At 47.7% G+C, this 70,771-nt stretch overlaps 2 protein-coding genes across 3 annotated transcripts; both read left to right on the top strand.

The window, feature by feature from the left end:
• The first annotated feature begins 16,832 nt into the window (after positions 1 to 16,832).
• Positions 16,833 to 23,550, top strand: C5H1orf53 (chromosome 5 C1orf53 homolog). The gene is made up of 3 exons (XM_025285315.3): positions 16,833 to 17,488; positions 22,031 to 22,132; positions 23,407 to 23,550. Exons 1-3 carry the CDS (start codon positions 17,231 to 17,233, stop codon positions 23,476 to 23,478), a joined length of 432 nt encoding a protein of 143 aa, XP_025141100.3. The 5' UTR covers positions 16,833 to 17,230; the 3' UTR covers positions 23,479 to 23,550.
• Positions 23,551 to 33,126: 9,576 nt separating this feature from the next.
• On the top strand, positions 33,127 to 48,329 carry LHX9 (LIM homeobox 9). 2 transcript variants are annotated; one of them, XM_006064870.4, is made up of 5 exons: positions 33,127 to 33,793; positions 35,701 to 35,903; positions 37,029 to 37,384; positions 43,504 to 43,706; positions 44,947 to 47,420. In XM_006064870.4, exons 1-5 carry the CDS (start codon positions 33,620 to 33,622, stop codon positions 45,202 to 45,204), a joined length of 1,194 nt encoding a protein of 397 aa, XP_006064932.1. In that variant the 5' UTR covers positions 33,127 to 33,619; the 3' UTR covers positions 45,205 to 47,420. The 2 variants fall into 2 exon arrangements, with proteins under 2 accessions (XP_006064932.1, XP_006064934.1); XM_006064872.4 differs by lacking the exon at positions 44,947 to 47,420 and adding an exon at positions 47,874 to 48,329 and having other exon boundaries at positions 33,136 to 33,793.
• The last annotated feature ends 22,442 nt before the right edge of the window (positions 48,330 to 70,771 follow it).

The raw sequence follows: 70,771 nt of genomic DNA, 5'->3' as shown, positions 1-70,771 counted from the left end.
GTGGGTTCGATCCCTGGGTGGAGAAGATCCCCTGGAGGAGGGCATGGCAACCCACTCCAGTATCCTTGCCCGGAGAATCCCACGGACAGAGGAGCCTGGGGGGCTACAGTCCACGGGGTCGCAGAGTCGGACAGAACTGGAGTGACTTAGTACACACGCAGGGAGCGGTCTGGGGCTGCCTGGCCTCCGGGTGCTCCGCCGGTTAGTATCGCTACAAGTTCCCACCGTCCACTGCCTCCTGGCCGCCCTCCGGCCTGGCTGACATCCTGGGCGCCGTGCCCTCGCCCCCTGCCGTCGCTGCTTCAGCACCAGCACCCCCACGTTCCCTCTTGCCCGGGGATTTCAGCTGCGCAGTGTCAGGACCGCCCACCCCTTCCCGGCCCCTGAAAAGTGCTAGGGACCCTCTACCCAGGGCGCTCCAACGACCCCCAGCAAGGATGCCCTCTGTGTCATCCCCCTGAAACCCTCTCTCCTCCAGGGTTTTCTGGCCTCACAAAATATATCCATTCCAGAGCGGTCTGTGGCAAAGAAAGAAAGTGAAATCGCTCAGTAGTGTTCGGCTCTTTGCGACCCCATGGACTGTAGCCTACCAGGTTCCACCGTCCATGGGATTTCCAGGCAGGAATACTGGAGTAGCCTGTTAACAATTCCGGTGAAATAAAAATATACTCGGAGGAATAAAATCTAACCTTTTCTATCCTCGGGGCTTAGTCTAGTTTCACCGGCTTTGGGGGTCTGCAGGGCAGAGGAATTGCAAGCTGGCCAGTCAGACCGGAGTCCCTGGGGCAAATGGGCTGCTTTCCCACCTCAGCCTAGGACCGCGCGGGCGGACGCGTCTCCGCTTAGGGCCGCGTGCAGACGCATCCCCGTTTAGGGCCGTGTGCAGAGGCATCTCAGCTTAGTGCCTCGTGCCGATGCATCTCAGTTTGAGGCCGTGTGCAGAGACTCTGCACCCTGTACCCGGCTCGACGCTCTGGAGCCTCAGCAGCCCAGCTGCCCCGCCCAACGAGAACCTTGCCCCATCCCCGCCCTCCAGGAGGCCCTAAAAGCAGCCCCGCCTACCTGCCTAAGGAGAGGGTCTGCTCCAGAACTTGAGCTTGCGCCTCTCCGCTCTCCCACCCAAGAGGGAAAATTTCCTTTGCTCCTGCACCCAACTTGGTCTCATTCTATTGGTTGGAGCGACGTCAGGCAGGAGAACCGTTGTTGGGGACCAGCTCAGAAGTGTTGATAACACATTCACGTCCCTTAGCATCTTTATTCCCTCTTCCAGGCCATCTTGGGCATTTATTCTGTTCTGCAACTTTTTTTTTTTTTCCCAGGCCTTTAAAGGCAATCCTCGCTGTGAGTTTGTCTCACCCTAGGGTTCTTGAATGGTATGAAATTCCAAGAAAGGTCCTTCAAGTCACAGATTCTTATTTCTTTGGTCTTATTTTTAGCCATGAAGATCCCATCCCAGGGATACTCACCTGGTTCCTGCTGGTCTGTCCTGTTAAGGATTCTTGCACTTCTTGGTGGGCCCTTTCCTTCCTCACTTGTCAGGCTGTCCTCAGCTGAGTTATGCTGAAATTATCAACCTGGCAGCCAAGGAAGAAGGCAGGGGCAGCTCGGGGGAGGACAAGGGGACCAGGCCTCAAAGGCACCTTCCAGCACGAGGGATCTGCCAGCTCTTACTGGAGAAGGATGGGCTACCTCTGTATGCTCCCAGAGTCCAGGCTGCTCTGCAGAGCGCCAGGGGCTCGCGTGTAGATACCACCTACTGGGTGTTTCAAGCTCCCAGCTTTTCCCAGCCAGACCTGCCTGGGAGGAGCACCCCAGTGGATTCCATTAGACTACAGCTCTTCCGCTGCAGGAGATGAGGACTGCTTTGTAAGCTCCCCACAGTCCCTCTGCGCCTCACACCCAGCCTTCAGCCCGCTGTTCATGGCCCTCAGTCTCTCTCTCTCCTTCTGCGGGTCATCAGTTCAGCTTGGCTCTACTGCCTGTGGGTGTTTCCCCCCTCCTTTCAAATTCCTGCATGCGCACACCTGCAAGGGCACCCCCTCCACTGGGAGGCTTCCCAGGTCACCGCTGGTGGAGCCTGTAACACTTGGGCCACCACCTTGCAGTAAGGGCTGTTCCTACCCTGCCCACCTCCCCGTCTTGTGCTTCCTGGAGACTTGAGCAGCACATTTTTGTGGTCCCTGCGCTAAGCAAGCAAGGAGAGTTCTTCAATAGATATGTATAGAAATAAATGGTAGCTAAAATAATTACTAACACTCTCACTTAAGTTCTTTCTAATAACTCAGTTCTCTAATCTATCAAACAGGAGTAATTTATCATCTATCATATCTAATTCATAAATTTTTGGAGACTCAAATATAACGCTTCATTCAAGGGTGCAATTAAACATTTTAAGGGGCTTCCCTGGTGGCTCAGTGGTAAAGAAACCACCTGCCAAGTAGAAGACACAGGTTCAATCCTTGGGTCAGGAAGATCCCCTGGAGAGGGAAATGGCAACCCACTCCATTCTCCAGTATTCTTGCCTGGAGAATCCCATGGACAGAGGAGTCTGGCGGGCTGCAGTTCACAGAGTTGCAAAGAGTCAGACACAAGTTTGCAACTGAGCCCATATGCCCACAAACATCTGAAAGATAAAAAGCAGTACTAGTGAAGGTCTATAACTAAGCACAGCTCTTACTTTTTCCCTTTACCTGAGGAGAACAATGTTGATGTTGTATTGGGTTGACCAAACAGTTTCTTTGGTTTTTTCCCATCAGTTCAGTTCAGTTCAGTTGCTCAGTCGTGTCTGACTCTTCGCGACCTCATGAATCGCAGCACACCAGGCCTCCCTGTCCATCACCAACTCCCGGAGTTCACTCAGACTCACATCCATCGAGTTAGTGATGCCATCCAGCCATCTCATCCTCTGCTGTCCCCTTCTCCTCCTGCCCCCAATCCCTCCCAGCATCAGAGTCTTTTCCAATGAGTCAACTCTTCACATGAGGTGGCCAAAGTACTGGAGTTTCAGCTTCAGCATCATTCCCTCCAAAGAAATCCCAGGGCTGATCTCCTTCAGAATGGACTAGTTGGATCTCCTTGCAGTCCAAGGGAGTCTCAAGAGTCTTCTCCAACACCACAGTTCAAAAGCATCAATTCTTCAGCGCTCAGCCTTCTTCACAGTCCAACTCTCACATCCATACATGACCACAGGAAAAACCATAGGCTTGACTAGACGGACCTTTGTTGGCAAAGTAATGTCTCTGCTTTTGAATATGCTATCTAGTTTGGTCATAACTTTCCTTCCAAGAAGTAAGCGTCTTTTAATTTCATGGCTGCAGTCACCATCTGCAGTGATTTTGGAGCTCAAAAAAATAAAGTCTGACACTGTTTCCACTGTTTCCCAATCTATTTCCCATGAAGTGATGGGACCGGATGCCATGATCTTTGTTTTCTGAATGTTGAGCTTTAAGCCAACTTTTCACTCTCCACATAACATCTTACAAAAAAACCAAATGAACTATTTGGCCAACTCAATATAAGGCAATACCAAGCCCAGTACCTTAAGCAATTGAACCTGAAATATCAGTTTAAGTCAGGGAACTGAGTATGTACTTAGCAAATATTCTGAAGACACATTCAAAACGTATCTTATTGAAGACTTCAAATTAAAAAAAATAAAACTAATGAGATTACTTTAAAGAGTTTGCCTCTGTCATGGTAAATTTAAAAGCAGTAATAATAAATGGTAAGATCCTTTACTTATACAGGTACAAGTGAATATGGCTAAAAATGATATTTAACATGTGTATTAATGTGGCAGTCTGAAGGCACATAATAAGGCAGTGCTTTTCAAATTATTTCCCCAAAATATCCCTAACTTAAAAGGAGTATAAACTCAAATATGCAGAGAGATTGGCTGGGGAAAAAAGTTTCATTGAATATATGTCATGGTCAAGTGCTATGAGACGGCAGTGCATACGTTGTCAGTTGAAACAACTGTAACACCCAGCAGTAAGGTTCTCATCTAATTTCTTTGTCTATTCTTATGATCACAAAGGCAGTATCAGAAAACACAGATAATCAAAAGAACAATATAATGAATCTACACAATCTCACTCACCTTGAAATATGTCAGTGGATAACTTCCAATGCACAGGGCATGAGTTCTATCCCTGGCCAGGGTACAAAAATCCCACATGCAGCAGGACTTGACTTAAAAGACAGGGTGAGACTATCTATACTCTTTAAAAACCTGCCATAATTTCAGTAATCTACTCATTATTAGACAGTTGGGGCATTCCGTCTGCTTCTCTGTTGTCATAGACATAGGTTCTCCTCTACTTTTCATAATAAAATCAGTGAGCAAGAATAACTGGTCCAACATACCGGAAAATAAGTTAAAGCATAAGAATCTTTTAAAATTAAAACACACACACACACACACACACACACGCCTAACCTGGCTTTAAAAATGTTTAAGAACACAGTTGCTGGTTGCATCTTGCCAGTTCTTTGAACACTGGTGATGGTGGAACACCCGTGACGGTGGGACACTGGTTTTCAGCTAATCCAATAGCACTGGCAGTTTTGTAAGAAGAGGAGGAGACCCCAGGGTCACAGGGCTCGGACGGAAGACCATGTGCAAATGCAGCAGGGCGAGAGTCGTCTGCAAGCCGAGCGGAGAGATCTCAGGAGGAACCAAACCTGACAAGACCTTGATCTGGATTTCCAGCCTTCAGACTGCGAGAAAGCACATTTGTGTCGGTTAAGCTATCTAGACTTGGCATTTTGCTATGGCTGCCCTGGCAGATTAATGTTAGCGGGAAGTAAAGCTTTAACCTCCAGCTTGTGTGTGTGCACACCTCTCTTTATAGATTTTCTGGGCGTCCAGTTGGAGACAGTTAGGAAGCCCGCCTTCGCTCACTCCTAGCAGGCAGATTTTATACTCCAGCTGTTTACCAAGGACAGGGCTCTGACAAAGGTCAAGTGCAGCTCTAACTATGGGAATAGCTTTTTGAGGGCCTCACCTCTAGGATCTTGGCTCAGATGACTCATCGGGCACAGGCCAAAGATTCCACCAGCCACTAAAACTCAAGTACCGAGACTGACCAACTCTGCAGCAGAGCAGCAGTGTCAGAGACAAATTACAGCCCTCGTGGTTAGCTCGGTTTTCAGCTTTTGATACCTAGATTCTCCCTAATTTTTCAGGTTTAACTGTGTATTTTAAAATATGGTTTTATTTTTCCATTTAGGCATTTTGTAAGGGATATTTTTAAGGCTATCTACCATGCCATATATCTGGAAACTGAGGTCCTCCACGTCTTGTTATGAGAGTAAAAAAACCTTTCCTAGGGGCCTTCCTACAGAATTTCCCTGTGTCTCGTTGGTAGGAGCCTTTGTATTAATCAACCAATCAATTCAAGAAGAATGGGATTTCCACGACTGACCGAAACTGGTCAGAGTTTATCTCAGGGCTGCATGGGGGAGTGATGGACAATGAGACGGATCTGGGGGATAGGGAGGGAACAACTATTGTGGAGACAATGTAGTATGCCTGAAATGTCGTGGACACAGGGTCAGTCGGTGTGACTAGCACAGAATGTTTGACCTAGAGAGCAACAGGACATAAGAGCAGAAAGGTATTTCAGGGGCCCAAGCGTGGGAGTACCAAAAATGCCTAGCTAATGAGTTCACAATTTAACTTCTGTGTAAAATGGCGACACTGAGGAATTTTGAACCAGAAGATAACAATTAAAACGGTGTGTTAGTACTGCTATTTTGACAGCAGTGTTAAGAGTGAAACAGAGGAGGAACAAAGTATAGGCAATAATTATAATTTAGGAGTCTTTTGCAATAACTGAGGCATGAAATGACAACGACCCAAACCAGGTAAGATTTCAATGGGAAGTCAAAGGAAGGGAAAGATATTCGGAGAGAAGAATGAACAAAATGTGACTGAATGGATAGAGGGTATGTTGTGAAGTGGGAGGCAGAGCTTTAGTCTACTTAAATATACATGACAGTGTGAAAAAGACTGAAGAGTCAGAGTTTCAGTTCCAGCTCTGCCATTTCCCAGCTGGTAACTTCAGACAAATCCCTCAGAAATCTTTGGTCCTCTGTTGTACCACTTGTAAAAATTTGCTATGATTATATAGTTTGTATCTTAAAATGTCGTGAGATTTAAATGAAGAGTTTCTAAATGTACACGGAAAACTATGGAAGATTACAGATGTGTATTGGGGCAGCTCCACCACATACGAGGATTTAGATTGGGTATTACAACAGCAGCTAGTAGATAGACACTACTCTTTAAGGCTATGGCTCCGTGTTGGGAGAAGGACCTGTGATTATTCATGTCTGAAGGAGCTGTGGAGAGGGAAGGGGCTGAGGGTGAATCGGAGATGGCAAGGGCGGGTCCGGATCCATTTCCATCCGGGTGAGGAGATGTGGCCGGTGGATGCGGTCACTTCCAGGCCAAGGTGGTTAAAGTACCTTTTGGTGAATTCGGAGGCCATTGGTTGACAATAATGGTGTGGGGTCTTCCCTGGTGGTCCAGTGGCTAAGACTCTGCTCCCAGTGCGGGGTCCTGGTTTCAACCCCTGGTCGGGGAACCAGATCCCACATGTTCCAACTAAAAGTTGCTGCATGCCACAACTAAGACCCAGAGCAGCCAAATAAAAACAATTTTAAATAAATAAAAAGACTGGGTGCCAAAGGAGACCGAATTCCTGGCTCTCTACTTCAAGGCGGGGTGACCAGGAGGGCTGACTGACCAAAAACATCGCCAGTGGGTTTTGCACGAGTAAGCAAACTTTCACGCTAGAAACTCATTCGGATGTCGGTGGTGCTCATTACAGCAGTTACCTTGCTGTGACTGAAACACGGGGGTTAAGAAAGTGTTTCAGTGAGCCCCTGATGACACACGTTACCCCAGCACACCCACTGACTGAAGCCAACAACCATTTTACCCGTCATGACTCCATGAGCCGCAAACTGGGCCAGCTCAGTTGAGCAGCTCTTTTCCTCTTCTCCCCAGAAGTCACTCCTGAGTCCATGCGCATCTGAGACTGACTGAGGACGGGCTCAGGTGACCCTATTCACATGTTGGGCGGTGGGCGCAGCTCTCAGCAGGGCGCCTCAGTGTTCCTCAAGGCCTCTGCTGAAGTCTAGTGTGGGCTTGTTGATTACAGCATGGTCTGGTGACTCCAACTATGCCTGAAAGGCGTCAGTTTTACAAACCAGCCATCACGCAGAGCAAGAGATCACATTTTATGTGTACATGAACAGGTTAAAGGAGGAAATGCCATTTCACGTGGAGCCTGAATGATGCAAAAATGTTTTATCAGGCTGAAAATGACAGTGATTTACTGACAGCTTGGGGGACTGGAAGCCAAAGTCCAGCAGGGCTGCTGCCATGCCTCGGAGAGTCTCGGGGAGGCCCTTTCTTGCCTCTCGAAGCTCCCTGGGCTCCAGGCTGCTTCCCGCCAGGCGCAGCCCCCACGGTCGCGTCCCCACGTCCTCTGTATGTCAGTTTTAAGGACACTTGCCACTTGATTCACACCCCCGCCTTGGACAATCCAGGACGATCCCTTCATCTCAAAATCCTTAGCTTAATTACATCCGAAAGGGCCCTTTTCCCCTGTCAAAGGTAACATTAACAGACAGGTTCCCGAGATGAGAGCACAGACATGCATTTTAGGGGGACCACCATTACCCCACCACAGGCCTAAAAAGCAATTAAAATGAAGAGACTGTGAAACTGGATTAAAAAACAACAACAACTAGGGACTTCCCTGGTGGTCCAGTGGTTAAGGATCTGCCTTCCAAGACAGGGGGTGCGGGTTCAATCCCCGAATGGGGAGTAAGATCCCATGGGCCGTGGGGCAACTGAACCTGTGCTACAACTCGAGAGAAGCCCGAGTGTCACAACTGAGACCCAAGGAGGTATAAAAAAATATTTCTTAAAAATAAAAAGTGGAGAAGGAAATGGCAACCCACTCCAGTATTCTTGCCTGGAGAATCCCACGGACAGAGGAGCCTGGGAGGCTATAGTCCATGGGGTTACAAGAGTCAGACGCAACTTAGAGACTAAATCACCAGAGAAAGACTACCCTCAACTTGGCAGCAACTGACAACTGTCCTTAAGATTTCTTTTTTTTTCCCCCCGATAGAAAAATAAAACACTTGGAAAATGAAAATAATAAATTTTCTATTCAAATGTAAAAAAATAAAAATAAAAATAAAATAAAAAGACCCAATTATATGATCCTAAAAGAAACACACTTTTACTGTAAAGACAAATAAAAAGGAAAGTGAAGTCGCTCAGTCATGTCCGACTCTTTGTGACCCCATGGACTGTAGCCCATCAGGTTCCTCCATCCATGGGATTTTCCAGGTAAGAATACTGGAGGGGGTTGCCATTTCCTTCTCCAGGAGATCTTCCCACCCAGGGATTGAACCTGGGTCTCCCACATTGTAGGCAGACGCTTTACCATGTGAGCCATCAGGGAAGCCCCCCAAAATAAAAGGATATGAAGAGCTTATACCATGACAACACATCCTAAGAAAGCTGGAGTGCTTATATGAATATCAAACAAAGCGGATTTCAGGACAAAGAAAAATATCAGAAGAGGGACATTATATAAAGATAAGGGGGTCATACAAGGGCACATAACAATCCCATATATTTATGCCCCTAACAACAGAACTTCAAAGTCCATGAAGGAAAAGCTGAAAAAGTTGCAAGCATAGACACATCCAAAGCTATTTTCAACAATGCTATCAAAACGTGTCATCAAGAGATGCTGTCAGAGCGGTGGGTGGCGATGACACCCTTACACAATCACACAAATACAACCATTCATAGCTAGTGTACAGTTTAGTTGCACGCAGAAGATCCGTGTTCCACGGGGTCCCACAGAGGCATTGATTTCACACTTGGTGTAAATGTGAACGGTGTGTGTGCTGTGCTGATCGCGGAGGCTCATCCCTCCCGTCCACCACTGGGAGGATACTGCCGTGGATCGCACTCGGCAGACGAGTCAGACACATCAATGTCACGGGTATTTGACCTGAAGCTCAGGGTGCCTTTCAGTGCAGTCATGGAACAGTGGACGTGCTTTCTCCCTCAGGCAGCGGTGAGTTCAGAGAACACGGCTCTGATTTGTACGTGCTGCTGACGACCTTAACCGACATCTCTGGGCTGGTGTGTGGGAAATCCTACAGATCAAGGGCTGGCCGTGTCATTTTAAAAGTGCAATTCTAATCCATTTATTGTAATAAGGTACAAATGGAATCACGTTCTTGCTAGATCTTCAGCAGTGTTCGTTCTGGGAGATATACTGCTGGTACCGAACATCCTGAAGAGTAGGCTTCATTTTGAATCCCTGCATGACAAAAGGGCTAGAGGTAATTAGTGTGGATATTTTATATGACAGTGATTGTGTGCATGTAGTTTATAATTGGAATGATTGTTCAGAGTTCACAAGGCTGTGCTTTACTGTCAACACACACTGACTTCATTTGAAACGCAGCCCATACACTGCACCTACCATTAATTCAGTGACTGCTCGGGGGAGCCTACTAACTAGATTGTCGAATAAAATCATGGTTACCTCGTTGTTATGGTGGGATATTGTCTCTCAGAACAACAGGCTGAGGTCGACTGACGTGTTGATATAACCAATGCTGATTCTTAACCATAAGATATTAGGGGAAAGTGTATTTGTATCATTTCTTTACTGTGTGACTCAGGTGTGGGATTTTGCCGCTATTTGTTCATCGTTCACTTCAACAAGCATTTTCTTTTTTTTTAGCATTTTCTATGTAATTGTGCTGGTAGAGATAAAAAAGATGATTAGACAATCTTTTTCCCTTGAAGACCTCACGAGTTGCCAATAAAAAAGCCCTCATAAACACAAGGCCAAAAAGTAAGAAAGTGCAAATATAGAGACATGTTTTGGATACTGTGGAGTGCTGAGGTGGTCTGCCCAGCTCAGGCTGCAGAGGAGGCAATGAGCAAGGTGAGCAGTCAGAGAGGGCTTCACAGAGGAGGAGTCGTAGGGGCGGAGGCTTCAAGCACATCACCCCAGGAGATGAGGGGTATTTTTGTCAGAATAAATATCATGGGCAATGTATAAACAATCCATCTCCAGCCATTTAGCAGAGGGCCCTGATACAGAATAAGTCCTTGTTACTTGTTCTGTTCCAGCTGTTGCCCTGGGGAAAGAAATGGTAACAGACTGAACTAGAACAAAGAGAGGCAAAGGAAGACAACTTTGAGACACAAAGAAGTAAAACGGGTAAGACTTGGTGATCACCTGGATGCAGGGATATGGGAAGAAAATCTGGGGGTGGGGGGGGAAATCTCTGAATTAGCTGTGCCTTTAAAAGCAGCGACGGGACTTCCCTAATGGTCCAGTGGTTAAGAATCCACCTTGCAATGCAGGGGACTTGAGTTCAATCCCTGATCAAGGAACTGAGATCCCACATGCCTCGGGGCAACTAAGCCTGTGGGCCACAAGGAAAGATCTCCAATGAAGCAACTAGCACTCTCTGCAATTAGATTTTTTTTTTTTTTTTTTTAAAGAGGAAATAAATGATGAAGTAGTATTTGGAAGGGAATGATCACAAAGTCCATTCTGAGCTCAGGGGTATTTATATCTGTACTACAGGTGGGTGGAGAGTAGATGGACATGTGGACCTCACAAGCGTGAACCAGAGATCTGGGAGTCGTGAGCGTGCAAGAAACATTAAAAACATAAACACAGATAAAATTGCGTGAGGGCGGAGTGTGCAGTGGGAGAGGCTGAGGGCTGCTGAAGAAGTAGGTGATCAGCGCTTTCAAAGCAATCAGCCAAGCACTGGACGCATGGCCCACATTTAACCCTCAGGTTGTGCCTGCTCCTCACCCTAGTGGTGGGCAAAGCTGCTGGCCTACTGCTCGGTAGAGGATGATGGAGAGGGTGGAAGAGGACCCGCAACAGCTAGATCACTTCCTGTCAGGCAGCACATCCACAGCTCCTCCAGGAGACAGAAATGAGGGACAGAGGGGAGCCGAGGGCCCAGGAGCTCGAGGCAGGCGGCACCGGTGGGTGGGCGCTCGGGAAGACAGCCTGGGTGCGCTGGGCTCGCAAACAGAAACGTCTGTAATTCCCCCAAGAATTTTCTAAGACCAGCTCAGTGAGACAAAGGGTACTTCGGCTGTCCCATGGAAGGAAACAAAGATTCCCTGCGGGTGACCTCAGGGGCGTGTAACCTTTGCTCTCAATCCTGAGGATTGAGAGTGAAACGCGCTGTACGCGGAGCCATGGTGCGACACGCCGCGACACGCCATTCCGCGATCTGAAAAGCATCAGATACACAAATCGCGTGCAAACAACTGTGCCATCAGGCCATGTCTGCACAGGACGTCTGCGGGTGGCTCTCTGACCCCAGCACCCACTGGCCCACTCCTAGGGCAATACATTCATAGTTACTGAAAAGGTAACACCGGTGACATTTCAAAGTCAACCCCAGGCAGCTTTTCTGGGGCTTAGTTCAGTTTGATAATGTGTGCATCTGAGCCGTCAGTAAAACGGCCCAATGTTACTCAATAAAGACAATTTAACATGACCTCAGAGTTAGCATCTTTATCATCCAGTTTTTATGGTATTTATTTGCAATCATTAATTTCTCAAATTTTCATTATTATGTAAAAATGTTAATTTTAGAATTTCCTATGAAATGCCCATCTACTAGTTAAGGATTGTAGGTTTCAGAAGGAAAAATCCATGGACTCATTCACCCACCGGAAAAGTCTTCATTCACTGAGTGTCACAGTGCGAGTGTGCTCAGTCGCATCTGACTGTGCGACCCCATGGGCTGCAGGCTTCTCTGTCCATGGGATTTCCCAGACAAGCACACTGGAGTTGGTGGCCTTCTCCAGGGCATCTTCCCGACCCTGGATCAAACCCATGTCTCCTGGGGCTCCTGAATGGGCAGGCAGATTCTCTAGCATTAAGCCACCAGGGAAGCCCAAGTGTCATAGAACAACGAAGTGTGAGATGGGCTGTGGAGACACAAAGATGAGAAGAGCGTGCTCCCCACCATCCTCCCTACTGTCTTGTTTATAATCTGTTGGGAAAACAATGCCCCCAAGTTATTACATATAAAAAGCTAAAATGGAGCAAATAATTGTGGGCAATCAAAGGAAAGATGTCCAGAGGGGAACCAGAGACCAGTGAAAAATGTTTTTTTTATTTTATTTTATTTTTAAACTTTACAATATTATATTAGTTTTGCCAAATATCGAAATGTATACCTGTGTTCCCCATCCTGAACCCTCTTCCCTCCTCCCTCCTCATACCCTCCCTCTGGGTCGTCCCAGTGCACCAGCCCCAAGCATCCAGCATCGTGCATCGAACCTGGACTGGTGACTCGTTTCATACATGATATTATACATGTTTCAATGCCATTCTCCCAAATCTCCCCACCCTCTCCCTCTCCCACAGAGTCCATAAGACTGATCTATACATCAGTGTCTCTTTTGCTGTCTCGTACACAGGGTTATTGTTACCATCTTTCTAAATTCCATATATATGCGTTAGTATACTGTATTGGTGTTTTTCTTTCTGGCTTACTTCACTCTGTATAATAGGCTCCAGTTTCATCCACCTCATTAGAACTGATTCAAATGTATTCTTTTTAATGGCTGAGTAATACTCCATTGTGTATATGTACCACAGCTTTCTTATCCATTCATCTGCTGATGGGCATCTAGGTTGCTTCCATGTCCTGGCTATTATAAACAGTGCTGCGATGAACATTGGGGTACACGTGTCTCTTTCCCTTCTGGTTTCCTCAGTGTGTATGCCCAGCAGTGGGATTGCTGGATCATAAGGCAGTTCTATTTCCAGTTTTTTAAGGAATCTCCACACGGTTCTCCATAGTGGCTGTACTAGTTTGCATTCCCACCAACAGTGTAAGAGGGTTCCCTTGAAAAATGTTTTAAGTGATAAACAATTAATACTAGGGAATTCCCTGTAGATCCAGAGGTTAGGGCTCCATGAATCCACTGCAGGGGCAGGAGTTCAATCCCTGGTCCAGGAATTAAGATCCTGCCCAATGCAGCCAAAAACACAACATGCTAAATGCTAAAAGGACTGGCGAGCTAGAGGAGTTTGCTTTGCCTTTGCAAGTCACGCTGCAGTGGATGCCGGTTAACTGTATCCCCACCATCAGTACAGAACTGTTCTCAGGCAGTGCCCTGGGCAGGCCCCAGTTGTCTTCAGCACAACCCATACTCATGAAGATTGGTTCATGAACAGACACACAATAAAAAGATGGCTGTTAGGACTTCTGGGGCCAAAAAGGCTTCTTCTCCGCCAGGAGCTCTACAAGACTCTCTTTCAGCGGGACAAGGAAGAGAAACCTAGGAGCCTTTTACCCCATCTTTCACCCACAGGAAACAGCCATCAGCAGTAAGGAGGAAACTCAGTTTGAGCCATGGCCAAGGTCCTGCACCTGGACCAAGTCCTGCCTCAGGGTGACAGGGCCTATCCCTTCTACTGTAACCAAATAAAGCCACCTGACCCACATCCTGCCACCTAGAAGCCTAATGTAGCTACTGAAAAAAATTGATACAAATGAAACAGGGAAACACCTGTCTCTAAACCACCTTCTTCCCCCTCCTCCAAATAACAAGCATGTTCAATGTCAACACAAACATCGAAGACAACAAGAAGGAGTACAGAATGTATGTCACATCATGGAACATGCAGAGGTGGCACAAAACCCTTCCTAAAGCAAACTTGGGTGTAAGTGCATTCTAAATAAAGCGGGGACTAAAGGTACCATTCTAGGGTGGAATGCTGTGCGCCCCACTTACACACAATTCTGTCTGCTTTAGCACAGAGAAGCTAAGAGGAAATAAACACATGCTAGAATAAGGTAGCGGAGAAGGCAATGGCACCCCACTCCAGTACTCTTGCCTGGAAGATCCCATGGACGGAGGAGCCTGGTAGGCTGCAGTCCTTGGGGTCGCTAAGGGTCGGAGAGGACTGAGCGACTGCACTTTCACGCATTGGAGAAGGAAATGGCAACCCACTCCGGTGTTCTTGCCTGGAGAATCCCAGGGACGGGGGAGTCTGGTGGGCTGCCGTCTATGGGGTTGCACAGAGTCGGACACGACTGAAGTGACTTAGCAGCAGCAACAGCAGAATAAGGTAGGCAACAAGATCCAAGGAGGCTCTTTCAAACAAGAGATGCAGTGAATTAAAGTTACTTGACGTGCCTTGACACTGACTCCCAAGTGTGAAGATGAGACAAAAACTGAAAGGGGTAGATGAATGACACTCTAATTAAATGATCAAATCTGGAAACTATTTATACTAAGATACTTCATCAACTGTTAATTATATAGGTTTCCAGCTCTGGTAAGATTTCAGTTCAGTTGCTCAGTCGTGTTCAACTCTTTGCAACCCCGTGGCCTGCAGCACACCAGGCTTCCCTGTCCCTCACCAACCCCCAGAGCTTGCTCAAACTCATGTCCATCAAATTGGTGACACCATCCAACCATCTCATCCTCCTGCCTTCAATCTTTCCCAGCATCAGGGACTTCTCAAATGAGTCAGTTCTTCACATCAGGTGGCCAAAGCACTGGAGCTTCAGCTTCAGTCCTTCCAATGAATATTCAGGACTGATTTCCTTTAGGATGGACTGGATGGATCTCCTTGCTGTCCAAGGGACTCTTAAGAGTCTTCTCTAACACCACAATTCAAAAGCATCAATTCTTTGGCACTCAGCTTTCTTTATAGTCCAACTCCCACATCCACACATGACTACTGGGAAAAAACCATAGCTTCGATTAGATGGACCTTTGTTGGCAAAGTAATGTCTCCGCTTTTTAATATGCCATCTAAGTTGGTCATAGCTTTTCTTCCAAGGAGCAAGTGTCTTTTAATCTCACGGTTGTGAGATTAAATCACCATCTGCAGTGATTTTGGAGCCCCCAAAAATAAAGTCTCACTGTTCCCATTGTTTCCCCATCTATTTGACATGAACTGATGGGATCAGATGCCATGATCTTAGTTTTTTTAGATTTAAAGATATGTATCTAAAAAAATGCACACACTGATAACACCTGAGTGCAAAACAGCTTCTGGGGCCTAAATGCCCAAAGGCTTTTAACTAACAGATGATTTTTAAACCTGGCAATGGAGGATATAATCTAAGGTTCTGGTTAACTCAGTGATTTCCTTTACCCAGTAATCTGAACACTATTTTTATATCCCTTTTTGCATTTAAGGTTTTTAAATTTTAAACTAATTGAAAGTGAAAGTGAAGTCGTTTAGTCGTGTCCAACTGTTTGGGACCCCATGGACTGTAGCCTACCAGGCTCCTCCATCCATGGAATTTTCCAGGCAAGAGTACTGGAGTGGGTTGCCATTTCCTTCTCCAGGGGATATTCCCGACCCAGGGATCAAACCCCGGTCTCCCACATTGCAGCCAGATGATATGCCATCTGAGCCACCTGTGGGTTCACCAGAATTTGTAAAAATAGCACAGAGGGTTCCCTTCACCCAGTTTCCCCAACTGGTTACATCTTCCATATTTGTAACACAGTACCAAGGCTAGGAATGCGACTTTGGAACCAAGTACTCTAGTTCTACCTCTAAGCACAGCTGTAGACTTGTGACAGGATCAGAACACAGAATTGCTACCACTACCATCACAAACACCTCCCTCACTCCCGCCCCTTTATATTCACACCTGCCCCCTCATTCAGTATAGCAAATGTTTCACAAAACCAGTATTCACTCTTTGTAGATGACTATTTTCTATCATGAATGCGGTAATAGTCTATTTCATTTCTGTAAAATTCGGTCTCTATCCTTTGAATTAATGTTACAAACTATTAACTGGTCCTCATCCTCAATTTTAAAAACAATGTAATCAATCAGAACTTCCAGACTCACTTCCTTTGAGAATTGGGTTTGGCAAAAAACACACACAGCTGATTCACAGTCAATTCCCTTTTATAACCACAGTTGCCCTTTCCACAGTTTTACTGAGGGTCCCTCCTCAGCCCCCCAGGTTTTAAACTTTTCTCAGATCACTAAGCATTCCCCAGAGCCTGATTTATTATGCCAGCACAAAGGAAGCAGATTTACAAAAGAAGATCCCAATTTATTAATTACTATGAGATTTACAACGGACCAATAGGGTCATTTCAATCAGCACCGACTAAGAATACAAATATAATGCCAGGGTTGCAAGGTAAATGCAGATGTCAAAAAGGGGTGGTGATGGTCTGCCTTCATCCTTGAGTACCACTCTACAATCTGCTCTTATCCTCAGGGGCCAACTGCTGCTCTCAGTTCTTCAAAAAGTGAAGAACACTTACAAAACTGTTTACTCTTCAAGCCTGAAACACAGGCTGAGGGGAGGAGGCAGGAGTACTGTTAATTCTAACGCCTGACATTACCTCCTGGGATGTGTGCTAATTTTCTCAGTCATTTTTTTGGGGAGGAGCGGGATAACTTATATCTTTCAGACAGGAAATATAATCTTAGTTTCGATTTTGCAAATTACTTAGCAACCTGAAACCGACGCCTCTTCCTGCTTTTGGTCCTCAGGTTAGTCTGGGTCAAAGAGCCAGGCGCGCGAGGGCTCCCCTCCCAGCGCACAGCACCTGCAAATACTCAAGCCCTTCCTGGATAAGCCCAAGCTCATAAACGAACCTGGGCCACTCGGATCACTTTCTGGCACTTTATCAGTTGTAGCGATTATGCTGAAAAGATCCCAAGGCTAGTTTGACAGGAGAAAAAGAATGTCCACGTGTCCTGTCAGAAGACCAATGGGAAACTTGGAGCGGAGGTCCTGAGGCTGGAGAAGGCACGATCTCCGGTCCCCGCGTCCTGCGGGAGTCTTCTCAGCCGCCCGAATCCACCTCATCTCCGGGCAGGGCCGCAGGGAGGACGGCCCGGGGTCCGGTCCTCAGGGCGCGGGCGGGGTCCGCAGGGGTCAAGCTCGGGGTCGGGAAGGGTGAGGAAGTCCCTCAGTCTGCGATCAGGGGTGCGGGCCGGGGTCCAGAACCGGAGGGCGGGCTCCGGAGGCTCGAGGCCGGGGTGGGAAGGGGAGTCGGGGCCCTTCCCCGAGGGCCGAGGCGCGGGGGTCGCGGCTGGGTCCGGCAGCCCGAGCTCTGCCAGGCCTCGCGCGCGCAGCCCGGCCCGCCCCGCGCCCCCGAGCCCCGCCCCCTCAGGAGGCGGCCATGGCGGCCTGGCGGGTCCCGGCGTCCGCGCTCAGGAGGACGCGGCCCGCCGCCGCGCCGCCAGAGCCGCCGCCCCGTGATGGAGCAGGGTTCCGACGGCGCCGCGGCGTCCCCCTCTGCTCCGTTGCGCGGGAAGACGGCGGTGGCCCCGGGCCTGACTCGCGGGGCGGGCCGGAGGAAGCGGCCAAGCGCCCGGCGAGCCAAGAGTTAACGGCGGCAGAGCGGCGGATCGCGGAGCTACACGCGGCGGCCTGCACGGTGAGGCCCCGCCCCGCCCCGACCGCGGCCCCCGCCCCGAGGGTCGTGCGCTTGCGCGGTGAGACCCCGCCTCCCGAGACGCCTAAGCCCCGCCCCTCCCGGGCCTCCGTCCAGGGGCCATGAGCCCGCGCCGCGAGGCCCCGCCCCCCGAGCGTCCCTCCCCGCCCCGCCGTCCGGGGTGTCTGTGCGCATGTGCGTCCCCCCACCAGGTGGCTAGAGGCCGGCGTAGGCGTGTTTCTGGCCTCTGGTCGCGCGGTTGGGTCCTGGTCTGAACTTTTCTCCTGAAAACTAGCCACAGTTCCCTATTCTCAGCGAAGAATTAACATGTATCTATCTTGAGTATGGGGTTTCCCTGGTGGCTCAGTATGAGTGCAGCTCCTTTCTAATCTGTGTCCGAACTAAACTCCATGGGGTCCATCATCACGCTGCGTGTGTGTGTGTGTGTGTGTGTGTGTGTGTGTTGGAGGGGTGTGAAGCATTGATGTAGGAGGTAAAGGAGCTGAGAAGTCACAGGAAAATATGTGTGTTTTTATCCGCAGTATCAGTTTAACACCAATGATTTCAAAGATGAACTTTTTTTAAAATTTAATTTTTGCTACCATCCTTTCATCCTTTGCACCTCTCAGAGCACAGTTACAAAGGAAACTATAATCAGGAGTCTACATTCTTCGCAGACAATCTTGAGCTGTTTTCTCTGGTTCGGGGTTTGGCAACACTAAAATCAAAAGTTGTCTCCTCCCATCATGCTTTCTAATATCTTAGACTACATAAGTTTAAAGGTAGCATATTTATATTTGCATCATCTTTAAAGAGCAAGTGAGTTCTATGATAAAGATACAAAAAGGGATATGAAAGCAGCCTGTGATACACTGCAGGTGATCAGTCCTTCACAGTCTGATGTTAACCAGGTCTGAGCTGGAGCCAAGGGAGCAGAGAAGGAAAACTTGCAGGTTGCCTGAAGTGGACTTTTTTTGCTGGCAGTTAGTAGGCCCTGAGATCCACTCCCTGATTCATTCCAGTGTTGAAACTTCTGCACAGAGACTCTTTAGGAAATGACTGGCAGCTTTTATTGTTCTTGTTTATACTCTTTTTAAAATAACATGTGTAATTTGTTCCCACACTTCACCATATGGGCTTCCCTGGTGGCTCAAGATGGTAAACAATCCACCTGCCATACGGGAGACCTGGGTTCGATCCCTGGGTTGGGAAGAACCCCTGCAGGAGGGCATGGCAATCCATTCCAGTATTCTTGCCTGGAGAACCCCATGGACAAAGGAGCCTGGTGGGCTATATAATCCATGGGGCCGCAAAAAGTCAGACACGATTGAGCAACTAAGCACATTTCACCATATAAATGTGTAAATAGAAGCAAAAAGTGTCATTCTCTATAGAGCAAATACCAGTGGCCTGGAAAGATGGGCTCCATCAGCCTGGGAAAGAAACATTTTCTCACTCAGGAAATCCATCAGCCTCAGCATTGCGGGTTAAATGACTGTCCCAGAGCCTATAAGTAAAGCTGATAACAAGCTTATTGTTCTTATTGTTCAACAAATCAGAGCCCCCTGCCCCGGTCCTTCTCCCACACCTGCAGGCAGGCAGCTCTCTTACCTTTGCTGATCTGCCTCCCTGGACATCGCGCTCTCGGTCAGCATTCCTGCCCCACCTTTGTCTGTTGCCACCATTGCCTAAGGCTTATTCACTAAGGATAAATTCAGGTTGTGCAGGCAGCCAACGAGCTCAGAGTTTCCCCATCAACAGGGAAAGCAAGAGAGCTGCCCATACCGAGGAGCAGTCTGTAAAGCTCCCAGGCTCCAGGCAATTTGCTCTCAGAAGACCCCCAGCTATGAAAAGCAGAGAGATGTCTGCGGACTGAGTTACCAGTGTTCTTTCACTTTTCTTCCAAGTCTTCCAACACCGACTTTGTATTAATAAAGGAGTGAGGTCTTGACAGTGGGTTTTTAGTGCCTCTGGTCTCATGTAATCTGCTTCTGTGACCCCAAAGGATTTTGGAGGCCCCTTAGACTGGCCTTGGGACTCGACTGTGGGATTTCTGCTGCCCTTGTTGCCTTGGAGGAGGCCTAGACTTGAACTCTAATTGTCCTTTTGCTCCACACTTTATTCATGAGCTATAGCTGATTAAAAGCCGAACTAGAACAAAATATCCAGCCATTAAGGAAGACACTCGGAAGAAGCAGTTTGTGGCGCACACGGAAATGTAAGTCAGAAGACATTTCAGTGTCACGTGGAATTTAACGGAAAGGCTCTATGCAAGAATGGTGCACTTACTGCATGGTAAAAGGGTTACAGAAAAAGTCCAGGAGAAGGTTTTTCCCCTTCAAAATTTTCCCCTTTAAAATCTCAAGGCCAGTTAAAAAGAATGAAATACTGCCATTTGCAGCAACGTGGATGGACCAAGAAATTGTCATACTGACTGAAGTAAGTCAGACAGAGAAGGAGAAATATAGTTTGAAAGTGAAAGTGGGGCTTCCCTGGTAGCTTGGCTGGTAAAGAATCGACCTGCAGTGTAGGAGATCTGGGTTTGATCCCTGGGTTGGGATGATCCCCTGGAGAAGGGAATGGCTACCAACTCCAGTATTCTGGCCTGGAGAATTCCATGGACTATATAGTCCATGGGGTGGCAAACAGTTGGACATGACACCCCTTTTATGTGGAATCTAAAAAGAAATGATACAAATGAACTTATTTACAAGACAGAAACAGACCCACAGACTTACAGAATGAATCTATGGTTGCCAAAGGGAACAGATAGTTGGGGAGTCTGGGATCAACATGGCCACACTGCTGTGTTTAAAACAGATAACCATCCAGGACCTACTGTACAGCACAGAGAACTCTTCTCAATGTTACGTGGCCGCCTGGATGGGAGGAGAGTTTGGGGGAGATCGGATACACATGTGGGCTTCCCAGGCGGTGCTGGTGGTACAGGACCCGCCTACCAATGCAGGAGACAGAAGAAATGTGGGTGCAGTTCCTGGGCTGGGAAGATCCCCTGGAGGAGGGATGGTAACCCACTCCAGTATTTTTGCCTGGAGAGTCCCATGGATAGAGGATCCTACTCGGTTGTAAAGAGTAGGCCATGACTGAGAATGCATGCATCAGTTCAGTTCAGTTCAGCCGCTCAGTTGCATCCAACTCTTTGCGACCCCATGAATTGCAGCACGCCAGTCCTCCCTGTCCATCACCAACTCCCAGAGTTCACTCAAACGTCCATCGAGTCAATGATGCCATCCAGCCATCTCATCCTCCGTTGTCCCCTTCTCCTCCTGCCCCCAATTCCTCCCAGCATCAGAGTCTTTTCCAATGAGTCAACTCTTCGCATGAGGTGGCCAAAGTACTGGAGTTTCAGCTTTAGCATCATTCCCTCCAAAGAAATCCCAGGGCTGATCTCCTTTGTATGTATGGCTGAGTCCCTTTGCTGTCCACCTGAAACTATTACAACGTTGTTTTTCTGTTTTTAAGTATTTATTTGTTTGGCTGTGCTGGGTCTTGCAGCAGACAGGATCTTTTGGTGTAGAATTCGAATTCTTATTTGCATTAAGTGGGATCTAGCTTCCTGACCAGGGATCAAACCCAGGCCCCCTACAATGGGAGCTCAGAGTCCCAGCCACTGGACCATCAAGGAAGTCCCCCTATCACAACATTGTTAATCAGCTGTGAAAGTGAAAGTCACTCGGTCCGACTCTTTTATACCCCAATGCAAAATTAAAAGTTTAAAAAAAAATCTCAAGGATAAATAATGTCAGCCACGTGGTCCACATCCATAAAAGAGGTTGCATCGTTTACTTTGTCTTCACACAGTGTACCTGGGGCAGCTTTTTAAAACCTGTTTGAATAAGTAGAGGATGCATCCTTGACATCTGAAGGGCTATAGTGAAAGCTGCTTTTGATCAAACTCATGAAGCAGTGAGTGTTAATATGCTAAAACAATACTTTCATTTTGCTTAAAAACGGTAATAAAAACACTCCAAAAAAAGAAAACAGTGCAAAGTGTGCAGGGGAGTAGACATCATGAAGGTAAGGAAAAGTGTTCAATAATAGCGAAGGCCGCACTTTTTCTAGAAGGACTGTTGGTTTTGATTAGCACCTTTTCTGTAAGTTTAAATCATTATCCGCATATTTTAAGCACTGAAATTGCAACTGCAGCTTCTGAGTGAAAGTTCATTTTCAGCCTCTTAAGCTCTTAAAGTCATTAAATCACCTGTTATTAAACTTGTTACCTAGAAACTGAATGAAAAATACCTGCGCGGTGGCTGCATCATTATTGGGTATAGAGGCGTTCTTGTTTTTCCATCAACTTCTCGTTTTTCTCAAACTATATTTTCTCCTCATGTCACATAAAGTTGGACGGTGTATAATGTCGGAATGCATGTGGGCCTTAATGGCAAGTGCCACGAAAATTGCTGGGAAGAAGTTTAATATTGTTTGAAGAAAAATGTTGCAGTATTTTATGGGTAGGAATTATGGTGAGGAGATACGATGAATTTTGAGATGAATGAATTGTTTGATTTCATTACTCTTCAGGCTGGCCAGCTAAACTACGTGGACCCAGCTACCGGCTCCGTGGTGTTCACCCAGCTGGCCCACTTGCAGAGAGGCCAGTGCTGCGGCTCAGCCTGTAGACACGTGAGTACCAGCTCCGCTCGCAGTACAGCAGCAGCTTTCGGTGCTTCTGTGACTTCATAAATACCTATTATTTGAAAACAAGTCAAATAAAAATGCTAAATAGACCTGTGGTGCACTTTCACAAGCTTCCCTAGTCTAGGACAGTGAAAGTCCTAAGGATCAACAGAGGACCTTTAAAGTTAATGGAATTTTGTAACATTTCACTGTGAGCATCGGTTCCTTGAAATGCCGTGATAGGAAATTCATGGGAGTTCTTTTATTGTGAGGAAACTTTTCACAAGGTTTCAAATAAGCTGTGTTCACTAGGCGAGTTCAAAGACAGCAGGAAAAGAAATCCAGAATATTGCAGACTAGATCCCAGGAAGCATTTATTTTTCATTTTTAGCTGAATCAATAGATACTTGCCCAACATTGGCAGGTAGGTTTTTGTTAAAGGTAATGATTTTCCTTCTCCCTTGCTCCCTTTCTTTCTTCCTTCCCTCCTCCTCCTCTTCTTCCTTCTGTATTATTATTGTTACTCCCCCTCCCTTCCTCCTTCTCTCCTGCCTCCTGTTCTTTCTGTAGCTATTTTCTACTCTGCTTTAAAATAACCATGAGACTCACCACCCACACTTAGTGCTGTACATTTCCTAAAATGCATATTTCAGCGACCCTAAATCCCTGTGCTCACCGATTAAGATGTGCTAAATATGTAACCCTTCCCCATTTTGAGCAAAAAATAAATAAATGTGAATGGGTCCTTCACTGTAACCTTTTTTAGAGTAGGTCCCTTTCACAGTAAGGGAAATTCTTAGGCAGTTAAGATTATAAACAGATAACCTCTGTTTATAGACCACTTTGAATGTTTGGGGGCAAGAAGTTGTCATTTCCTTTAACTGACCCACTTTGTATCAAGAAACCAACACTAAAATCCTTGTATTAGCCAGTATTGATAAATTAAGCCTTCACTTTTATGGATGTTCCTACCTGTGCCATTAGCTGTTTCTAATCAAATGCCTAAGAGCTTTGCCTGAAGACTTGGAGGATTTTTTTTAAGGGTGAGTTTTTGATGGTAAAATTCTTCAAGTTGGAAGGATGCATTTAGGAAGTGATTCTTGGACCCTAATTAGGACCATTTGCCAGACGTTGCCACCGTCCTTCTCTGAGTCTGTAGGCGGTAGATCAAATAATCTATAGAACATTATCAGCAGTCTCTCTTTTTCACCATGAAATATGCATTTTTTCAAGATGACTGTTAAATAATTCAACAATAACTTGTTTTCTTTTTTTTGCAGTGTCCATATGGTCAAATCAATGTTAAAGATCCATCTAAAAAGAAGCAGTTCAATTCATATTTTTATGTGTGACAACAATTTTATCTCTATTTTCCATCTAATTGAGCCTTATTAAAAATAAATAAATAAAATTTTAATCCAGAATGGCTTTCTGGGCTGTTAGTACTTAAGCACGGGATTCATCTTAAGTACATATGTTAAAAGAACATCAACAAAATGAAAAAGTTAGCAAATATTTGTGTTTTTGAAGTGGCACATTGATAGTTATTTTGCTTTCTTTTTGTTTCATTATCAGACAATGTTGAAAAAAGAAAATAATGACTCTTCCATTAAATAAATACCAGCAATCAGGTCACATTAGTAGCTCTTGATTTTTTTTTTCTTTTTTTATAGCCCCACTTCTCCTACTGTTTTTCTCTTCAGTGCTAGCAACCCAGGGAGGTTGCTGGCAGATAGAAGAGTCTGACTCCATCCTTCCTTTCATTTACATCTTGAGTGATGAGGAGGTTGAGGTAACACTGCATTAGGCAGCATATGAGTGCCCAAGAAGTGCTATTCCGCAGCAAGAAGTGCGCTCATGTTCCATCTGTTCCCCTAATAAAAACTTTAAATCATTCCAATTTGGGGGTCAGGCCACTGAAGAGGCCTTGCCTACACCATTTTTTTCCCCTCCCACATTTTACCCCTCTACCTCTGATGGTGCTCCGCAGGCTGATCTGTCTTAGGGTGTTTATTAGCTTTATTAGCCCATTTCATTCCACTTCTGTGAAGACCCTGGACTTCAGCCTCCAACCCGGCTTCTGGGACCCCCCGGGACCACCCTCTCCATACCTCTCTGCTTTCCTGGGCAGGGGAAGCTAATGGATGAGATGGCAGGCTGGTTTTACCTAGAGCTGACCCTCAGCTTTTACTCCCAGCTGAATCTGAAAGGTTCTCCAGCATCTCCGAGGTCTGCCTTAATCTCTTGCCTGTGGCCCCAATGAAAGTTTTTTCCCCCAAAGATTTCTACAAATCTTAAGCAACAAAAATGTCTGATACATTCTCCTATATTCTATTCAAAACAAAGGCCTTCTAAACTTTAAAAGGAATGGAAAAACAAACAAATAAACAAACACCATTCTCTAATATGACATGACTTCCAGTATTCATTTTATGTCAAATATTAAATTGTTTCCCCAAACTTCGGCAGTTTTGGTGCCCCTGTGTTTTTGATGCTCTAACTGAGGTGCCCTGAACAGCCTGTCCCACGGGCCTGGTGGGGTCTTAGCATCCTCCTTGGGTGTAAAGAGTCGTGTCTGGGGCCTGCTGTTGCCCTCTTCAGGAGCTCTTTGGAGGAGAAGCAGAGAACAGATCAGCATTGTGACAGAGCAGGCAGTCTTTCCAGAAAGGTCTGTGGACTCCTGGCAGCCAATTTCTTTGCCATTCTCAGGTCAAGGAGCAGTGGCTAGCTCCAGGTTTCCAGGCAGATTTGAAGATTACCAAAGCCATCTTCTGGGTGGGGGCTGGATGGGGCTTTCTTTAGCAGTCCCAAGAGTTAAAAAGAGAAGGAAACGGAGTCTAAAAGGCCATTTTTTTTTTTTTTCTGGAAAAAACGAGAGGAAGAGGAAAGCAAGTTCACTTTGAGTTCTGCCCCGCCCAGCCTTGTTTAGACAGTGTTCGAGAAAGCTGCTTGGAAGATGGGAAGAAGGTCCGGATGCTGTCTCCTGGACGCGCGCCTGTCCCCCCTTCCAGCTCACCTCCTGCAGCGGGGACCTGGCCCAAAGTAGGATGTCCATCGCGGGAGGACCCTTATCGGGACTCTGTGACTCTTCCTGCCATAACTTCTAAGGGTTCCCCACAATCACAGCCAAGGAGCCGCTGCTGGGGTGGGGTTGGGGTGGGCTGCGGGCGGGGAGAGGGGCGCTCCGACTCTTTTCCTGCCTCTAGAGCTCGCCGCGAATCAAGGTCTGAAGTTCTCCGCCGCGGTTCTGGAGGAGATGCTGGTGAAGCCCCCCGGGAGGGCTGGCAGCGGCGGGTGCTCCCACATTAAACACAATACGGCCACATAAATGGGCCTCGCCTCGAGAGCTTCCAGCTATATTGTATTCGCACATTGTAAAGTAAAAAGTCAGGTTTCTTATTGGGTGTGTGTGTACAAACACATGTGGATCCCTGAGAAATAGACTTCCCGGTTTAAATCAACTCTGGGGCTACTTCTGGAGGCTCCTGCCGCTGCGAGGCGGGCACCATAAATCAAGAGAGATTGATTTCTAGATGGTTTCTAATACAGAAAAACCCTGGGGAAGCAGGGGTTCTCGTGCGGGGTTTAGCAGGGTGGAGGGTGGGGAAAGCTTCCTGCCGAGGCGTCCGGTCCCCTCTCCCGGGAAGGCCCGGCCCTGGGCTGTTCGCCCAGCAGGTGGATTGCTAGCACACTCCCCGCTCTTCAAAAGCCACACCGACCCCATGGATTTTGCAGAGCCAGGAAGGGAGGGGCTTTTATTCCACCACCCCCCACAATCCCGTGCAACTTGGGGCTCCCACACCGGTCTCGTAGTGTTTGGACCAGAAGGGGCCCGAGAAAGGGGGGTGCTCCCCGGGCGCGGCGCGGGTCTTTGTCCCTCGCGGTGCGCGGTGTCCTAAGGCGACCTCGGGAGTGTCCGGCCCGCCGGGTTCCACCGCCGGAAGCCAGCGGGGGGTCTCCGAACAAGTCTGGAGACGGGGGCCCACGACCTGGCGAATGGCCATGGGCATGTCGCCTTTCCTGAGCTCTCTGAAGCCTCGCGGCCCCCCCCTCAAAGGAACGCCCCCCGTCCCCCGCGCCTCCACTGCGTGGGAACACCTGCCTTTTTATCTTCTCTACATTCGAGCAAGGGCCTGAGTTGTGAAGGGGAAGTCTGCCCGTGATGGAGGATTAAAACTCGCTGCTATTGGTAGTCTTCACTACCCTTCAACAATTAAAAGGTACTTCTGGATGCCAAAACTATCCCCTCCTCAGGAAAAAAAAAGAAAGTCGGTTAAGTTTGTATTGGGGTGGGGTGGATGGTTGGTGCGCGCCTCTCGAAAAGCTTGATTCCCGCCGAGAAGAGGTCGTCGGAGAACTCGCAACTGTCTCTTGCCGGAGGCGGGTGGTCACCGGGACGAGCAGCCCACCCAGCCCCGCGGGGTGCATTTTGCCAAGGGATGCGGGGCGAGGGGGACTGGAAGATTCCTGGCAATCGCATCTTCCCATCCGAAATCTCTTCTGAAACGTGGGCTTCCGGGCACGCGCGCCTCTGCCTGCCTCTGTGTGTGTGCGTAAAATGCATTTTTAAAAACCAAATAACCTAAAACGGTTAGTGACCCCAAACAGGTTAAATAAAGCCCGCTGCTTTGGACACCGACGAGCGGGAGGACCTGAACGTTTTCGGGTCGGGGTCGCCGTCCATCCAATTCGATGGCCTCGCCAGGAAGCGGGGGAACGGACCCCGGGAGGCTGGGGAAACGAGCGGAGATGGGGGCGTTCTCCGGGGAGAAAGAGCTAAGGAGGACGGGTTGGGAAGGGGAAACGGGAGTGGGTGGGGGGTGAGGGAAACTTAGATCAACTGATAGGACTGGTTGGTTGGTGGGACCGGCTGGGGCAGCCAAGGGTCTAGGAGAAAGAATTCCACCCGGGGGCTCCGAGCTGCACTCCGGGACTTGGGGCAGAAAGGCTAAGCCAGAGGGCTTTGATTCGCGGCTCCCGCTGGATCCCTTGCCAGCCCTGAAGTGTGTGGCGGAGCTGGCGGGGAGGGAGAGAAGAGGTGGGTGCACCCTTGTGCCAAGCTCCACGTGCCCCCATCCCGGGCAGTGGTCGCCGGCGGCTCGCGGGCGCGCGGAGCCCCCAGTGCCCTGCACGCTGGACCCACGCGCGGGGGCCACGGAGGGAGGGAGGGGTAGATGGGCAGGGCGGCGGCGCCGCCGGGACCGCATCCGGGGGCAGCGGACCTCGCCGCTTGCACCCCTTCCCCATCCGCGCAGCCACCTCCGGGTGATCCCCACCCCCACCTCTGAAAGCGAGGGGAGCTCGGGTTGGGAGACTGGGTAAATAATTGGCCAGAGGCCAGGTTTCTCGGTTCTCCGTCCGTTTCCTCGCAGCCTGACTGTGTCCGGGGTTGCTGGGGGCGACGCAGCCACTCGGGAAGCCGAGACCGACCAGGTACCCTGGCACCCGCCGTGTCCCGAGCATCGGAGTCTGTGCCGGAAAACGCTCGTTTCCTGGGATCTGAGTCGGTTTTCTCCGGATGGATCGCCGTCCCCGCCTCCTAGCCGGAGCCGGGCTGCAGGGATACCTGGGGCCGGCGCGCTGATCCGCCGGAGAAGGCCACCCTCGGGCGCAGAGCGCACCGCGCAGGGCTGGGTTGCGGGCACCTGGCCCCGGAGCGCCGAGAGGAAAGGAGGGGGTGCGGCGGGCGGGCAATCCGTGGCTCAGCCCCCGGCGCCCCTCCAGGCGCTCCCGCCCGCTCGCCGTCTATGCGGGCACCAGCTGGCAGCGGCAGCATCTCTGAGGTGCCAGCATCTCTGGGAAGGCCAAGGAGGGCCCGGGGCTCGGGCGGGGAGAGGGGGGCAGGGCGCGCCGCGGGACGCCAGTCCTCGGGGGGCTCCCGGCTTTATGAGGGTCCCTCCCGGCCGTCTCCTCCATTAACACCTCCCCTGATTGCTGAGAGGCTGGGAGGGCTGGACGCAGCCTCAGAGGCTGTCGCCCGGCCCTGGCCCGCGCCGGTGCCCTCTGCCCACCCCTTCTCCTCCTCCTCCCGATCTGGGAGCATAAATAGAAATAAAAGACAGGTGGAGCGACCTGCGGGTCAGAGGTGAGGGATTCGGATCAATTCCGACCGCGAGGGAGAGGAGAAGGGAAGAGACACAGAAAGACCCACCCACCAACCACCTGATTATTTGGATTCACAGAGGCCCCCTTGGCGAGATTCTGGGGACTGGCTCGCACCTCTGGCCGCCGCCGCCCTTCTTCTTCTCCCCGGACTGGCTTCTTGGAGGGAACGTCTGAACCTCAAGGTAAGATCTCGATTGGGGTTGTCTGATCCGAGCAGTTTTCCGCCTTCGGTGTGCTCCCGACTTCCGGGCGCCCAGGAGCGCCCCGGGCACCTACCGGAGGCGGCCCGGCTTCCCCGAAGGCCGCTCGGTCCCCGAGGCCTCGGCGGGAGGAGCGGTTGGGACGCGCCTCCCGGGTGGGGGAGGCGCTCGGGGTCCCGGGCCGCACCTCGGAGCTGACGCGCCGGTTCTCTGCGGTGCAGCCACCATCGCGGCGTGAGCCACCCCAGCTCGCAGAATGCTGAACGGCACCACTCTGGAGGCAGGTGAGTTACCCGCCACGCTCTCTCTCGTGCCCTGTTCCCTAGGCCGGGGCATTTGTCTCGTGGGTGTGTGAGTGGGTGTGCACACGCGTGTACCCGCCTTCATCGGGTGCGAGGAAGAGGGGTCGTGCTTGCCCTGGAGATCGTACCGCGATCAGTAGGCTCTAAAATACGCGGTCTCGTTCAGAGTCCGCTGACATTAGTCCTGAAAGGCGCCTTTCCCTCGTCCGGCCTTGCTCTCCGAGGCCTGAGATTCTCGGGGTGCAGGCGCGGGGGCCCGGAGGTCGCCCGGCCACTGCGCTGCGAGTTGTCGGGGCGCCAGGGATGCGCTCCGGTCCTCGGCATAGCTGCTGGGGGCGTCTCCTCACAGGGATGGATGGGAGGGATGAGGCGGGTGGGGAGGGGGCGCCAGGAAGATGCCGCGTCTCCTCCGGAAACTGCCTTCACCCCCCATTTTTGGTTCAATCTGACTCCCACGCAGCGGTTTCTGTGGGCAATCTCCGCGGACGCGGAGTGGGGGCTGGGGGGGACGGCCCCCTTTATTCCGGTGGCGGCGGCGGGCCCGCCGCGCGGCAAATCCCAGGTGAAAGGGCTTCAGATTTCAGAAGCGGTCTTCGCCACCGGGCGGCGGGCCCTTAGAGAAGAAACCGGGGTCGGGTGGGGCGCCTTGCGGGGAGAAGGGGGCGCGTAGGCGCAGCGCGCACCCGAGGGCAGAGCCCCGCGCGCGCCGCGGGCGCGGGGAGCGCTTCGGGCCGAGGTGCCCGGCGGAGCCTGCCGCGGGGCTCCCTCTCCGCTCGGTAGAGCTCGCGCGGCCCGGAGCCGCTCAGCCCACTCCCACCGGGGCTGGCGGCCCTCCTCGGAGGACTGACGCCGAGGTGCGCGGCACCAGGCTTGGCTCTGCCGCCTCGGTGTACCCACAGTTGCCCTTAGCCCGAGGATGGAGACAGGCTGGAGAGCCTCAGGACCATGCCCTCGGGCCCCCGCCGGGCGGAGGCCCCGCGACGTGCAGGGCTGGGTGCTCGGGTCCCAGCCCCAGGACGGCGCTGACTCCCCTGGCCCCGGGGTGCTCAGGGCAATGCCGGAAGCTGGACGTCTCTTCGAGAGCTGCACCTTTCAGACCAAGGAGGACCCTCCACCAGCTTAATAGGGTCAGGAGGAAAGGTGACCTCTGCCCTTTTAAGGGCAAACTCGGGCCAGAGCATCTTGACCTCCAAAATTCAGGTCTAAAGCGACCTCGTTTGTGCTCACAATCGAGGCTTCTTCTCTCGACCCTGAAGCCTCTGTCAGCCCCTGGGTGAAGCGGTGCGTTCCCTTTACTTCTCTCTCTCTCTCTCTCCTGGAGAGGTACCCGGCTGCGGCCCTCGAGGAGATTCCGGGACCTTGACCCTCGAGCCCAACTCCCGTGCCCGCAGTCGCTGCCCTCCGCTTTCCTCCCACAGGGGCTGGCGGAGCAAAGAGGTCAGAGTGGATGAAGTGTGCTCCGTCGGATGGAGGGCAGCCCCTAGCCAGGGTTCTGCCGCCTTGCTCCAAAGAGAGCTTTGAGTTTAGACGGCAGACTGGAGGAGTCACTGTGGGCCGCGGACGGGGGCGGTCCCTGCACCTGTCCCAGCTAGAGGTGCGGGGACTCAGACCCGGGAACTGAGCGAGCAGCACCCCAGCGTGTAGGGAGCACCCCAGGGCCGCTCCGCGCCCCAGCACCTCCTCTTGAGAGATGAAAGAAGGCAGAGACACCTAGACCCTCTCCTGAAAGTGCTTCCTGTCCCTTGAGAGTGCTGGGGGGGGGGGGGGCCAACTCCCCGAGACTGCAAGACAAAAAGGTTAGGACGTCCCAGGCCACAGCCCTTTTTCTGGAGCCGGGAGAGGAGGCAGGGCTGGGCCCACCGGGAGCGATTTCTGATGGCCACAGGACTAAGGAGGACCTCCCAAACTCCAGCAGCCCCCCTGCCCCACCCCGAGGTCTGGGCAAACTTCCTACATTGGCAGAGAAGGAAGAAGGCGAGCAGTTGGCATCTTTATGGGAAGTTAGCAAATCCCACCCGGCACAGGAACTTATAACCCCAGGTTTATAAGAAAAAGCGGAGACAGCGGGCTCCAACCCGGAAGCTGATGGCAGGAGGTCCCCCGCCCTGCCTGTACCCGACTGTCAAGGAGCAAATCTGTGTATGCAGGAGAGGAATGAGGGAAGCAGGACCGGAGGGCTCACGGACCTTCCGTGCCTGCTTCCCTGGAGACGCTTCACAAAGTTCTGGCCTCTCCTTGGAGTTGTTGGGTAAACCCTCACTTAATGAAGTCTCCAAAATTTCATCCCCAGCAAGAAGGCAGTGGTGTTCTCCGGCTCTTTGTTTATTTTTGTTGAGCAGGACCCAGATGCAGCAAGAGCCAAACCCAAACCCAGTTCCCAACCTCCACCTGGGGGCGAGGGGTGGGGGGAGTTAGCCCAGAAACTGGACAAAGCGAGTCCCTGGATTGAGGTCCCGGGTTCACTTTCCCTTGGAGCCTCCTTGGTTAAAGGATGTCCTTCTCAGAGACCCCTCCTCTTTCCTCTCCTCCTCCCCCTCCCCCCTCCTCCCCCTTCCCTTCCCCCGTCCTCGTCCTCCCCCTCCCTGGGCCCATTTCCCTCTTGTGGAAAGGCAGTCTGCCCCTTTGTGAGAGGACCTGCCGTCTCTGAAAGAGGTGTTGCCCGCAGCCCCTGCGCTGGTGCACGTGGGCTTGAAAAGTTCATTGATTTCCATCCAAAGGGGCTAATTACATTACTTACAGTAAATAGCAGCCCTGCTGTCCAGTAGGGCTGCCAGAGTAGGGGCGGGGGGAAGGTCTCCAGTTTAGTTCACTTGATTGGCTTCATTTTGTGTGTGTGTGTGTGTGCGCGTGAAATTGTGTTTTATGAGCTGTATTCTGGCACCCGGAGGACCGTAACAGCGTCCAGTCTGCAAATAACTTTTTTTTTTTTTGACCCTGAGAAAAGAGCAAGGGGGAAGCCGGCGAATCTTGGGTTTCATGGCAGAGGCGATTCCAGCAGCTTCAGAAGGCGATGCTTTGGGACAGGAAGTCGGATCGGCACCGTTCTCGTCTTCCTTCCTTTCTCCTCCCTCCCCCCTTCTTTCCTCCCCCTTTCCATCTTTCGAGATTTGGCCGCCGTTCCCGGTCGGGCTCCTCCGGGAGGGACGCGAGTGTGCCATCAGAGGACCCCTCGGGTGTCCCGGACCTGCCGGGAGAAGTGCGCGGTCCCAGCAAAGTCGACGGGGCGCGGTGGGGGAACGGGCAGCCTGGAGGAGACCCGTGGAAGCCCGCCGGGTCTTCCCGCTCTCGGCTGGGAGCTGGGTCGGTTCCTGCCGCCGCTCCCCTCGTCGGGCCCCTCGGGGGCTTCTGGCGTTTTGCATGAATCGACAATATCCGAGTACTGTGGCCACTTTTTAACTGGGCCGAGGAGGGGCCGCGGCTCGCGGGAACAATCCCGCCTCTTGTGAGGCGAGGGGGCTGCCGTTCCGCCCGTCAGCTCTCACCTCGCCCTCCTCCATGGCGAGGAGCCCCTTCGCATCCTCCTCACCGCGCGGGGCGCCCACGTTTACAGGTCCCCAGTTCAGCCGGGGCAGCGGGGCGCGCCCGGTCCCGGGATGTGGGGGGCGGCACTAAGCTCGCGCGAGCCCCCGCCTCGCTGCCCACATGGACAGGTTTCCTCCGCGACGCGGGACTCGCCATCGGTTTCTCTCCCAGCCTGAACCGGCAACCCCCCGGGCCACGCTGCAGTCGCACACACATCTCCAAGCCCACGCCCTGTCCCCTACACTGATTGTTTCAAGTTTTTGTTTTTGTTTTTTTTTTTTTTGCCAGAAGTAAACTCCCGAAACAGAGGCTCTCCTAGTTCCTGTTCACTTTGGGGCTTGCTTCAGCCCCAGGTGGGGTCGGGAGGCCGTGGGGAGGTGAAGCAAGCCTGCTTTTAAAAAGTGAGTTGAGGAAGTCAGGGGTGGGGGAGGAGAGGAATGCCTGCCCAACATTTATTTATTTGGGGTCCCCTCGAGCTGGGGACCGGAAAGTCCACAAGGAGGAGACGTGAAGTTTGGGGCTAGGATTCTGCATTTCTTGAGTCTGGGTCTGATCTTGAACTTGGACCAAACAGGCCGACTCTCTGCCTTCTGCACCAGGGCGGGGACAATAAGGGTTCCTTTTTCCCTTTAAAACGTGATTGCTGGGAACTCCTGGAAGGATGTGTGTGTGTGTGTGTGTGTGTGTGTGTGTGTGTGTGTTGGGGGGAAGTAAATGCCCCCTCCTCCTGCCTCCCCCTTACCGCCCCCCCCCCCCCCCAGTATTTGTCCCCGCTTCCCCATCACCAGGGGGTTGAGAGGAGTATGACAGGTCTTTGTTGTCTGAATAAAAATCCGTGGCGGCTCCGGGAGAGAACTCCTCCTACTAAATTATCAAAAATGGGCTGGCTTTAGTCTCTTAACAAATTGGACACCGCTCCGGCGGCAGGAGCAGTCCCCAACCCAACCTACAGGCGCTGGGAACTTGCAAGCAGCCAGGGACCACTGAAAATAGCACTTCTTTTTCTTTCTTTGTGTTCAAAATTATTTTCTTTCTCCACCAGGTTTTGTTCCCCCCTCCCCCGCCCCGCAGTTGTTCCCCGTTAGTAACTCGAGCTCTCGGAGAGGTCAGATCCGTCTGCTTCGCCTCCGCTCCCCCCTTCCCGTGTTTGTTTGTTTTCTGCGCATCTCCTTCAGGGAGTCGCCGGGGCTGGCGTCCCCCCTGCTTCTTCTTTTCCGAGCAGACCCATTTCCACCGCGGCTGCCTCTTTTCTTCTTCCCCCTCTCCCTCTGTCCCCGAGCGTCTCGGCGCTCTCCCATCGCCCCGCCTCTGCGCTCCCCGCTTCTCCTTCTCGGATGAGCTGAGAGCCCCCGGGGCGAGTGTATATGGAAATAGTGGGGTGCCGAGCCGAAGACAGCTCGTGTCCTTTCCGCCCCCCAGCCATGCTCTTCCACGGGATCTCTGGAGGCCACATCCAAGGCATCATGGAAGAGATGGAGCGCAGATCCAAGAGCGAGGCCCGCCTGGCCAAAGGCGCCCAGCTCAACGGCCGCGACGCGGTAAGGAAGGGCCGGCGGCCGCGGGAGCCGGGAGCCCGCGCGCGCGCGCAGGGAGAGCCGAGTCGAGCCGCCGAGGCGCCCGGGCGAGGGTGGCGGTTCGTAGGCGCGTCCGCTGCGATCGGCGGGTGGGTTATCTTCTGTTCCCTGGCTGCTGCGGGGTAAGAAAGGGCCCCTTTCTGATTTAGCTACACTCCTGAGAGCCCGAGCTCGCTCGTCTCCGCCGCAGCTGGTCCGGGGGAAGCAGGGCTAGTCGGGCACGAGAGGATGGCGACATCCTCTCCGGCGGCGCAGACGCCGGTTTCCCAGCCCGCTGGACTCCCGGGCGCCTCCCCGGCGAGGGTCGGCGGCCCGAGGGCGAGCGACTGCGGGCCACGGGCTGCGGCGCGCGGCCGAGCGTCCGGGCCGAGCTGAAGCTCCGGGTCTCCAGTCCCTGGGTCTGGAGACCGGCCGTTCGGGGTGCAGTAGAATGCGTCCTCCGGACGCTCGGGACGCGGAACGCGCAAAGGCCGCGATGGTCGGGGGATCTCTGGCGGCCCGGCTCGGTCCGCTCCCGGGCCTGGCGCGCGTAGCTTGATGGGGAGTCGAATAGAAGGAGGAGCGGGGCGCCGAGCCCAAGCGCGAGAACTTTATAACCCTTCCACGCTGTGGTCGACCACGCTGTGTCGATTAGGCACGTAGGGTAAAAGTCAGGCCCGCTTCGTAAAGAAAACTAATGAACAATTTCTGTGCTCGCCTTTCCCATTTACGAGCCGGAGGGGGGAAACGACAGAAGTCTCCGCAGAGTTCCAGCCAAACTGAACTGTGTAGATCCTCGGGCGCCACACCGGGAATCGCAGCTCAAACTAAGCCGGTGGACAGACTGCCTGGGGCCGGTCAGCACCAAGTAGCCCAGCTGGTGGATGCTTCTACATTTGCAAAATAATTTCAGTGCGGGGGCTGGGGGGAACTGGTCTGAGTAAAGGGCGAAACTCTACTTTTCCAGGCCTGCCAGGGTTTCATGGGGGAAAGTCCAACCCATTTCTGCTAGTTCTGAGGGAAATGTCCCGCAGTTCACCACCCACCTTTTGTGGCTATTCCGTTTAAAAACAAAAAGCGGTAATGCAAACCCGAATTTCACCGCGGGGTTGCGCTTAAGGCGAGGGGTCCCCTTCCTCGCCGGGTCGTGGGGACACAGGCGGAAAACTTAAGGCCGGCATTGGAAAGATTTTCAGTACAAAGATCTCCGAGGTATGTTTATGTCAGGGAATGGGGGCCTGTGTAGAGGTGATGGGATAACGGACCTCCCCGGAAACAGATATGGTGCTCCCTTAGTAGGAGAAGGACCGATAACCCCAGCAAGATCTGCCAAATATACCTCGATGGAAACAACATCCACCACATTATTAGCAGGAGTATTAAACGCTCTCCCTTCTCTTTTACTTTCAACGTTTGTAGGGATATAGAGAAAGAGAAATGTAATAGTGTTTGTTGAAAGCCAGTATGTGCTTGTTCAGATCTCCCTTTCCTCCAACAGCAATTTCTGTTGTTTCATTTCGGGCGAGTCGAAAGCCACACTTTTTAAAGTATTAATTATTTGAGTTCGGAAACCTCCACTATCTACACAGTCCATACCCTTCTAGCCCTTGTGGAAAAGGTTCGAGGTGATCGGCGGGTCTTTAGGTTGAGTCCAGGTTCAGACGGACGCGGCAGAGAGTACGAGTGGCAGAAGGAAAAACTGCAAACGTTTCCCCGATGACTGCCTTCGCGGAGGCGCCCCTGACACGGTGGCGCTCGCGGAGCCCGCGCGCGCGCAGGGGGAGCCGAGTCTAGGGGGTCCTCGAGTCGGGAAGGCCGGGGGCTGGCTCAGCGCCGGGGACCCGCGTGGGGCGGCCCCGCGCGCTCCTCACCGCGCGCGCGCTTCCTTGCAGGGCATGCCCCCGCTGAGCCCGGAGAAGCCCGCCCTGTGCGCTGGCTGCGGGGGCAAGATCGCCGACAGGTACTACCTGCTGGCCGTGGACAAGCAGTGGCACCTGAGGTGCCTGAAGTGCTGTGAATGTAAGCTGGCGCTCGAGTCCGAGCTCACCTGCTTCGCCAAGGACGGCAGCATTTACTGCAAGGAGGATTACTACAGGTATTCCCACCCCATCCCTTCCCCGCCTGGCGGGGCCACCAGCCCGAGCCCCTGGGTCCCTTCCCGGCTCCCCCTTGCCCAGGGAAGCCCCCCGCGTGCGCCTTCAAACTGCAGCGTGACCACCCCCGCCAGACGCGGGGGGAGGACGCCCGGGAGGGGGGGCACCCCAGGTCTAGAGCGAGGTCTAGACTCTCCCGCTCAGGTGACCCCCGGAGCACTGCTGAGGGAACTGGGCACGTCCTCGGAGGGTCAATGAACGTGTCCGCATCTACCGAGGCTAAAGCGGGTTTGGTTTGTGTTTTCCGTTTGCTACGTACGAACTCAGCCAGGCCGGTGCCTTGGAACTGAGCCGGCGGCCGGAGCAGCAGCAGTAGCTGCTGGCTGTCGGGTTTTCTTGAGGGTGGCGGGAAAATCACCTAAATGACCATGAAAAGGAATAAATAACCGCTGTTGCCAAAACGCAGGCCACTCAGTTCGGAGATGCTCTGACCGCGGGCTGGAACCTGCCCGCCAGACTCCCCAGACGCAGGACAGTGAACTGGCCGCAGCGCGTTCACTGATTCTGCTGGTGTTTCTTGGCTTGGGGACCGCAGCGATGGGCAGGCGATCCGGCTCGCTCTAGGCCGGGGCGAGAACAGTGGTTAAAAAAGAATTAGCTCGCCTCTGCAGAACTGTCTTTTCTTTTTCTCCCCCAGGGCTGTGTCTGAATGTCTTCATGCACACTCACACTTTCATAAATAACAGCACCCTTCCTGTGAATGCCTTGTAATCGAGGAGACGGTTTCACTTGGCATGGCAATTTAATATTCTTAATATACTGTTGTGAGTTAGCCAGGGCACGGTTTGTTTTGGTTTTTGTTTTTTAAAATGTTTACAGGGAAGAAAACTGAGGATCATTTCCTCGATTCTTCTTATTTTAATATAAGGGTTTTTTGTCATATTCATCAGAGCAGGTCAATCAGCAGATAAAATGAATGTATATCCAAGAGGGCGTGGGTCCTTCCCTCCCAGTCCCCTCCCAGATCTTCATCTTGGGCCGCTTCTGACCAAGCCCCCAGATGCCGCGGTGAGAGGTGGCCCTGCCTTGGCCTCCGCTAGCTCTCTGACGCCACTGTTTCCTTCCAGAAGGTTCTCTGTGCAGAGATGTGCCCGCTGCCACCTCGGCATCTCCGCCTCCGAGATGGTCATGCGCGCCCGAGACTCTGTCTACCACCTGAGCTGTTTCACCTGCTCCACGTGCAACAAGACCCTGACCACGGGCGACCATTTTGGCATGAAGGACAGCCTGGTGTACTGCCGCGCCCACTTCGAGACCCTCTTGCAAGGAGAGTATCCGCCGCAGCTGAGCTACACCGAGCTGGCGGCCAAGAGCGGCGGCTTGGCCCTGCCTTACTTCAATGGCACGGGCACCGTGCAGAAGGGGCGGCCCCGGAAACGGAAGAGCCCAGCGCTGGGGGTGGACATCGTCAATTACAACTCAGGTGGGCGCCCACCCGCTCCTGGCCGCCCCTGCCGCCCTAGCCCCGGGTCTGCCCGGAGGAGAATTCCATCTGGCTTCTCCCCCACCCCTCCTTGGTTGCAAGACAGCTCTTTCCTTAGCATGACCCTTTTCTCGCCACAGCTCTCGGTCACTCAGAAAAAAGCTGGAGGATGGAGTGAGAGAAAGATGGAGGAGAGAGAAGGGGGACGGGGGAGGGGAGAGGGAGAAAGGGAGAGAGAGACACCTTTATTTCGTTTGTGGCCAGAAATACATTCACAACCGTGGGGCCGCAGCGACTTCCCCCAAACAGGCAGGGCCAAACCCTTGTTGCCCATTAGTTAATGAGCCCATTAGTTTCTGGCTCCCAGTTGGAGCGAAACAGCCCCAGGGCAATTCCTGTGTGGAGGCCAAGTTATAGATCCTGGAGGAGGTTTCCCTGAATATTAAAAAAGAAAAAAAAAAAATCTTCGGAGCCCGGTCCCAGTGTGTCTAGAGGGGACAGACGCTGTGGTCACCAGCCCAGAGTTAATCAGGGAAACAGTTGGCATGAGTGTTGAAAAACCAAATCCCTCATGTTGGCGCAGAGTGGCTGGAGGGGCGGTAGTCACTCTCCAGAGTCCATGGGAGCTGGCCTGCCCCTTCCCTGGGTCAGGGGACCGTCCAGCCAGCTCACTGCCCCTGTGATAAACCCTCCAGACACCCAGACCGTCCCTCCTCCCCACCCCCCACCTCCCAGCTTTCTCTCTTAATTAAAAACAAAATAAGGTAACAGGCCAGAAAGCCCTTTTCTTCCTTGCTTGGGGGCCACACCCATCACTCATCAGTCTCACTACCAGTACCCCTTTGGCAGCCTGCCCCCCCCACTCGCCAGCCCCCAGGTGAGGATGGTGACAGGCCCCCAGGACCACAGTCTGCCTCTAAGCAGGATGGAACCTCTTCCTGTGAGTCCCAGCACACTGGGAGGTTACAGAAAACCCTGGAGCTCACTTAGGGGCGTCCTCAGGACTGGTTTGTTCTTGTTCAGTCGCTAAGTCCTGTCTGACTGTTTGCAGCCCCATGGACTGCAGCCCGCCAGGCTCCTCTGTCCTTCACCATCTCCCGGAGTTTGCTCAAACTCGTGCCCTTTGAGTCAGCAATGCCGTCGGACCATCTCGTCCTCTGTCGCCCCGTTTAGCCGTTCTGACTTTCGGCGCCCTGGCCCAGCCCCACTGGACGTCTTAGCAGCAGACTCGGGCTCGGGGAGTCCTTTCTGTTGGAAAGGACCTTGGGGACCTCACAGTGGCCACCCTGCTCTGTTACCAGGCGCACCCAGATGCCAGTCGAAGGGTGGGCATCCCAGAGCGTGGATCTTGCCTGTTTTTCTCTTCCAGTCCCCACGTACCTGGTGTGGTGCGTGAGCCGCTGTGGCTCAGTAGTAAAGGGATGCTGTCCCCCCTCATAAGTGACTCGCCCAGGTACACTCAGCCAGTGTGAGCAAGCAGAAACGGGTCCTGCTCCGAAGGGGGAATCTGCCCAGCTCTCCCCTCAGCTGCCTCCTGGCTCTGATTTCACAGATGAGGCATAGCGGGGGTGTCCCCGAGAAGGTGGGGACCTTTGTCCCAGGGGTTCAACCCTGGGTCACTGGAGGAGGAGGGCCCACTGCTGGCTGCAAACCTCGCCTAGATGGGTCAGTGTCCCGCAGCGGGTGCATCCCTGGGTTTTGCCAACCCCCTGCTGGGGATCAGGGCCTCCTGCTGCCCCTCTGCGCCTCGGCCAGCAGGCTGATTCGGGGCCACGATGCCCAGCGTGGTTACTCGGGCTCCTTTGATGCGTGGTCCCAGGGGCGGCCAGGCAGGGCACCGATTGTTCTTTATTAATAGAAGATGACATCGGAATCTCTAGCCACTCACCAAGGCCCTAATGCCCTAATTAGAGAGAGAGAGAGAGAGAGAGAGAGAGAGAGAGAGAAATAGAGAGTGGGAGAGAGACTAGCCGGGTCTGCAGAGAGCAGGAAGCCCCCAGCTCCCAGAAGGTCCAGAAGCGTGGGGAGGAGCTTTCTAGCCAAAGGCGGCAAGCCTGGTTTCTTCGATTGTTTGTTTAACCTAATTAGCTTCGTTTGATTTTGCCTTGATCTTACTTTACATTAGAAAGATGCGGGAGCTTTAAGGACAATAAAACTGTTTCTCCTGCTTCTCCGAGGAGCACCAGAGAGTACAGATTTATTTCTTAAAAAGAAAGAGAATCTCTTTCCTCTTCGACCATTCCACTTCCATTTCCAATTCGGCCATTAGTTTGCAAATTAAGGCGCTGCAAGGTTCTGGAGAGAGCTGATGCTTCTGTTCATTAAGGAGGGAGCGGTTGCGGAGGCCTTCGGAACAGAGCCAGTGTGCATCACAGAGCTAGTAACTCTTAATTAACGTCCACCGCATCCCTTTGGGACTTTCCCTAGAGACACGAGCAAACAGCATACAGTTCAGATCTGGGTGAAATAACCTAGAGAAACTGGGTTAAAGATGCCTGACCAGAAATCAGCTTACCACTAAAAAAAGTTCATGAAGCCAGTGCCTGTTTGTTATTACAAAGAAACGCTTCAGTGAATTAAAACCACATTAAAAGCACAGAAAATAAAATGGACCCACAGTTTTAGCGCCTTATTTTATCTTTCTTTGAAGCCATCTCTGCTTAAATGTAAACTAGTCTCAGAAAAGAGTCACGTTGCTACTAAACAGATCTGATTCATACACTGATAATATTTTCAAACACATGTACACAAAATATGTTTGACTCTGAATTCCAGAGATGTGAAGCTAGGCAAAGATCCGTAAATGTTTGACATAAGACAAGTGCCTTTCTTTGAGACTGTTCCTAATATCTCTTTGTGTAGATAGCAGACGGATATTTTAGAGCCACAGGAAGTCTATTTGGGATGCTGCTTTGAAATGAAACCCTCCGGGGTGAGAAGAAGATTTAGTCTAGGGCCAATAGCTCTGGTTTGGGTCGTTTAGTATTAATCGGGAGACTAGATTTTTGCCACTTCTTGAAATCTCCCCTCCTTAGGTTCTTTCTTGGCTTCCAAACTTCCAAAGCTCCCTGAAGTTGTTAAATTAGCCTGGCACTGACCCCTAGTGGTCTCTGTGGGATCAGTTCTCAGAGGGTTGCATACCTTCAGAATAGAAACTCACTTCCGGATAGGTGACCATTTCCTAAGTGATCAGAGAATAAAATAGTTAGATCTTCTTATTAATTTTATAGTGCCAGATGTGTGTACCCACAGGTGTATATTTAAGACAGTTTTAAGAGAGTTATCATTTCATCTCATAATTCAGTGGGCAGGGAGGGGGGTACCCCTGTAGCTTTAAAAGTAGGCCCTGGGGAAGCACAGCCCCCTGCAAGTTTACATAAGGCATTTGTAGTTAAATTTAAGTCGTTTAGGCTGATACACTGAGTTCCTCTGTAGATGACACAGACTGGGCTATTAAATGGCATAATATCGTAACTGATCCCACAGTTTGTCTGTTTATATGAATACCATCTTAATCAAGAGCTAACTTAATCTTTTTGCACACTGAATTGTATTTTGTTTGAAAACAAGTCCCATAGCAGTGTTTAATACACTGAAATTCTCTACTGAGTTTTAAATCAGCCATAATGGATACAGAATGCATATTCAGAGAAGTCGTTTTTTATCATACCTGTCTATAATTGTGTGTGTGAAAAAAATGTCTATAATTATTTTTCATTAATTCATTTTAGAGACTAATGAGTAATACAGTTTGGTTAGGAATCAAACTCATTTCTAAGAAATAGTAACTTGTGGGTGGGGGTTGATGCTAAGGGCATTATTTAAGTACCAAATTAAGTCTTCTGCCCCAGGGTAATATTCAGTTTAATAAGCTGTTCAGGAAGAGTTACACATCACTCACCTAGGACAGGATTGAAATCTTATCTGAAGAAGCCTCCAATGACTAAGGTGTGCCTCTTTGACTGTTTTGGCGTGGCTACATTTATAATCTGGTTGTGAAATACAGCTCAGTTTACTGAGATAAGTATGGTTTTATAGTAGGTCATAAGAAGCTGTTTCATCCATTAGGGGATACAAAAGGGCAATTCTGTAGAATATTTGAACTTGACATCTCTCCCCGGGGGTGCAATAGGATAAAATGTAAAGCATATTCTATCCTCTCTATATTTCTGGTTACCTGGTGCCCTTTCAGTGGGGTTTAAGGGGTCTCTGTTCAACCTTTGGCTGTGTGTATCTAACTTGCAGTCCATCTCAAGTTGATCTGACTTTGCATGAATAGTCATTGATGATTTTATGGATGAACAAAAATTCAAAATCTTGATGTGAGGCTCGTTGAATTCCTGGCCCCGTGTTGGACATCGAGGGTCCAATGGCGAGCATGATAGTGTCTTTCTTGCCAGGAACTTGCCTGCCCTCTTCACGGGTCTCATGGAAACGTGAACAAAGGAGTCACTAGTTCATGCCTACTCTCATGACATTGGGGAGAATTTCTTAAGTGGATTTTGTGATGCAGGTGACTCTTGTTGTTGGGTCTCTGGATGTATACTGATTCACTGAAAGTGTTTTTTAAAAAGTAATTCTCACCAAAGCATTGGAGAAGGGAATAGCAACCCACTCCAGTATTCTTGTCTGGAAAATCCCATGGAAAGAGGAGCCTGACAGGCTACAGTCCATGGGGTCACAGAGAGTTGGACACGACTGATCACACACGCGTGCAACCAGAGCATCGCAGGCATATAATATTTTATCAAGCAGAACAGAACAACTAATCGTAAGAGATGTCTCACATTCTTCAAGATTCTGGTTTCTCCCACAGGCATGTGATCACGTTGATTTTAGATATTCTATTATAGTGCACTAAAATGCTGGATGGTCAGTCTGAATATACATCAGATAAACATCTGAAGTAAGGTGTAAAGGAAAAAAAAAATTGCCATGCCCTTTAAATTGCGAAAGTTGGCTGAATCAGTAAACATTTAACAAGGTGTTTTCCTTGTAATCATATTTCTTATGCAAAGCTAGGAGGTTATCGGAAATGACCTTTTAAATGCGCATCTTTACATCCTGGGGATGAAGACTTTCAGGCTGGTTTCAAAGGCTGGGTTGTTTTGCCCTCAGTGTGGAGGGGGCTGTGTAGGGGGGTAAAGGTGTCACTCCCCTCCTCCTGGCCTGCCAGCCAGGGGCACAGCTCACACTCTGGCTCTCACAGGACCAGAGCAAAAAGGGCCACCATCTGAATGGGACATCAGGGTCTCTGAGCTGGGAGTTGTGAGGAGAGATTCTGGCATGAACCAAGTGAATACAGACCTGGGCTCCTTCTCTTTCAGAGATATCTATTCCAGTGACTCCAAGGGAAAACTCTCTTCATCCTGGTTAGCCCAATGTGAACCAGTTACCGCTAAAAGTCCTCAAAAGTAATATTCTTCTGGTTATGTAAGAATCTTGCAGGCTTTTATTTTGTAACTTCTCCCCCTCTTCTTTTTAACTTTTTCTGAAAACATTCTAGGATGTGCAGAAAAGGCTAAAAATTGGAACTTAGATTCTTCCTTCATTGGGAGGGGGGCGGGGAGATGGCTCTGTAAAACTTTTAGACCTGAGAGAGCTGAAATTACTGGCTTGCATATCCCTCCTGTCTTCACAGACTACACCTCGTTTCACAAACACAGACGAAAGGAAGAATCTCTGAAAGCCGTGTGTGTGGAGGGCCAGCGTGCTCATACACATCACAGAGTAGAAGAAGGTTTTTTTTTTTTTTTTCCCTTTTCAGTCTTGGAGATTTCTCTCACTCGAACACTTAGACCTTACTCATCTTCTCAAGTCTTTCTAGCAACCATTAAGCCAAAGAGATTAGATTTATCTAATAATTTGTCTAAATGTATTAGATGTATCTAGTACTTTTCTACTGCATAAACTTGGGGTGGGTCCACGCTTAATAGCCTAGTTTGGCGGACTTGGGGCGATTAGCCTCCTTCTTTTGTCTGGATCCTGCTCGTAATTGGGTCGACAGCTTTCTCCACCGTTGCTGTCCCGTCACGGCAGGAGCATGCCACCTGCCATCTTTTCAGCTAAAGCAGGCCCTTGCACTGAGCCCTTGTTTTCATCCACTGTGGCTGCCACAGGTTGTAACGAGAATGAGGCCGACCACTTGGACCGGGATCAGCAGCCTTACCCGCCCTCGCAGAAGACCAAGCGCATGCGCACCTCCTTCAAGCATCACCAGCTGCGGACCATGAAATCCTACTTCGCCATCAACCACAACCCGGACGCCAAGGACCTCAAGCAACTTGCTCAGAAGACGGGCCTGACCAAAAGAGTTTTGCAGGTAAGAAGCGTCCATTGTTGGCTGTGCCTACGACTTCCCCTTGCAGTGAAAGTAGTTCTCTTCCCTGTTTGATTTCCTGAACTGCTTCTCATTAGTTTACCTTACTTACCGCCCTAGAGAGTGTACCAAACTTTTGCAGGGGCTTCCCGGAGACTGCCCAGAGAGCGAGAGAGAGACCCAGGGTCTCCTAAAATGCAGCCACATCCTCCCTACAGATGGGGAGACAGGCCCACAAAGCCAGCTCAGCTTGCCCCACTGCTCTGCAAACGCAGGTGGTGCTATCCGCACAGGCTGTGGCTTTGGAGACCTCTGTCCACGTCAGGGTCAGTGCGCACACACCTGGGGAGACCTGCTGCTACCCCCTTACTTCAGCACACTCTTGGCGGCCTCACTCCCCAGTTCCAAGCTTCCAAATTTCACGTGGATCCTTTTAGTCAGCTCCTGAAAAGCCACAAGCATGGTTAGCTGTCTCTGCAACCAATCAGAGCGAGTATTTTCCCATTTTAACCAACCGCATTTGACCGCTGCATACTGCAGAGAGACCTGCTGGCCCAGTGCCTTGCTAGGCTCATCATGGTAAGAATGTCTAACCAGAGACCCGATAGTGGGTGGCTGGGGTCGCCTCTGATGCTCTCACCCTCAGTGACAGACAGCAGGCGTTTTAAATTCCACGCACCCGTTTCCGGTTGCTTGGAGTCTGTGGCCCTGGAGGTTTTTCCTGTGCACGGAGTACTTGGCATGTGTCAGACTCAAGAACAGCCAGAAATCTGTTTCAATGATGTTCATTTCATGCGAGTGATTCTAACTTGGTGAAACATCTGCTGACCTCGCCTGTCCTCTTTCTGGAAAGACAACCGTTGAGGGATGAGGGTGTATTTCCACCCCCTACCCCCACCCCCTTGATCGCTCTGCGTTCATTTCCCCAGGGTATCTCCACTTAACCATCTGTGCCCCCAAGCGGCACTCGTTAATGCTGGGGGTGGGGGCCCCTGTGCAGCTAACAGGGTATCTGTAGTTTTAACTGGGATTACTCTGTTGTCAAAGAAAGCAGAAAGAAAAAAAAACAAAAACAAAAAAACAACGTGGGGGTGGAAGGCCCTTCTCCCCCAAGGAAAATAAACATTTAAAAAGAGAAACGTATATCCAAAACAGAATTTAAAAAGAGAAAGGGAAAGAAAAAGGAAAAAAGGAAGTATAAAAATAAACATCGGTAAAGAAATCCATTGGGATTGGTTTGCAGGTTTGGTTCCAAAACGCACGAGCCAAATTCAGAAGGAACCTTTTGCGGCAGGAGAATGGGGGTGTTGATAAAGCCGATGGCACGTCGCTTCCGGCCCCGCCCTCGGCAGACAGCGGCGCGCTCAGTCCACCGGGCACTGCGACCACTTTAACAGACCTGACCAATCCCTCTATCACTGTAGTGACAGCCGTGACCTCTAACATGGACAGCCACGAGTCCGCGAGCCCCTCGCAAACTACCTTAACGAACCTTTTCTAACATTGGGTTTGGGTGTTTGTTTTTTTTAAATTCTTCCTCTTCTTTTTATTATTATTCTAATGATTATTTTATTATTTACAAAACGATATTTTTTTCCCTCACCCCCAAGATACTTGGCAAGTAACAACGACAGCTTGGTTTGTACTGTCTTGCAGCCACTTGGCAAATGAGTTTACAGTATCGTCTCCTTTGCAAAGTGTATTATTATTATTATTTTTTGTTACAAAGTGTATTTGGATTTTAAAAGGATTAATTAGATCGTTCAGTCGGTAAGGGGAATTTTGGAATCATTCTAATAAGTGCCTCTTAAAATTGTATGTTACTTATTTCCAGAATCTCAAAGGAAAAAAAAAACAAAAACAAAGAGTGGTATTGTGATGGGCAAAGAATCATATGCCCAGTTACATGATTAGGCTAATAAGGAATCAGATAATTGATTAAAATTATTTTTTAATCTTGCAACTGTTACCTGTACTTATGAAAGTTTGGAAACTTCACGTTGTCTTTTTAAAAAATTTTAAAATGCAAAAGTTTTACTCATTCCTTTTTCTTACAAATGAGGAATATGGTTAAAGAAACAATAGCTAATCTAAATATTAAAGATTAATTAGATGGGAAAATCTAACCAGGAATGTGACTTTTATTTTCTCTTAGGAGTATAGTCCCAACAAAACTTTCTTACTAGTTATTGCTTTTCAACGTTTGAAAAATACTTAAACCTCCTATGTATCCATGAAAATTCCAAACAGAATTTGAAATTTTATACATTTAACCTTCTCAAGCTGATGATAGGTATGAAAGCATTCTTTCTAAATTATTTTTCCCCAGGGAAAATGGAAATAAGCAAAATATAATTTTTTAAGAAGTTAAAAAAAATCAGTATAATTTAATCGATAGCTCTTAATTGGCTTTAGCTGTACCATGATATTGTATCTGGCATTCTATACAAATAAAGTTAAAACAAAAAACTTAGTAAGTAATATTAACAATGAAAATTCTTTGGTTTTGTTTTGCTTCATTTTACTTTGGCACAGGTTGATGTATTTGTCAGAAAAAAAAAAAAAACTTTTCTGACGTTAGAGATTTGAAGTTCTTAGTTTAAAGATAAACTCAGAAGCCTTGTGGATGCGAATCTGAATATATTTCCTAGTTTACAGTAGCATTTTTTTTCTTTTAATTTAAGCTAAAATCTTAATGGTCTGGGCAGTGGTGAATGTTCATCTATGCTTCTGTTGTAGTTAAATATCAATTAGATTGTGGATTTCCTAAAAAAACATAAAATAAAAAAGAAGTCAAGATACATGTCTTGCTTTAGTGGATTGTTAAGAATAACTTTGCACATATTCTCCACTTTTCGGACTCCTTAAATCTCCTCTGGCGTTCGAAGTGGTTATTTAATAGATTTTAAAGGTGTCCTTCTGGTTGTATAAATGTGTGGTTACATATTGACAGTTCACTGCCCACATTAAAGTGCATTATTGTAACTTTTGCTCAGGGTCTTTAGAAAATTAGCACAGAAAGTAGCTTATTTTTTAAAAAAAAGATGATGGAAGATAAGTTAACACTGTAACAGAAGAAGGTGTTTGCCATTATATATTTAGCAAGTGTGGTTATCATCTTATATGGAGCTTAAATCTTGACTTTTCATATTTCTATTACATTTTGGGCATTTACCACTAACCAGACCAAACAACCTTGGTAAGGCTGAGATCTTATGAATACACTTTTACAGGTAAAATATTGATACTTATAAATTTTGTTCTTTGACAGAACAATATATGGTACTATAGATCTACTTTATTAAGTAGACTAATTATAACTCAGTTCTCCTACGTGCCTTATGAGATAACTTGGAAGTAAGTTTGTGAAAAATCAGGATATATGTGTTGTTTGTTAAATTAACTGTTTTAGGCCCTTTTGACACCTCACTAGTTTTGTACTGTTTTACCTCTTATTTCTGAAACTCTTTTTATGGTGTATCCTGTTAGAGGGGACAGACATGTCATAGAAAGCAGTTGTGCACTCTTTCCAATATAGTTGATAAATTCAATAATCTTATATATTGAGCTTCGTGTTTATAGTACAGTAAGTGGTCTAGCAAAATTGTCCATGTTTCTTTGTTTATTGAGAAATGCATTGTATAGAAACTATTTCCCTTAAATATTTATGGACCAAACAGTTGTGATATATCCTATTAAATTTGTGTGAATAAACCATTTTGAATCTAAGGACTTTTATTTCCCATCAGTTTTATTTAAGGTTTAACTGTACTAGTGTGTTTTTGATATCTATTTGTAAAGCTGTTAAAATGGTAATACAAAATTTTTTAATATACAGACATACAAATAGTTTTTAGATTTCCAAACTTACGATTCATTTTAAGTTACCATTGCATGTGCAATGCAATTCAGCTTAGAATTACCTTTAAATATATTTTCCTACCATAAAAGTAATGCCCCATGGATTTGACTCAGCCTGATTTTTAGAATTAAAAAAAATAGATAATTAGCAGAAAAAGGAATTGCATGAAAAGAAACCTTAAATATGATTACGTTTCATGTTAGGTCTATTGAGCACAAATGGATATTTGTAAATCTAAATAGAAATTGAAGACCCCTAAAAGCCAAGTTGCTCTGGAGTTAATAAATTGTCACTATGATTTTTTTCAGGGAGAACAAATCTTGGGGCATTACAGCCAAACATCCCGACGTTTGAAAATTCCCTAAAGTATTAAAAGAAGGGGAAAAGTTTGATCGGAAATCCACTGCAGTGAAGACAAAGACAATATTAGGTTATGATAATCATACATTAAAAGATCTATTGAGCCAAAAAAAGAGAGAGAGAGACAGAGAGAGAGAAAGAGAGAGAGAGAGAGAGACCAAGAGACTTAAATGTCATTTACTGAATGTTAACAAAACTTCTGTTCTTTATGCTGTCTAACACAAATGGAGGCTTAAAATTATATGATTTTAAACAAAGTGAGACAAACCATGTATAAACCAGAGCAGCCAGGCAGTAATATGCCCACCCCATAGCTGAAGAAAATTATTCTTGGGAAAAAAAAAAATCCCACACATTTGTCAAGCACACTACTTGTAAAATAAAGTCCAAAAGCATTCATTTCACCTGCTTGCTGATGTGTTTTAGTCCTATCTGTTAATGACATTTTCCAACTGTAAATTCAAAGAAAAGCTATCCCTCATTTAAGAGGCTAGGGATCAGAGCCCGTAATTGTAGCATTATTGTTCACTCCTTCCTTATGAAACAGAAACCTCTGCATGCACTGTCACACCTGTTGCTCCTAGTGTGCATCTCTGTATGATGACTTCTCTTTGCTGTTTCTTGTATGATAAATAGCTTTCATGAATAAACATCTTATTCGATGGAAACATAGTTAACTTTATGTTAAACACACACTTTTGGAATTAATTTTGAACACTGTCTTCAGAGGCAGCACGACCCATTTCCAACTTGTTATACTTAGGAAAAATTCCAAATGATATAAGGAGGTTAAGTTCTGGCAATCTAGGATAAAATTATTTACTTGGTTTTGGACTTTTCATGACTTTTTATTTGTTGTATTCAATTGACACATAGACTAAAAGTATCGTTTTTAAAAAACAAAACCCAAATTACAACGTAAATAAACCTCAATATACTGTCATGTAAAATTTCAGCAGCTTTTTTAGATGATTAGGATAAAATTTATAGATCCTCTGTAAGTTTACATGTTTGCTATGCAATGAGCAAATTTATTGAAAGTACACAAAAATATTCTGAGCTGTGATGAGATCCTGTCTTCGCATGGTTCAGATTACATATGATATTACAAACAAAAGAGCAAGTGGAAAGAAAAACAGATATTTAGGAATGAGGGTTTTTAATGGTTAAAGGGAATATTTGAAGATAGAATTTTTTAACGACTCATATTTAGCTGTATATCCAAAGCGTATGTTAAACAAATTAACATATACCTTTCCAGAAATTTTTTCATTATGATGAAATTTTTATGATATACAAATGAACCCTATGTAAATAATGTAACTTTTATGAATGATAGACATTAAATATTTCATTTACATGTATTCTCAGAATTTTGAATGTTTTCTTAAATGCTTTCACTTCCTGAATACTAAATAAGAAAAAAAAATTTAAAAAGAGAGAGCAACTTACTAATAAAAAAAAAAGCAGTGCACCATGACATTAGACGATTTTGCGTGATGATGAAACATGTTCCTTTTGTCAGTAACTTGAATGTTTATGCCTCATTGAAACCTCATCCACAGCTATAGTAACTTAAACCGATTTTCCGATACATTTCCAGCCAGTTGATTCCAATCCTTGTCCTCCCGCTTTCCTTCTTTCCCGTGCTGTCACCCATGGCAGTTTCGTTTAGAAATATTTTGGAACCTCGCCTGGTTTTACAGACCTTTAAATATTTGTCTGGAATGTGAAATGCGGGAAGAGACCACAGAGGGAAAGAACAGAGCTGAAATTAGGCGTCTGAAAAAAAAATAATGCAAATTTGAAACAGGCACATTTTTAAAGAGGAAAAGAAAGGAGCGTTAATTACGCCAGTGGGAAGAGAAAGCAGCACGGGATGCAGAATCCGAAGGGCCGTGGTGCTTTCCCGTGATGGACAGCGGGCTCTGAGTCTGCAGGACTGCACCCTCACTCCTGTGGAAGAGAAGGACGTGGACCTCTTGGCCGGGGGCAGGGAACTACGTTTTTGTAGCTTCTACCTCCCAGATGTCTGGGTTGGCTGAATTCTTGCAAATTGATCTTGGGGAAAAAAAAAAAAAACCTTCGCTGAGAGTCAGCAGCTGTCGACTTAGGTGAGTTACCACCTTCAGGCTGACTTGCAGAGTGGGTGGGTTCTTTTTTTTTTTTTTTTTAATATATACCTCAAATAAGGACATGACTCCATAGTAAAGGACCCAGAGCAAACACTTTTAAAAACCTGGGTGATGTTTCATCACGTACAAAGTAGATAGCTTTATTTAATAAACCCTGTGGAATCCACTGCATGCTATTTTATAACAATCTTTGGACGCATAGCATTTTAAAAGCCACACAGAAATAGCATCTTGTTTCTGTTGCAGTGTGCCTGCCAGAGCATCATGGGGAGAGGTGTTACAAGTGGGAAACTCTGATGAACAAGAAATATATATAAAATCTGTGTGTGTATAACTGAATCACTTTGGTGTACAGCAGAAATTAACACAACACTGTAAATCAACTAAACTTCAATAAAAATTGTTAAAAGAAGTGGGAAATTCTGGAATGGAAATTTGGAGTCATGTCATCCTAGGCTCTTATGAGAATCCTAGGAATAAGATTGTTATAAAAATAAATGTAAAGAACTAATTTTGTGTGCAGTTTTGCTATTTAATTTTCAACTATGATGTAAACAAAGCTAACTTTACTTGTAGAGAGTTGTGTACCAAGGGATCCGAAATATTTTATGGTCTCTAGACACCAGGGTTAAATGAGGACACTAGGACTTAGTCCACATTGCAGAGATGGCATTGTGTTTGCTTTGAAACCATATAGCTATATATAGCTGTAGAGATAAACTCTGCATTGGCCTTTTGGATCTATTTTATACATTTAGTAATTGGGAACCAACTCTGAATACTCAAATAAATAAAACCCTTCTGCTATAAAGCCACAGTCCTTTGCTTTATAGTCAATCTCAAAATTAGGAAGTTATTTTCTTCACAGTGCAACACTGATTTTAAAATATTTTTATAACACTTATTTTGCCCATGTAATTTTTTTCAGGATAATACTACCATCTACCATATTCTCAAAATACATTATAACTCTTAAGTTAACATATTATTTCGAATGCCCTCTGGAAGGATTTCCATCTCATTTTATCTGTTTCTATAGCCAGAAAATACAAACGTTTGGAACTGTGCATGGCACTTAAGGGAAGGAAAGCCTGTGAATAAACATGATGTGAGTAGCGATATAGTCACCACAACTAAATTTCTTTTTAACTCTGTTTCAAAATAGATATTTTTAATCTAACATCACTCTTCACTCCCAATATTCCTTTTTGAATATTAATATAGTAAACTCTCCTGTATCATGCATCACATTAATGAGGTTTTCTTCCCTTGGGTTATTAACTTTTGCTTCTTTGCACTACTTTTATCTTATGCTGAAATGATAAAAAGCAGGCGAGAATAAAGATCCAGGTATTAGCCATATGTAGGAAGTTCCTGGTGTGTATCTCTGTGAGTTTTTCCTCATCCATTAGAATTTTCAAGAATGATTTTTTTTTCCCTTTGGAACATCATGTTTACATCTTGCATGATCTTATAAATTAATCTAAAGAGTTAACTGGATACGTTTTATGGTTATTTGAAAATAAAATTTGCTACAGATATGCTCCAGTCTCCATTGCCTCCTGTTATGCATGAATGTATTAATTTTTTCTGTACTTTCCCATTGAACCAGAAAATATTAACCTCGAAGGACATTTAAATTGTTATTTATGATAAATATACAAAGATGAAGGAATCCAAAGGTAAGGTTGCCTTTCCTTAATCATTCCCTTTCTGCTGCCTTTCTTTTTCAGAAGCAACGAAAATCATGAAGGGATATCTGCCTTAACTTTGACATTCAAGGGTTTTGACAGCTTGCATCACTGAAAGTTATATTTATTATTCAGTAAACTTTAATTCTGTGGAATAAGTGCCCTTTATGAAATGTGATTTTTGAAAAGCACTAAGATATTTCACCATCTCAAGCAGCTGAAACTATTTGAATTCTACAAACTGGTTTTTTTTTCCCAGAAAAAAAGTATAGTGGAAATTATTTTAAATATAATATTTGTAGCATTTTACCAGCTTGACCTGGATGCTCTACAGGAATTTTAAAGAGCTATAAAAAATGTCCAAAATGTTATGATGTAAATAATTAAGTGATGATATTTTACTGTAATATAAATCGAGAGAGTTTATTTTAAATACAGTTACACAGGCGTTTTGTCATTTCAGTGCAGGTCTGAGTCACTCTTGGCTGTTTTAATGACAAGGAGATCTATTTCCGAGGGCTCTAAGAAAATTCTGGATTCAGTTTTCCTCTTGAGCATCGTGAGCCTGTGTGTGTATGTTGTGCCTTTCCTTCCTAACACCCATGAAAAGACATATATTTTTAAGAAAAAAGGTTTATCTCTTTTAAACCGATTTTTAATTAAAAGCAAAACAGAAAGGCAAAATAATGGCAGCCTTTCTTAAGTTGGAAATGTTGTGAAAGGTCCATTTTTTGTCGTCCTCACATGAAGCCTCGCTCCTGAGAGCTCCGTGCGGATGCTGCTGCTCTTTCTGGATTCTCTGCAAGTTACTGTCTTCGCTGAGTGTGGCCATAACTTCACTTTTTATTGGGATTACATTGCTGGGTTGGACTTTTCTATTCAACACAGTGTGACCAAGGCTTATATTTCAACACCAACAAAACAAAAAAAGGCAATTTTTGTTGGAGTGTATAGTTTAACTTGCTGCCTCTATTGAAAGGGGCATGTTAGAAAGGAACAATTCAGAAAAGATATTTTGGTCCAAGCTGAACTGTGTTCGTGTGTTAAGGTTGGCTGGAGCTCAATGCATTCGTTAGGGATCATGAGGATCGCTAATAGCACATGAGTACACAGGCTGGTATGCTAAATATGCACATTATGTAACAAGGCAGCTAGATTCTGAGGCTTACCCAGAGGGATTTCACCATGGAGGCAACTCCCATAGCCCGAACTGGTGATGTTTAGTTGCCAAGTTGTGTCTGACTCTTTGTGATACCACGGACTATAGCCCACCAGGCTCCTCTGTCCATGGGATTTCCCAGGCAAGAATCCTGGAGTGGGTTGCCACTTCCTTCTCCAGGGGATCTTCCCAACTCAGGGATCCATCCCGTGTCTCCTGCATTGACAGACAGGTTCTTCACACTGAACCACCAGGAAGCCCCACAGCCTAAACACAGAACTGTTCAGTGTTAGATTAGGAAACATTTGGTATCAACTCTGGCGTTCTGCTTTTCTAGAGTGCCTTGCATTGAAACATTTCACCAATAAAAATGATCACCATGGGCTTTGCTTTGGTTTTAGTTTTGCCTTGGATATGTGTAAACTCATGGAATCCCTGTATAGATTGGAAAGAACCTTAGTAAATTGGTTGAAATCCTATCCATGCCCGTCTCTTTTCCTTTTGCAGCGGAAATAGAAAGCACCAAGACAGATGTGTTTTGTCTCTAGTTGAGAGGCTGCTGTGGGCTTCCCTCAGGAAAACATGGACAGCCAGAGTTCCAGTTTAACTTCTGCGGGCCTGTGTGCTCAGTCGCTAAGTTGTGTCCAACTCTTTGTGACCCCGCCCCGCCCATGGACTGCAGACCACCAGGCTCCTCTGTCCCTGGGATTTCCCAGGCAAGGATTCTGGAGTAGGTTGCCATTTCCTTCTCCAGGGGATCTTCCTGACCCAGGGATTGAACCCGTGTCTCCTGCATCTCCTGCGTTAGCAGGCAGATTCTCTACCACTGAGCCACTTGGGGAGCCCTTAACTTCTGCAGATTTACTTTTTTTTTTAAAGCAATGCCAAAACCAAGTCTGTGAAGCAGTACATCCGCTACTGATACAGCTTATTTAGAGCTGCCTTTTTGTGAGTGCTATGTAGGTTCCATTTAGAAAGATGAGAACAGAAGACCGGGGTTATCACTGCCTGGAATTTTCTATGACTGTCTACAGCTTCCATTCGGCTTATCCACTGCTCACCTGTGTCCCTGTAAAATTCTCTTTCATCTCACAACTCTTCCCATCCCAACTCTGAAAGCATTTTCCTTCAAGTTAGCAGTTCTTTTTTTTTTTTTTGTATATAAAAATCTTGACATTCAAAGAAGATACTTTGGTTTTAACTGGTTGAATTTCCCCTGCATTCACATTGGCTTTGGTGCCAGATTCTATGCCCCTGAAGACTTGCTCTTCTTTAACTAGACCACCAAGCACCAGGACCTGGCCTCAGGCAGCCCACCTGCCCTGCCGGCTCACGGCCGTCCGCTCACCGTCCAGCCAGGGGCCCTCTCTGGCTGGCTGTGCGAGCCGCCCTGGAAACAGCATCCTTCTTAGTGTTTGCTCGCTTCTAGTGATGACCCCGAATACATTTCTTGGGAATCTTCCCCAGACTGTTTTGTCAGTGGAGATGCAGCAGGAACAAAATTGAACATATTTTTTCCTCTGCTGCACACTTTATTTCTAGGCTTGGTTATTTCTGCTCACAATTTTACTCTTCCCCCATTTCCCAGACTGGGAGTTACCCAGTTATCAGTTTTTCTCCATTGCCTTCTCTTTTACAAAAACAATCATTTTGTATCATTCTGTTACCAAATTCTACTGATGCTTTCTTTATCTTATATCTCTAATCAGCCCTCTTGATTCACCTTTTATTATTATTATTCTTTTGGCCACGACTCCAACCCTGTACTCATTGGAACTTGTGGGGAACACACCAGAACTAACTTGTGGGAAGGTATTCTCTGCAGAAGCCATGAGTTGTTCCAGATATTGTTTGCTCTTCGCATCTCTGCACTCTGACCCCCTATTACAGTAGACCCAATGGTCAGCAGTTTTAAAAAGATTTTATTTAAACTGGAAGATTTTATTTTTGGGGGGGCTCCAAAATCACTGCAGATAATGACTGCAGTCATGAAATCAAAAGACACTTGCTCCTTGGAAGAAAAGCTATGACAAACCTAGTCAGTGTATTAAAAAGTAGAGACATCACTTTGCTGACAAAGGTCCATGTAGTCAAAGCTATGGTTTTCCCAGAAGTCATGTACAGATGTGAGTGTTGAACCATAAAGAAGGCAAAGAGCCCAAGAATTGATGCCTTCGAACTGTGATGCTGGAGAAGACTCTTGAGAGTCCCTCGGATGGCAAGGAGATCAAACCAATCAATCCTAAAGGAAATTAACCCTCAATATGCATTGGAAGGACTGATGCTGAAGCTCCAATACTTTAGCCACCTGAAGCAAGGAGCTGACTCATTGAAAAAGACCCTGATGATCAGAAAGATTGAGTGCAGGAGAGGGGACAACAGAGGATGAGATGGTTGGCTGGCATCACTGACTCGACGGACATGAGTTTGAGCAAACTCTGGGAGTTGGTGATGGACAGGGAGGCCTGGTGTGCTGCAGTCCATGGAGTTGCAAAGAGTCAGACATGAATGAGTAAGTGAACGACAACCAATATTTAAACTAATTATATGACACAGGGGCCTTCCCTGGTGGCACAGACGATAAAGAATCTGCCTACAATGCAGAAAACTTGGGTTGGATTCCTGGGTTGGGAAGATCCCCTGGATAAGGAAATGGCAACCCACTCCAGTGTTCTTGCCTGAAGAATTCCATGGACAGAGGAGCCTGGTGGGCTACTGTCCATGGGGTTGCAAAGAGTGAGACACGATTGAGTGACTTTCACTCATATGACATACCTTTATCACTAACATAGGCGTCTGCCTATGATCTAGAAGATAATGACTCTTCTTTGTGGGGATTTAAAAAGAGCCTGGTTGGGACTTCCCTGGTGATCCAGTGGCTAAGATTCCACACTTCCACTGCTGGAAGGCAGGGGACACAGGTTCAGTCCCTGATCTGTGAACTATATCCTGCATGTGGTGTGGGTCAGCCAATAAATAAGTAAATAGATAATAAAAGAAGTATGGCTGTCACGCATTTGAATGGCTGGAGGAGGGCTTTCACAGCCATGAATAAATAGAAGAGAATATACCTGTCATTACTCTGATGTGGCAAAGATGTTAAATGTTAACTTCAGGTCAAAACAAATGGTATACACAACAGAAGAAATAAGTGCTGCCTGAAATGCAAAATCTATCTCACATAAAATTTTGGCTTCTAGGCGGCTATGCCCTCAGCCCTTAGGGACACTGGTGGGGGATTCTGAGAAGCTGTGGGGTTGATGGTCCCCAAGATTCTTTCTGGTTCCAGTCACATGTGACAGATTTGCAAAGAAGCAGCATGGTGAATAGGCAGGCACACCCAAGGTCACATTCTACCTCTTGCACAGGGTTCTAGTCCAAGTTCTTAAGCTCTTATTTGCTGACTTTCCTCATCTACAATCACAGCTCTGTGAGGTCCCCCCGCCCCAGTCTCTCTCCACTCAAAATCTTTTCTATCTGTTATAAGAGCAGTCTTTCCAAACATGATCTTTCAGCTGTACCTTCTTTCTAGGAAACTAATGAGTTCCCAGTATAGATATGATTAAGTATAAATCCCTCTCTGAAACAGCCAAGCTTCCCCATACTAAGAATTTGTCTTACTTTTCACTTTTTTCCCCCCAACATGAACCCTTCACTGTCTGTAGCACAGGCTGTATTCTGTCATATTTTTGCCCACAGTCACTTCTTTAATTATAAAACATTTCTCATTACTTCTTATCTGCCTACATCTTACAAATTCTTTTTTTTTCCCCTGTCTTTTGGGCATATAGAATACTAATCAAGAAAAAATTTCAGAAGAAAGAAAATCACCTACCAACCTCTGGTGACTCGGATGGTAAGGAATCTGCCTGCGATGCAGAAGACCTGGGTTTGACCCCCGTGTTGGGAAGATCCCCTGGAGGAGGGCATGGCAACCCACTCCAGTGCTCTTGCCTGGGGTGCTCCATCCACAGAGGAGCCTGGCTACAGTCCCCCAGGGCTACAGTCCCTGGGGTCGCAGAGGTTTGGACACAACTGAGCGACTAACGCTTTCACCAGCCTCAAACCATCACATAACATCTCTCTCTCTATTTTCCAAGTTCTTTTCCAGTTTCGATATTTTGTTAAATCTCATCACATGGTAAGCTGGGGCATGAAAAGCATTCAATAAATGGCAATTTATTTAAACCTCAGAATGATCATTTCTTTGTTATTCTAATTCTATCTCCATGAAAATTGCCTTCATTAATGCTTGTGATAAGCCAAGTCTTCCTTCCAGATCCCCCATAACTCTCACTGCCCACACCCTCAACATGAGTATTTTGTCTTGAAGCATGTGTTACTTCCTCTTTCTCAAACCTTATGTTCTTCTTAAGAAGGTGGATGGTGTCTTATATGTCTGTTGCCTTTGCATTCTTTTTGTGTAGTCCCTCAGTCGTGTCTGACTCTTTGTGACCCCAAGGACTTCAGTGCACCAGGCCTCCCTGTCCTTCACTGTCTCTGGGAATTTACTCAAACACATGTCCATGGAGTCGGTGAGGCCATCCAACCATCTCATCCTCTGTCATCCCCTTCTCCTCCCACCTTCAATCATTTCCAGCATCAGGGTCTTTTCAAATGAGTCAGCTCTTCGCATCAGGTGGCCAAAGTATTGGAGTTTCAGCCTCAGCATCAGTCCTTCCAATGAATATTCAGGACTGATTCCTTTAGGATGGACTAGCTGAATCTCCTTGCAGTCCAAGGGACTCTCAAGAGTCTTCTCCAACACCACAGTTCACAAGCATCAATTCCTTGGCACTCTGCCTTCTTTATGGTCCAATTCTCACATCTGTACCTGACTACTGGAAAAACCATAGCTTTGACTATATAGACCTTTGTCAACAAAGTGATGTCTCTGCTTTTTAATATGCTGTCTAGGTTTGTCATCGCTTTTCTTCCTTGGCATAGGTGCCAGGAAAATAGTAGCTGTTCAGTAAGCATTTTAACAACTAAGTTGAGAAGCAATACTTCTCTCATGGATCAGTGGATAGAATTAGCTGAAGAAGACAGTGACCTGAATTCTAAGCTTTCGTTCTGGAGAATTACTGCTGGCCCTTAGAATTCTCCAAGATGTCAGGCAGGGGAAAGGCAAAAGATACTTTTCCAGCAGGTCTTATCTGAGTCTTATTTTCCTTCTCTGAGACCAGTAGACGCTTCTTGGAGTTAACCTCTCCAGGATGGAGGGCATACAACACCAATGGTCACTGTAGATTTCTCATGAGGAGAGAATCCCAGAGACCAGTCTTGGCATCCTCATGGGTAACACAGGAGCTCCTGGCCTTGAATCTTTGGGTTATATCACTGCAGTAGTTCTTTCCATTTTGTTAAGCCCACTGGGGTCCTCTGTCCATGGGATTCTCCAGGCAAGGATACTGGAGTGGGTTGCCCTTCCTTTCTCCAGGGGTCTTTCCAACCCAGGGATTGAACTCAGGTCTCCTGCATTTCAGGCAGATTCTTTACCATCTGAGCCGCCAGGGAAGCCCCAGTCTGAACATCAAAAGACTATTGTTAATGAAAGGAAGACAGCTATCCCAAGTTAAGGAATTTGGTGCTTTTCCATGAATGGGAAGTTGCAAGAGTCTGGGCCCACTGACTCATTCCTTTCAGAAGCTCCCCAGCTCTCCTTGGCCAGGATTGGCTTTGTTCTCATCCTGAGCTCCCTTGGGGCTCACGGGAGGGAGTGGCTGCAGCCTGATGGCTGGTCCTCTCGGTCCTGAGTGCCCCAGGGCTCACCAGCTCACTGTCCATGGCGGCTGCAATCTCTGTTGACTGCGAAAACCTTGTTTACTGATATGGCAGGAAATACTCCATTTCTCAGTAGCAGCGAGACTTAATGACCATCCCATGAACACTGAAGTAAGAGGTTGTGAAGCATTTCTTTCTTTTCTGTTTTGAGACAGGTGAACTTTTCAAGTACGATCAGATTTGCAGATGTTTCAGGTCAGTCGCTCTCAAATTCTTCTTTTACAGAGAGCCTTGCTTGGGGAATTTTTTACAGAACTGAATACATGAAACAGATGAAAACAGACTGTGCTGGTGGAGAAAAGAAGGGGTGTGGGAGGCCGTGGCCCCTCCGACCCGTGCTGTGGGCCTGGTGTCTTCAGGTGCCTATTCTAAAACAGCAAGGTTTTGGAACCAGTCCGGCGGTCCTGTTAAAAGGTTTTGGTAAAAACGTGGAGGAGCACTCAGGTGAACCTCTGGTGGCCGTCGTTGGGAGGGGGAGAATGTAAAAGTGGTGAATGAAGCTGGGACCTGGGTGAACTGCTCCAGCGGTCTCGATCTTGGTTTTATCATAGATGTAAAGAGAAGCTGCCCTAAACCATTGTTTCTAAAAGTCAGCTGACCCTCCACTTCACCTGGAGGGTTGGCTAGAAGGAGTTCTTGCCCCGCCCCTACTCCCTGGAAGAGTTCTAAAATCTGTTGTTTCATAATTGTGCTCCAGGGGGCCGGGTGAGTTTGGGAAAACACTGGCTTCGGTCTTTTCTGCCACAGCTTCCAACATCAAACTTTTTCAGGGTTCCGCTCGCTTCCTCTATTTCTTCCACAAGTCACTTTGCGACAGGGATGTTTCTTTAGATTGGTAAGAGTCTAGCAACTCTGAAAAAGCAGGAATTGAAACCCAGGGGAGTAATGACAATTATATAAAAATGTTTCACCCCCAGAAAACATGAACAAATAGCAGTCAGGAATCTTTGAGAAAATAGCAAAGATTTTGTGCTCTGAGTTCAGTAAGCTAGTAAAGTGTTTCTCAATATCCTTTGGGGGTGAAAAGTGTACTGATTACAAGGTATGTATTTCTGCATCACCCGAGGTTTGTCAGTCTGGGAGCATAGAGGCCTCCCATGACTTCGGTCACCCCAGTCTCAGTGTAAGCCACTTTGTGCTGCTCTCCTCATCCCTGGGGGTGTCTCAGACACGCTCGTGTGCCCGCCTGGCAGGTCCATGCAGGAGGTGCCCTCACGTCCCCCTCCCCAGCCCTGGTTTCCCCAGGTATCTTCTAAACAAGAGCATCCTTCTGAGAATTGGACATTTGCTCCCAAGATGCTGTTTCTCAAGACTCCTAAGGAAGGTGCACGCCTCTGCTGACCCCTAGCTGCTCTGTCTCCTGGGGTGGGAGCAGGGCTGTGGTCTGAGTCCTTCGTCAACTTTTGCTTGGGGACCTCCTGCCCCTAGACCTTGCTGCCTGCCCCTGGGACTGATGAAGGGAGAGAGATCATTTCAACATCTTCCCCATGCAACCCTCAGATATCCTCACCCAATCCTCCTTCCCCCTCCACCCCCAAACAGAAGTCCTCAGACAACCAACTCCTGTAGATACACTCATCTTAGGTCTGTCTGTTTTGCCAGACCTGATTTAACATATCTGAATCACCATGTGGGCTCAAGGTTGGACGGAGCTGCGCGGGTTGGGAACTGGTTTGAAAACTCAATCCCAGAGAGCGTCAATTAATGAATTAATACCCCTGAGGGAGGTGCCTGGGTCTTGTTCATGGACTCTGTTGTCTTCAGCATTTTTATTACTGAATTAGGACAGAGCTGTCAAGTTGGTCACATCTGCAGATGGTGCAAAGCTGGGAGGGATAGAAAAATACAATGGATGGCAAAGGCAGAATGGAAAAGATGCCAAGAGGCTGGGAGGCTGATGGGAACCTAAGAGAGAAAATTTAGGAGGAAGAACATGGAGACCCCTAACCACCTGCACAAATTCAAGGTGTCGTAGAGATCACTGCATGTATTTTACCATGAAATGCTTTCAAAATGCAAGATCTTACCAGAATTCTCATGTAAGAGAGTGAATCTGTTCTGGTTGAGGCTTGAGTGGAGGACCTGGGGACCCTGTACTCCTCCTCACCTCTCTCCATGGCTTCTGAAGAGGTTTTGTAAAACATGATTTGAAAGCCCTTGGCTCTGGGATGGTGGAGAGAGTGAGAGGCGAGAGAGGGGAGGATGGTGCAGGGCTCTGAAAACAGCTGGATCAGTTTCAGTTCAAGGTAGACTCAGTAGGAGCTCACAGTGTGATGTGGTCATTCCTGCAAACACATGATTTTATCTGAGGATGGGTTAGTGGACCCAGAGTACTAAGACTAGGAACACGTGTCTTCTGGACAAACCATACTGGGATATGATGTTTTCACACTGCTGTGATCATCTGGAAACTATAACTTAGCATCTTACTATTTTAGAAACATTGTCTCTGTTGGAAACTTGGCCAAGGAGGTCACATATGGTTGCACAGGCTGCATGTGGAGCAAGTCCAAGGACACCATTTTCAAAGACAATATTGATTATAGAAGGTTGTTCCTCTTCTTTTTTTCTCATTTTTTCCTTCAGTTTCCTTGTCTTTCGGAACTCCAAGCTGCCTTCTTTTAAGGTCAAACATACACCAAAGCATATAGCTAGAAAATAATATAAATTTTTTAAAAAGATATTTGCTTCTCCAGGATTTAAAGAATTATAGTAACACCAGAGTGTGTTGTTTTCTTGTCGGGGTGTGTGACGAGAGTAACACACAAGGCAATACAAACACTCTGTACAATTAAGGTTTCCAGTGTTCTTTCCACAATCCGCAGTGGATTGTGACTTTCTCAAGCTAGAGGGTGGCTACAGGGTTATCATGTGACTCAGCTCGACCTCCTTCCACACTCAGTCTCCTCTGTGTCCTTTTCTTAAAAACAGTGATCTGGACGGGGTGATCTCCGTGCTGGTTTCCACTTCAGTGCTTCACAATTCTATGGTCATTCCTCATCGGTGAAAGCTCGTCATTTAGAGATGGAGCTGATGACACCTAACACATGGGTTGCCATGTCACGTCCAACCCTGCGACTCCATGGACTGCAGCACTCCAGGCTTCGCTGGTCCTTCACTAGCTCCTGGAGTTGGCTCAGATTCATGTGCATTGAGTCAGTGATGCTAGCTAACCATCTCATCCTCTGTTGCCCTCTTCTCTTGCCTTCAATCTTTTCCAGCATCCTAACTCATTACATATGTGCTAAGTTGCTTCAGTCCATTGTCTGTGACAATGGACTGTAGCCCAACTCTGCGACCCCATGGACTGTAGCCCGCCAGGCTCCTCTGTCCTTGGGGATTCTCCAGGCAAGAATATTGGAGTGGGTTGCCATGCCCTCCTCCAGGGGGTCTTCCCAACCCAGGGATCAAACGCAGGTCTCTTATGTCTCCTGCATTGGCAGGTGGGTGGGTTCTTTACTACTAGCGCCCCCTGGGAGGCCCCAACACATTATATTATCATTAAATCTATCCGTTTCACTCAGAGTCAAGCAACCTCCCTGGAGGAGATTCCAAAACAATGGTTCTCAAAGTATGGTGCCGGGAACACTGTGGGGTAGGGGATCCTTAGATGCTTCCAGGGTTTCTGCAAGGTCAAAACTGTTTGCATAATTATACTAAGATGTAACTTGCCATTTTAACTCTGACCCTCATGAGTGTACAGAGTGTGAGAAGTCTGTGGTAAGGTTTTCAGATCCCATGTTGCAACTAACCTTTAAGAAGCTACCATTGTCAAGTGTGGGGGTGGGATCAAAGGAGGCTATCTACAATGATCTGAAAGGCTAATACCCCTCTCTTTCCCAATGACATTTCCTAACCAGCTCAAACATTCTTCACATACTGCAACCAAAACAACATGTTGTAACAGATTGAAAACAGAAGCACAAGTGAGACTCAGTTTTAATTTCTAATACTAACAATATTTATTATCTAATAAATATTGATCTAAGCCTGCCAAAAGCAAGGATCTTAGGAGTCCTTCATCAATATTGAGTGTGACTGGATTGAGTGTGACAGGATCTTTGCCAATGAGTTGTCTCTTCACGTCAGGTGGTCAGAGTATGGGAGCCTCAGCTTCAGCATCAGTCCTTCCAAGGAATATTCAGGGTTGATTTCCTTTAGGATTGACTCATTTGATCTCCTTGCTGTCCAAGGGACTCTTAAGAGTCGTCTCCAGCACTGTAATTCAAAAGCATCAGTTTAGTGCTCAGTCTTCTTTATGGTCCAACTCTCACATCCTTACATGATGACTGGAAAAACCATAGCTTTGACTATATGGACCTCTGTTGGCAAAGTGATGCCTCTGCTTTTTAATATGCTGTCTAGGTTTGTGATGGTTTTCCTTCTGTACTGTAATAGGTTTATAATACTTTCACACAAAAATACATAAGAAACAAACACACAAAATAAATACTTTTAATCTTACAGTGCAATACCCTGAAAGTACAGTATTAAATACAGCAGCTGGCACACAGGGCCTGGCATTGAGTGAACAGGCAAGAACAGTTTCTGACTGGAGGAGGAGAGGAGGTGGGAGATGCTAGAGCTGAAGGATCATCAATGATAGGAAATGGAGAGCGAGCTGCAATTTCTTTGAAAGTTTGCAACTGGAATGTTTGTGTGTTGGGAACTTAGTGTACTCATAAGAACCTCATTAGTGGGATATTTCTCTCTCTCCCTCTTTTTCTCTGTCTCCCTCTCAAAAATAAGCCTTCACAGTGCAGGAATCAAAGGAAAAGGGCAGGAGACCTGTGTAGACAAGCAACTCGTATTTCCGTACTTTCGTGTAACTTCCTAATGAATTTTCAGATGACCCCTGGCCTGTTGAGTTTCCCATCTCTCCCCCTCCCACTTAAAAGCAAACCTTTTCCAGGGCGAAGAGCTGCTTTTTCTCTCACTCAGTGTGAAGATACACATCACCGCGATGAAGCAGATCAAGCAAGGTTGGTTTCAGCCTCTGCTGGACGCAGGCAGTGTTGGAAGGGTCACAGTGGTCCTTTCATTCCCAATCAGGTCACCAGTCGTGAGATCCTAGAACCTTCCCCAGGGTCAGCCCTGGATGGTAGAGTCAAGCTCACTGCAATTTCGGCTCATCAGATGGAGCACAGGGAGAGGGGAGGTGACAGCCCACATGCCTACGGCTAGATGAGGGCTGCCTTCAAGCACGCTTAGAAGACCAAGCGTGGGTTACGATGACACGCGTCCTATGGAACATGGCCTGGCTGTGGTTGTTTTCATATGTGAGTTTCCAAGGCACCGAGTATGAAATATTCATGAAGTAGAATTTTTCCATTATTCATTCACTCATTTACACACTTTTGCTAACAATCTCAGTTCTCTCACTCCATCATTTCATCACATTTGAATGACCAAAAGTCAAACTTGGATGAGCCTCTATTTTTTTTCCTCGACTGAAGTCAAACAGCTGAGCTCTTCTGGAGAGATTTGCACAATAGGTCAGATGGATGTTGTGAGAAAGTCACAATATGAGCCTCAAGATTTCCTGGCCATCCAAGAATTCCTGTGATCAATTCTTCCCCACCCTTGGCAACAACTCCTCAGATCTACTCCATTCTTGTCAAATCACTAACATCACCTTCTGTAAGACACCTCAGCCATGCAGCCCCCCTCAGTCAGCAGATGGAATCCCTTAGGATGGGGACTATATCAACTCTTCCTGTTAATAAAAGGGAACAACCACGTCACTAGGATTCAACTGCTCTTCTTTCCTGTCCCGGTGAAGGAGGTTTCCCTTTCCCGTATGAAATCTTTCCGTGTGTGGATCTGTATTCTCTAGTGTTTCTGAAGCTGCACGCAATAATTCACTCATCCCTTTGGTATTCGTCCACTTATCTGTTTATTTTAGGGACTGACACCACCATTTATTATTTATTTGTTTATCTGTTATGAAAGCCAGAAACCTTGGACTAATTCTTAACCCTTATTTTTTTTTAATTAATTTTTAAAACAAATTTTAAAGGTTACTTTCCATTTATAGTTGGTGCAAAATATCGGCTATATTCCCCGTGTTGCACATCTCAAGTGTATCTTACCCCCAGTGGTTTGTGCCTCCCACTCCTCCCACCCCTATTTTGCTCCCCTCCACTAGTAACCACTGGTGTGTTCTCTGTATCTGTGAATCTACTTATTTTTCTGTTATATCCACTAGTCCCTGTATTTTTAGATTCCACGTATAAGTAATACCGCACAATATTTGTCTTTCTCTGTCTGACTTATAAGACTCAGCATGATGCCCTCCATTAACAGTTCATCCATGTTGCTGCAAATGTCGAAATTCTCCTGTTTGTTATGGCTGAGTCATATTCCACTGTGTGTGTGTACCCCTGGCTGCTTTATCCATTCGCCAGCTGATGGACATTTAGATTGTTTCTGTCTTGGCTTTTGTAAACAGATCTGCTATGAACACTGGGGAACCTATATATTTTTAAATTAGTGTTTTCTTTTCTTTCTTTTTTTTTTTTTTTTTTTTTTTTTTTGATAAATACCCAGGAGTGGGATCCCTGGATCATATGATGGTTCTATTTTCAGTTTTTTTTTTTTGAAGAAGCTCCATACTGTTCTCCAAGTGGCTACACCAATTTACATTCCCACCAACAGTGTACAAGGGTTCCCTTTTCTCCACACCTTTCCCTACATTTCTTTTTAAACACTTAGTTTTATCTCCCATAGCCAATTCTTCATCACATTCTGTCAGCTTTTACTCCGGAGTATTTGTCAAATCCATGCCCCCCCTTGGCCAGCTCTGTGGTCGGAGCATGCCTCCCTCCCCCGGTCTGAGGCTCTGTCTGCTCTCGTCACTCACTTTCCGAGCTGTGTGACCTGCTCGACACAACCCTCCCCGCCCCTCCTCCTGCTCGGAACCTTTCTTAAATTGCTCTCCATCATTTCAGAAAAAAAAAAGGCCCGTTTCTGGTTGAATAATTCGGGACGGAAGGCTCGCCTCTCACTGTGCGCCCTCGGACCCTGCGCTCCAGCCTTGCGGGCCGCGGTCTCCTCTGAGCGGGGCCTTTGCACGTGCTGTGCCCTCCGCCCGAGTGTGCCTCAGCCTCTCCAACACACGCTCATCCTTCCTCTTGAGCCCGAGCGACGCTTTCTCCGAAGCACGCCTCTGACAAGATCAATTCTCCGCCACAAGGCTCCACAGCGTCACCTAACTTTCCTTCCCACAGCTGCTGAGAGCTGCCACGGTACATTTATTTGTGAGATGACTTAATTAACTCCAATCTCCCTAACTTGCCTGCACACTCAGGAGGCCGGGGACATTTCTCCTCTCACGCTGTATGCCCAGCATCGCACCTGGCATGTGCTAGACACCCTATAAATATTTATGGAACGAATGTGGGTCGAATAAATAACAGGAAGTTGAGGGCACAGTATTAGATGCTCCAGGGCTCCGGTTCTTCAACTTCAGCGTCAGAATAACCTGGAGGCTCGTTAAAGCCCAGCTTGCTGGGCCCCAATTCCTGAATTTTTGATTCAGGAGGTCTTGGGTGTCACAGAAGAATTTACATTTCTGACAAATTCCAAGGTGATGCTGATGTTGCTGGACCCAGGGACCACAGCTGGAGGACCATCGCTCCAGGGAATAAAATACATGATTGTGAGATGGTCAACTGTCTTCCAGAAATTTATAATAATTTTGTTCAGCTGCATATAGTAGATAAGAGACATTTGATGTAAAAAATAGATTTAAAAAAATTGTGGATGCTAGAACCGGAAAAGACATGCCATGATCTGTTATCTTTTGTCGATATCAGTAACTGGTTGCTATGCCAATTTTAGGGCCAATAATTGCTGTTGGTAATTGCTGTTGGTATCTGGCTGAGATGATCTTGGAAACAGTTCATGGGATTTAAAGTAAGCCTTAAGGGGAATTCTTAAGGCTTCCCTGGTGGCTCAGACAGTAAAGCGTCTGCCTGCAATGTGGGAGAACTGGGTTTGATCCCTGGGTCAGGAAGATCCCCTGGATATGGAAATGGCACCCCACTCCAGTACCCTTGCCTGGAAAATCTCATGCACAGAGGAGCCTGGTAGGTTATAGTTCATGGGGTCGCAAAGGGTCGGACACGACTGAGCAACTTCACTTTCCTTTCCTTTTAAGGGGATCCAAGAAGGGTTGAGGGGTTGAATTTTCAAGACGGAGTAGGATGAAAAAATATACGAAAGAGGGACAGATAGAGCAATATGTCGGGAGATTAAGTCAACTTAACTGGAATCCAGGTTCATATAAAAGAAGAATATAAAATTAAACAGGAAATGAAGGGAATGCACCTGAATATAAGTGAAAGTTGGCTGGGAACACTTCTCTTGTGTGGGGCCAGGTTGTACCTATTTTGGTTTTTCATTCACTGTTTATTACCCGCCTCATTTATAGAGGGATAATGGTCCCAGGAAAAGCCAAAGGTGCCTCCTGTAAGGCACCAGGTACTAGGAATTAGTATCTGCTCCATTTCTGCTACTACTGTCTCTAGTAAGAGGTTGGTAGAAATGGTAGGACCACGAAGGCCAAACCTTTTTAAGGCTTGGTTTTTAGGTGATAAAAGCAGGTCTGGGTACATGTTCTCACAGCCCATTAAGACTCTACTTTTTTATGCAAGGTGCTAAAAACATCACTATCGTCTGCACGGACGGTACAGCCACGGTTGAATCAAGCCATTTTCAGAGATGATTTGCAAGGTGCTCAGGGCCACAGCAGACAGACAATGCCTCGATCAGGACACAAGGACTGAAGAAAGGAAGGCGACTTGAGAAGTGACAGGGTGCCCCTCGCATAAGCAGGAAGCAGAGTCTCAGCAGCCCCGCCCTCACCAAGGGCTTTAGAAACACAGCTACTGGGCTTGGGTGCCGGGGAAACTCCTGCTTTTAGAATACAGCCCTTCATAAATATGATACTTTTCAGTATCACAAAACATAAAGTTTTGCATCACTCCCTTTGTGTCATGAACACTCAACACGGAATTGAATTAAAGAAGGCTCGAGTTCTTTTACGTGACTAGATAATTTTAGGCATGTTTTAGTTCACATGTTCATACTGTAAACCTTGTGCTCTGAAATTTGTCTAAGGTTTTATATCCATTCCAGTAAGTGAGATAGGGGAAATTTTTTTTTCTTCCCCAAAAGACCTCAAAAACTCCATGGCCCATTCTCAAGGGTGAAAGCAATATTTAAGGAAGAATCCTGCTCTCCTATGCATCTATTCAGCAAGACAACGGCTTGCCTGCTGTGTAAATTCCTTCTGGGGACCGATAATTTTGTCCCGATTTTGGAAGGAGTATACAAGGAGAGGCCTTCATTCTTACCAGAACTCAGTCCTTTTCTTTCTTTTTTCCCCTTCAATGAGATAGAGGTCTCAGAGTGGGGGAGGGGTACCTTTTCCTCCCTGGTTAGCGAGAAGGGCTATTGTAGGATGCTCCTCTTATCCTGGTCAGGATAGTTTTTTGTTTGTTTGTTTTTGAAATTTGCATGGTATATTTGATCAAAATTCCCTGAGACTGAAAAAATCTGACCCTATTTTTATACACAGAAATGCCACCAACAGGCTTCATTTAGTCTGGGTTCCCCAGAGAACCTCTGCGTTTCCGCAGCACGTACTGTGGGTGACACCTTATTTGTCACTTCACTCTAGCACGTCTTGTACTGGTTTTACAACTGTGTTGTGTGCAAATCTTGTCTCCTCTCTGAGATCACAAGCTTCTGGCACCTGGGGACGGTGTCACAGGTTTCTTTTGTGGTTTGCAGGTCTGCGTCTGTGCCTGAGCAGAGCGAATGCTGGCAGATGGATTCATGGAGTCAGAAACGCCACTTGTATGTCTTGGACTGCTTAGTTATTACCAAGGAAGCAGATCATGCGTGGAGCCTTGAAACTCAGTTGCCAGGCTGTGTGTTCATTTTGTTTTTGTGAATGAGAAGTTGTGACAGATTGCAGTATTAAATAGGACCATAGCAGTCACGTCAGGAAGGAAAAGCGTAATTATACCCATTTACAAGGTATTTCATGTATGCAGGTCAGGAAGCAACAGTTAGAACTGGACATGGAACAACAGACTGGTTCCAAATAGGAAAAGGAGTGCGTCAAGGCTGTATATTGTCACCCTGCTTATTTAACTTCTATGCAGAGTACATCATGAGAAACGCTGGACTGGAAGAAACACAAGCTGGAATCAAGATTGCCGGGAGAAATATCAATAACCTCAGATCTGCAGATGACACCACCCTTATGGCAGAAAGTGAAGAGGAACTAAAAAGCCTCTTGATGAAAGTGAAAGAGGAGAGTGAAAAAGTTGGCTTAAAGCTCAGCATTCAGAAAACGAAGATCATGGCATCCGGTCCCATCACTTCATGGGAAATAGATGGAGAAACAGTGGAAACAGTGTCAGACTTTATTTTGGGGGGCTCCAAAATCACTGCAGATGGTGACTGCAGCCATGAAATTAAAAGACGCTTACTCCTTGGAAGGAAAGTTATGACCAACCTAGATAGCATATTGAAAAGCAGAGATATTACTTTGCCAACAAAGGTCCGTCTAGTCAAGGCTATGGTTTTTCCTGTGGTCATGTATGGATGTGAGAGTTGGACTGTGAAGAAGGCTGAGCACCGAAGAATTGATGCTTTTGAACTGTGGTGTTGGAGAAGACTCTTGAGACTCCCTTCGACTGCAAGGAGATCCAACCAGTCCATTCTGAAGGAGATCAGCCCTGGGTGTTCTTTGGAAGGAATGATGCTGAAGCTGAAACTCCAGTACTTTGGCCACCTCATGCAAAGAGTTGACTCATTGGAAAAGACTCTGATGCTGGGAGGGATTGGAGGCAGAAGGAGAAGGGGACGAGAGAGGATGAGATGGCTGGATGGCATCACTGACTCGATGGACGTGAGTCTGAGTGAACTCTGGGAGTTGGTGATGGACAGGGAGGCCTGGTGTGCTGTGGTTCATGGGGTCACAAAGAGTCGGACACGACTGAGCGACTGAACTGAACTGAACTAAAAGGTATTGCATGTGAGGACGATATCCTAGGAAATTTAGGATTAACAGATATACACGACTATATATGAAACAGATAAACAACAAGGACCTACTCTATAGCACGGGCTTCCCTGGTAGCTCAGCTGGTAAAGAGTTCACCTGCAAAGCAGGAATCGAACCCAGTTCAATTGGGAAGATCCCCTGGAGGAGAGATAGGATACCCACTCTAGTATTCTTGCCTGGAGAATCCCATGGACAGAGGAACCTGGCCTGCTACAGTCCATGCGGTTGCAGAGAGTTGGACACGACTGAGCGACTTAGCACAGCACTGTATAGCACTGGGAACAACAACAACAAAAAAGATATTCTAGGAATTGAATCCACATACGCCCTGAGTCATGAAGGAAAATGGAACTTGGTTTACTCTATTCTAGGCTGAAAGGCAAGACAACCCAATATGGTCATGTCACAGATTGTTTATCCCTCTGAGTTCACACGTTGGAGCCCTAATCTCCGTGTAGCTGTCGTTGGAAACAGGGTGGCTAAGAAAGTATTGAAGGTCAAGTGAGGTCTTTAGGGTGGGCCCTGGTGTAACAGGACTGAGTCCTCATGACAAGAGACAGCAGTGTGCTCTCTCTCTCTTCCCCACAGGCCACCCCGAGGACAGGCCTCGGAACGCTGTGGGGAAGGAGGCGGCCGCCTGCAGGAGGAGGGAGCTGTCACCTGAATCGACTCAGCCAAGACCTCCACCAAGAACAGAGAGACGCATTTCTGTTGTTGAGGTCACCGGGTTTACGGTGCTTTGTCACGGCAGCCTGAGCAGAGAAATACAGACCCCATGAGATCAGCACGACGGTCTGCTCTTTGCTCCAGCTGTTGCTGTTCAGTCGCTCAGTCGTGTCTGACTCTTTGTGACCCCATGGACTGCAGCATGCCAGGCTTCCCTATCCTTCACTGTCTCCTGGAGCTTACTCAAACTCACATCCATTGAGTCGATGATGCCATCCAACCATCTCATCCTCTGTCGTCCCCTTCTCCTCTCAGTCTTTCTCAGAAT

This window comes from Bubalus bubalis, chromosome 5 (assembly GCF_019923935.1).
Source record: "Bubalus bubalis isolate 160015118507 breed Murrah chromosome 5, NDDB_SH_1, whole genome shotgun sequence".
Taxonomy (NCBI): domain Eukaryota; kingdom Metazoa; phylum Chordata; class Mammalia; order Artiodactyla; family Bovidae; genus Bubalus; species Bubalus bubalis.
Note: the sequence above shows the minus strand (reverse complement) of the source record. Positions and strands in the feature narration are given on the sequence as shown.

Bases quoted from the DNA above. Each gene is read 5' to 3' on its own strand.
- C5H1orf53 (XM_025285315.3), top strand. From the start codon at position 17,231: ATGGCGGCCTGGCGGGTCCCGGCGTCCGCGCTCAGGAGGACGCGGCCC. The intron at 17,489-22,030 runs GTGAGGCCCCGC...ATTACTCTTCAG, and splicing joins TACACGCGGCGGCCTGCACG to GCTGGCCAGCTAAACTACGT. The intron at 22,133-23,406 runs GTGAGTACCAGC...TTTTTTTTGCAG, and splicing joins GCGGCTCAGCCTGTAGACAC to TGTCCATATGGTCAAATCAA.
- LHX9 (XM_006064870.4), top strand. From the start codon at position 33,620: ATGGAAATAGTGGGGTGCCGAGCCGAAGACAGCTCGTGTCCTTTCCGC. The intron at 35,904-37,028 runs GTATTCCCACCC...GTTTCCTTCCAG, and splicing joins TGCAAGGAGGATTACTACAG to AAGGTTCTCTGTGCAGAGAT. The intron at 37,385-43,503 runs GTGGGCGCCCAC...TGGCTGCCACAG, and splicing joins CATCGTCAATTACAACTCAG to GTTGTAACGAGAATGAGGCC.